Below are 72089 nucleotides of genomic sequence, written 5' to 3'. Positions count from 1 at the left end.
GCTGCAACATGGATGAACTTTGAAGAAATTTTGCTAAGTAAAATAAGCTAGTCACAAAATGAGAAATACTGTATTATTTCACCTATATGAAGTATCCAAGCCAAATTCATAAAAACAGAAAGAAGAATGCTGGTTCCCAGCGACAGAGAAGAGGAGAAAAGGGAAGTGTTTAATAGGTTGTTTAATAGGTATAGAGTTTCAGATTTGCAAGATATAAAAGCTCTGGAGATCTGTCTCACAACAATGTGTATATACTTTACACTACTAAACTGTATATTTAAAAATGGTTCACCGGGTGCGGTGGCTCACGCCTGTAATCCCAGCATTTTGGGAGGCCGAGGAGGGTGGATCACAAGGTGAGGAGATCTAGACCATCCTGGCTAACACGGTGAAACCCCGTCTCTACTAAAAATACAAAAAAATTAGCCGGGCGTGGTGGCGGGCGCCTGTAGTCCCAGCTACTCCTGAACCCGGAAGGCGGAGCTTGCAGTGAGCAGATCGCGCCACTGCACTCTAGCCTGGGCGACAGAGTGAAACTCAGTCTCGGGAAAAAAAAAAAAAAAACATGCGTAAGATGGGAAAAAGGAAAACCCATACCTGCATCTTCATATACATTATTATATACAATAATACTGAAAATACTTTCAGTTTATGAATTTGGTGGGTAGCTCACACATTACTTTATATTTTCTTCATACTTATATATTTTATAATTATACATTACTTTTTATAGTCAGAGAAATATTAGAAAAAATTAAAAAAATTACAAGGTACTTTCTTCTCTATCTCTCTCCTCAAATAGTAATGACCATTTATTCGTACTTATGTAGTCACCAATAGAATTTATATTTATTGAATGAAATAATAAATGTATCATCAACTAGTGATAATGAATAATGCCTTCAATAAAAATTTATATTTAGCACCAAATTAAGAAATTAATTTAATACAGTTCTTCATTTAATGAATACCGATTGTTATTAAGTGCCTAGGATATGCCCGATGTGCCTGTGTAGGTTTTGAGTAATAAACATGGTTATTTCTTAAAACTATCTTTTGATGAAGAAAGAGAAAGAGAGGAAGAAAGAGGTTCTGGCTAGCTGGTAACATTCAAAAGCAAGCCACTTCATGAAACCCCATTACAAGTCAAGCTAGTACAGTCCAGGTGTGTAGTACTCTGGTGGTCTGGTTTTACCAAAGTTAGAGCCTAAATACATAGCAAAGAGAATAGATTTCACATACTTCAAAAACATGTAACAGCGAGTATGAAATACCCGCAGACCCAGTCACCCCACTCCAGCTTCTGCCAGAGAAAAGTGGTGTAAGAAAAACTGGTTTGGAAGTTAATTGCATTCTTCCCCCCACCCCCTTGGGCCATAAAATTGTATTAGCAAGTAAGGGGAAGAGCCAGGAGTAAGGGTCCCTCCCTTCCCATCCCCTACCCAGGATCCTCCCTCTGAAGGAGAGCAGAAGCCCAGGAGCCTGCCACTCAGCGGACCTTGCAGATGGGCAGGTTGCTGTAAGGATCTTTCTGGCGCTCCAGCAGGATGTGGTCGGCAGTGATCTCCTGCTCAGGCCTCCCCTGGCAGCCAGCACACACATCGCCCAGCTGGACTTCGGCACCGCTGCTCAGAGTCTGGATCTGCACCAGCTGGGCCTCAACGCAGGCCTGCGTTCCTGCAGTGCGGCCTTCCAATGTGGCTTTCATGCTGAGCTGCAACTGCAGCTCAATCTCAAGACCCCGGAGGGTACGCCACCGGTCCGTGATTCGGACTTGCACATCTGGAGCTGCTCCGTGTGGCCAGCGACCTCCCAGCTCAGCTCCTCAGTCTGGCTGGTGACCAGGCTCAGCATCTTCCGCATCTGCTCAGCCAAGACCGCATACTGGCTTCATGTGTTGCCCAGGATCTTGGCAAGACAAAAGCCTGGAGCAGAATCCACCTCCACACTGACCTGGCCACCCGCAGCCCTGATTTCCTCGTTGTGGTTCTTCTCCAGGTGATCCAGCTCCTCCTGCAGGTCTTGGATGTGCGTCTTCAGGTGAGCCCTGGCTGGGGTCAGCTCATCGGGCGCCCTGCCGCAGGCCTTGATGTCTGCCTCCAAGCTCCTTCGCAGAGCCTGCTCCACCTCAGACTTGGTTCGGAAGTGATCTGCAGCCAGGCGGGGGTTGTCGGTCTGCAAGACAATCCTGGAGTTCTCAGTGGTGACACCAAGAATCTTGTCCCGCAGGTCTTCGATGGGTCTTGAAGTAGTGGCTGTAATTGCCGGGGGCCCGGGCCCCTGCTTGTGGTCCCAGTAGCGAATCTTCACCTTCAGCTCACCCGGCCTCCTTTAGAGCCCGCACCTTGTCCAGGTAGGAACCACGTGGTCGTGGATGTTCTGCGTGGTGATCTTGGTGCCCGTCAGCAGCCTGTCGGACCTGCACAGGACGCTGGCATCGCCGCTGCCACAGCCCCGGAGGAGGATGAGGGCACAAAGTGGGTGGAGGATACAGACAGTCCACGGCTTTGGAGCCCCAGTGGATGCTGGGCTCTAGGAAGGTGCCCTGGCCGACCCCAAAGTGCACGGAGCCGCTGCCCAGCCCCCAAAGGACTAAGTGGCCAATGACTGGCGAGAGCTGCAGGAAGTTAGGGTGAGGCAGAGAACGGTCCAAGGAGCTGCAATCGGCAGGAGGAATCGGAAATTTTAATTGCATCATTACCAATTATAAGAATTTTTGTTCTATGAGTGGATTTTATGCTATGAGTGGACCCAAAAAAGGGCCGATAAAACACCAAAACCACTGGTGAGGAGAACTTAAGAGGGAACCAGGCTTCAAGCTCCTAAACTCACCATGGACTGCCACAGAATTTAAAGCACAGTCCTCATTCCCCAGAAAGCTAACCAAGCCCACCACTGGGTGTCCTACCAAAGGCCGTTCCCTGGCATTATTCTAGACAGAACAACCCAGACGGGAAAAATGTACTCCTGTGGAGAGATGAATCAATTCCTAGGGGGACTGGACAGACATTCTCAAAAGTTTGTTGGAAAGATAGCAGAGAAGAGAAGAATGAGGTGCTTTAATAAAGGGATAGGAAGAAGGTGAGAACAAGGAACTGAGATTAGGAGCTGAGTGTGTCCATGACAGACCACCTAGAAAGAACGTAATATCTAGAGCTTTTACTCATAGACTGCAGGACAAAGTATATTTACCATATAGCTCTGTATTTTCCCTCTTGTGTTATAATGTTTTCTGTAATTAATTACTGTAACCCTTTCAGCAAAGTCTAATACACTTCAGCATCGTCTAGTGATGATATACAGACTAAATGGACAAGTGAGTAAAAGAAAAAATTAAGGCCTCCTCACTGGTGGGAGCAGAATCTCAGGCGGAGAACTAGGCACAGAAGTTTCAGGCAGTGATCAGCTGAAAGTCAGATTGCAGTCCATTGTATTCCATGGTGGAGACAAGAACAGGGAGGGAGCACCCATACTTAAGAGAAACTTCTAGGCTTGGAGCAGTCTGGTATTTTACACACATCACCTCTTTTAGTCAAGCTTTGGATGGGGGCTAGATAGCAGCCCACTGAAAGACCTGGAGTCCCTGTATTCTTAATTGGTATGTTGGATAGTTCCATATTTAGAAATCAGATGGGCAGCGGGTAAGTTATGCATTCTTCTGAAAAACTTAAGCCTCTACCAGGACTCTCGCTTGGTTTATAAAATGAAGAAACAGCAAACTCAAGTTTTCCTCTCAAAAAGTCCTGTGTCACATGAAAAGTTGCTTCATACACATTATGTCCTAAATATGAAACCTAAAGTTGTTACTGTTTTGAAATAAAGTTTCAAGAGAATATATTTTATATAACATTCAAATGAGTTATAGTAAAAATGCTAGGTCTTAAGAGATTCACCAGACGAAATAACATTCTCCACTTCAGAAAATGAAACTAGTACAATATTAAATACTGTGATTAATAATAATCTCTAATATTTCTACATACTTCTGCTCCTAACAGTTGAGTTACATGCTCACCCTGTATGATTGTGGTATATTGTTATGCCAGTTGCATTATTGTAATTACAAATTTGAGGAATAAAGTACAGGAACTTATAAAATATAAACATGGCCAGGCACAGTGGCTTAAGCCTGTAATCCCAGCACTTTGGGAGGCCGAGGTAGGTGGATCACAAGGTCAGGAGCTTGAGACCAGCCTGCCCAATATGGTGAAACCCCGTCTCTACTGAAAATACAAAAATTAGCCAGGCATGGTGGCAAGCGCCTGTTGTCCCAGCTACTTGGGGGGCTGAGGCAGGAGAATCACTTGAACCCAGGAGGTGGAGGTTGCAGTGAGCCAAGATTGTGCCACTGCACTCCAGCCTGGGCGATAGGGCAAGATTCCATCTCGAAAAACAAACAAACAAACAAACAAATATATATACACACATTATTTTAAAACTCAGTTTTTATGTAAAACCTAGATTAAAAGTCTTTGGAAAGAGTCCATGGAGAGGAATACCTTAAAAATGCCATTGAAGCCATTCTGCAATGTATAATATTTCAGAATGACATGTTGCACACAATGTCTATATAATTTTTTGTCAGTTGAAAATAATGTGACCAATTAGATTAAAAAATATATTATTAACTCATGAATTTAAATATATTTAATGAGCTTAAGTTCATTGTATTTTCTGTATTTCTTAAACTCAAGGTATTACCTAGTGCTTTGAGGTGTCGATTTTCTGGCCAGAAACTTCTGTGGCCGGCGACGAGTTCTTGTCCTGCATCCAGGAAGAATGACAGGAAGAATGAGGTACACGAAGAAGTGAAGGGTGCACAATGAGAATGAGGTACCCAGACAAGTGAAGGGCAGGACGAAGATGAGCTTTACTATGTTTTAGAACAGCTCAGAGGAGACCCACGGTGGGTAGCTCCTCTCCGTAGGCAGGTCTTCCCAACATCTACTGCTCTCAGCAGAGAGGAGGCCCTGGAGCGGGTGCCCCTTGCTCCTCTCTGCATGGTAGTCCCGACGTCTCTGCAGGTCTCTGAAGCTCTCAGCAGAGAGGGTAGTTCCTCTGTGCAGCTGGTTGTCCCATCGTCTCCTGCTATCAGCAGAGAGGGCAGCTTCTCTCTGCGACTGGTCTTCCTGTCCCTCCATCCTCTCTCTTGCTCTGCCTGAGCCCGAGGCTTTTATGGGGTGGAGGAAATGCCTGCTGATTGATCCATGGGCAGCCAGGGGCAGGCCAAAGGAGGCACCACGAGTCCTAGGGACTGACTGCCGGGCTCTCAACCTTCAGGTCCTCCCTGGCCTGAAGGTGGGGCCTTACAGGGGACCTGCCCCTTCTGCCCAGGAGTCTGTCTGCCTCCCGCTGCCATTCATGGCCCCTGGGGTCAGCCCCAAGATTGGAGCAGGCTCTGGGAGAGGAGAAAGGCCAGGCAATGGGAGCAGACACCCCTGAGCCTGCAGGGTCGAGAGAAGGGGAGGGTCTTCCCGGCTCTCGAGGGTGCAGGCTGTAGAGATGCCTGGACCTGCACCTGTGAAGGTGCCGCAGCTGCACCAGGGGATCTCCGGAGCAGCCAACTGGGAATGCGCAGGGCTCCCGCTTGTCCCGGGCTCTCTCCGGCTCAGTGGAGCGGTAGGCCCAGGTCTGCAGCCACTGGTCGGGGTGCCGCAGCTGCACGGGGAGTGTAGATCTTGCCAGCTCCCAGCCCCTTCCAAGAGCACAGGGAGGCTCAGATCCACAGCCGCAGTTTGGGCGGGGCTCCTACCTGCTCCATAGAGCAGGAGGCCTGGGTCTGCAGCCTCGGTTTGGGCAGCTGCAGCGGCACCCGGGGAACTCTGGCCCCAACTCAGAAGGCACGGAGCTCCCACCGGCTCCATTGCAGCCAACATTATGGCAGCAGCGGCTACCATCAATGGCATCCCATCTTTGGCAAGTGGAAACATCTTAATGAATTTCCCATTTGCCCCGAGAATCCTCTTGTCTCTAATCCCAAGGTAACATCACATATATGTCTGTTACGCTAGGATTAGAGACAAGTTCTGTTTAGAAATAACTCCAAGAACAGCTTTTATATTTTATTTTCACATTGAAAATCAGTCAGATTTGCTTCAGCCTCAAAGAATGTGTTTACTAAAATTAAATGAATGCTGGCAGGGAGCTGCACTTTTTTTTTCTAAATAGGAAATGGGTTAAGGGCAGCAGCTGAGTCCTTTCGACATAACCCTAGTAGTCTTTGGCAGCATCCTTTCTGTTTGGTAGGATAAGATATTCTAGGCTCATCTTGCATTTTCTGCGAAAAAAAAAAAGCCATTGAATTAGGCATAGAGGAAATTACTGTAAAGTTTAAGGGATAATGTAAAGGATCTAGGAAAATACTGTAATTGCTTCACAAACAAGGAAGAAACTGAAACTAGAAATGTAGTCAATTAGTATTGCTGATGTGCTTTATGCAAGAAGGATAGTATATTAGTTCTCTCCTATCTGCAGCTTCACTTTCTGTGGTTTCAGTTACCGTTGGTCATCCAGGGTCCAAAAATATTAAATGGAAAATTCCAGAAATAAATTATTCATAAATTTTCAATTGTGTGCCATTCTGAGTGGTGTGATAAAATCTTGACACCTGGGATATGAATCATTCCTTTCTCCAGCGTATCCATGCTGTATATGCTGCTGTTATTCCCCCTAACCCCCACCCCAGTCACTTAGTAGCTACGTCAATACTGCAGTGCTTATGTTCAAGTAATCCTTATTTTACTTAATAATGGTCCCAAAGCTCAAGAGTAGTGATGTTGACATATTGTTATAATTGTTCTTTTATTATCAGTTTTGTTAATCTCTTACTAAGCCTAATTTATAAATTAAACTTCATCCTAAGTATGTATGCATAGGAAAAAACATAGTATATATAGGGTTAGGTACTGTCTGTGGTTTCAGGTGTCCACTGGGGATCTTGGAACATATGCCCCTCAGATAAGGGGAACTACTGTATACAAGATTAAATAAGGTCACTTAAAATTCATTTATAAAATTATGTCCTAAAATATTTGTACCTGTAACAAGATATATTCAAATTATTTTATCTAATAAAAATTAACATGTTTTACTTTCTAATAAAAGTTAAAATATGTTAGCAGTCTATACCACTTCTTTAATTACATGGAAAAAGTTACATTATGATGTCTAATTAGTAAATACTTATTTATAATTACTGCCAAAAGTCAAAAACCAGTTTGATACTTACATCTTAAATACCATGCCTTTTTATACCCTTTTCTTTATAAATAACTTGTAATTTTACCTTCAAATTATATTGCATTACTTTAAATTAAATAATGAGAGTACATATGTATAACTTGCTTTGAAAATACATGAATTATGAAAGCTACACTATTTAAAACTTAAGAACTTTCAATAATACCTTATACAATATATTCCATAATTACTTTTTAATAAATTTTTATAATATTACTGTAAATTGTCGGTTTAGGGACTGATAGTTCAACTAACAGCATAATAATCTTTTAGCATAACAAAAATTAGAACATCTACATCTCTTAGAACTTGTCTTAGCCCATTTATATAGTAAGTACTACATAATTGCTAGCTGTCGTTACTTGCTACTGTTGTAGCTATTGTTGTTAGCCTCATTATCATCAGCATCATCTGAGTAATTAAGTAAAGTTGGCAAACAACTTTATCTTTCCTACTTTTAAAAATTTAACCCCAATGTTTGCTCCCAAACTAAATAGAACTCTCTAAAATGAAAATTCTGACACTGGAAAGTTCCACAGCGAACATGAGAGCTACAGTGAACAAAGGGGCTCCTATGGTTGAGAGTCATGAATCAACCTTGTGCACACCCACACACAAACACGCATACACTTATTTTCTGTTCATCAAAGGAAAAGTAATCCTGTAACATTTCCCCCACCTTGCTTCCTATTCCAAAATAAACTGCAGATGAAGATTAAAATCTAAACACAAATACTTAACGTAGGAAAAAATGTAGGATAATATTTTTACAATTTTAGTATGCATATGCAGGACTTCTTAATCAGAAAATAAAGATAAAGTATAAACAAAAAGAAAGTTAAACAAAGATAAATTATAAGCAACAGGGTTCCTACAAGTGACAATGATGCTGAACATCACCAGTAATCATGAACTTGAAAAAGAAAAGACAAAATAGATCATGCTCCCTTCCCCATCAGATTGGTAAAATTTTAAATGAGTGCTGGGAAAATACATACACATAAGCATTGTTAGTGAGAAGGTAAGTTGGCAGTAATTTTAGAAAGTTGATGAGATAGTATCTATAAATTTGAAATGTATATACATAGCAAATTCACAGTGGGGACAGATTCATTATACAAAAATACTTCTACATGACCAAAAGTATAAATATGTTAGGACAGCCATTGAATTCTATTGTTTGTAGTAAATTGTTTTAGTCCAAACACTAATTCCTCTGTAGCAAACATAGGATCTAATAAAATGGATTATGTGTGGAAATCAGTCCTCTTTAGAAACCTAAAGGACCAAGTGTATCCTGATTAAAAAGATAAAACGCTTTCTTTCTTTCTTTTTGTTTTTGTTTTTTTGTTTGTTTCGAGACAGAGGCTCACTCTGTTGCCAGGCTGGAGTGCAGTGGCGTGATCTCGGCTCACTGCAATCTCTGCCTCCCGGGTTTAAGCGATTCTCCTGCATCAGTCTCCCGTGCAGCTGGGACTACAGGCGCATGCCACCACGCCCAGCTAATTTTTGTATTTTTAGTAGAGACGGGGTTTCACCATGTTGGCCAGGATGGCCTCGATCTCTTGACCTCATGATCCACCCGCCTCAGTCTCCCAAACTGCTTTTTGATAATTTTGAGAGAAGATGGAAGCATTTTAGAATGAAAACAACCTGAGGATGTGCTTGTATCTTTGTATATTCAAATATTTTTTCTCATTAAAAAGCAGAAAGGCCAGGTGTGATGGTTCATGCCTGTAACCCTAACACTTTAGGGGGCCGAGATAGGAAGATCCCTTGAGGCCAGGACTTTGAGGCTAGCCTGAACAACATAGTAGGACCCTGCCTCTACAAAAAGCTTAAGAAAAAAATTAGCTGGGTGTGGTGGAGTGCACCTGTAGTCTTAGCTATTTGGGAGGCTGAGATGGGAGGATCGCTTGAGCCTAGGAGTTCAAGGCTGCACTGAGCTATGATCTAACCACTGTACTCCAGCCTGGGCAACAGAGCAAGACCCTGTCTCTGAAAAAAAAAGTATATATATATATACACACACACACACGTTAGTGGGATAGCACGAATGAGAAAAACTCTGCTCTTTGATCACTGAGTACATCTCTGTAGATACATATTTCCTTCACTGCAGATTTTGCCCAAGATACTTGGTCAAAGACAAAGCCAGTACACCCTCTAATAGGGTGAATATGGTTGTGCCACCTACTGAGCTTTCTGATTTTGATAGTAGTTAATATGTAACCAGACGAAATTGTCATTATCATCACTGTCAGGACTATGGGAAGCTTAAGTGTTCTCTTTTTGAGGATAACGTGCACTAACTGTACAACTGGTACAATCAAGTAAGTTATATTCAGTTCCTGGGAAGCACTACAGCAATACAAGGAGAAAATTTTATTCTATTTATTTTTGTTAAGGCCCACCTACCTCCTAATCCTAATTTCTCTCATTTCCCAAACATTCCTTGTTTGTTCTTACTGTTATGTGTTTTCCTGTATTTTGCTCTTCTACTTTCTTTTCCATGAAGTATCTTTTTCCCTTCCTTTTTTGTCTCTCTTTACCCCTTTACCTCAGCTTTCTAGCAATATTTGCTAAATACTTCAAAACTGTATAGAACTTGTTCAAATTGTGTGCTCCCTTTTCTGTCAAGAACTTGCTACTCGGGTAACCCAATTGGTGATTTTTCCTGGAAATGCTGATGGATGCTATTCCTGTAGCGAAACCCAGAACAGAGATGAAATAGATGTCATCCTCAGCCATTAGCATTCAAACTATAAAAATTAATTTACACTGGTATAGTAAGGATCAGAATGTTAAAGCTGTGTTACACCTAGCATCTTGTATGAAACTACCCCATGAAGGTGAAACCACAGATATTATTGCCCCACTATTGGCATGAAAGCTGAGGCTCAGAGCAGTTAACTGAGTTACCTGGGACCACACAGCTAAGTTAGAAGTAGGGCTCAGGTGTCCTGGCAACTAACTGATTCAGTTATTTTTTTCCCTCAAGCTCGTTTTCCCTCTCCTAAAGAATATGAGGCTCTGTCATGGTGAAAGGGGATTTTAATAATACTTTCCTTTTTATCTGTGATTATAATGAATGCGGCATCTCTCCCATTAAGGATCATTCCTCCACCCACATTCTTAATACATCTGCTGCATGCATCCTTCAGAGACCTCCCTCTGGGATCATCCCTTCTCACTCCAAAAAGCTCAACCTCTCCCCTGTCATTTGCGCCTGCCACTCCGCATTTTTAGAAGCAATATTTCATTCAAACTTATTCAAGTTTATCTTCACCTAAAGAAATATTCCTTTCACAGGTACTGCCCTGTTGTTTTTCTCCCCTACAGACAAACTGCCAAACTGGCTCTAGTTCCTCACATTCCCCATCCCCCTCAGCAAGCTTCTGCCCCACACCAGCACTGAAACAGCTGAATCCCAATGTCCTTGTCCTTAAACCGAGCAGAAAAAAAAAAAATCAATCTATTATTTGATTTCACAGCGGCACTTGACATGGGTAGCCAGGATTTCATCAATAACAACCTTTACAGATCATCTTTGTAATTTATCATGAGGCATCAAATGAATGCTATTAACATTAATCCTTCCTATTTTAAGTCATTAATCCAAGTAAATGCTCACTTATTTCTAGCATCTTAGAAACCATTTAAATTATGTTACATTTTGAATCAATACATTATAAAATTATGCAATCATTTGTAATAATTTTTTAAAATGTTGTGTGCTATTAACATTGATGCCTTGGTATAAAGTCATGATCATTCTGGTCTAGTAGCAATCTTCTATTGACGATTCTCTTACTAAAGTGGTCCCTTCCTTGGGACTCAGAGACCTCTCACACTCCTGCCTGTGTTTCTTCCTCTCTAACTGGCCCTTCTTGCTCCATTTGGGTGCTTCTGCCCATTGCCTAGACAAAGGCATTCCCTGTAACTCTGTCTTGGGCTCTTTTTCTCTTTTCATCAACATCTTCTACCCGGGTATTATCATCCATTTCCATGGTATCAGCTTGCCCAATAAACTGATAAATCCATAGTCCCTATAAGTAGAGCAGATCTCATCAAGCTAGTGGCATTCAGACTGCTTTAACTTTAACCCAAAATAAGGGAATTTGTACATGTTCAATAAGCAGTTCCCACTGTAACACTGTAATCACATTTTCACAATTGTGACCTAGGACACTTATAGTAAAGGATACAGATGACTGAGATAGAAATAGCAAAAAAGAAAAATAAGGTTAGGATATAGGTTTTAATGCTGTAACAAACAGACCTCAAAATACACTGGCTTAACTAAGAGAATGCATTTCTCTGTCACATAAAGGTCCCAACTGGAGTAGACTTTTGATGACTCAAGGGCTCAGGCTGTGCCTGGGTTGTGGTTCTGCCTTCCTTAACACATGGCTTCCATCTGATGAGCTACAGCAGTACCTGTCACTACAGTCAGCATGTCCACATTCCAGCCTGCGCAAGGAAGAAAGGGGAAGCGCAGAGCTGTACCCTTCCTTTTTAAGTCATGAACTGAAAGTTGCATGTATCACTTGCACTTGCCCTCCAGTCACCAGAACTTAGTCATATGCCATACCCAGCTTCAAGGGAGTGGGTTAAGAAATAGAAGTCAACTAGGCAGTCTGCACCCAGCAGAGGATCAGGAGTTCTATTATTAAAGCAGAATTGGAGAAGTGGTAACAGGAAACAACCACCAGCCTCTGCTGCATGGATATGAAACAGATGTTTCCCAAATCACTATTCTCACTTATTCTGTCTGATACACTGTATTTTTTATTATATTCTATTTCATTTTCTAAAATCCTGGTCATGACTCACAGTTCATGATGTTATAACCCACTTAGATGCTAACACCATAATCTGAAAAATATTACGTATATTATGTCTAATATTGGCCACTTGAAGTATGGCTAGCCTAAATTGATCTATGTTGTAAGTATAAAATTCACACCAGCTTGTGAAAACAAATTACGAAAGAAAAGTCTTTAAGATATCATTAACAATTTTATATTGGCTAAATGTTGAAATAATCATATTTTGGATATATTGGATTAAATAAAATACACTATTAAAATTAATTAAATGTTTCTGTTTATGTGGTTACTAGAAAATTTAAAATTACACAGGGCGATCACATTCTATTTCTAGTAGACCACACTGCTCTAAGCTCAAGATTCAAATGTCAAACTCCTGTGAATATTAATACGTGAATATCCCACAAGCACTTACTCCATCTTCCCAACCCTCAGCCCTTCTGTCCTCCTTCTGCTCCCACCAATCTGTTTCTTCTGTTTCACTCACTCAGCTAAAGGCAACACAATTCACTCTGTGACAAGCCAGGAAAATGGAAAGACACATTTTCCTTTATTCCTCACATTCATATATTCACTGAGCACTATAATTACCTCTTAAATATGATATAAATCTGCAAGTTCTTTTCAATACCACCACAAATTCCATAGTTCAAAATGCCATCAGCTTTCACCTATATTATTACACCAGCTCCCATATGGTCTTCCTGCATCCTGGATCACCTCTTTCTAGCTGCCCTTTCAAATTTCAGTAAGAGCAAGCTTTCTAGGAAACAAACCTGAAGTCAATCCACTGAGTACTCCTCTGAATACGTTAATATTGTTGACAAATTCCTTTCTGATTTGAAGCATCAGAAAGGAGTATTTCCTCCATACCAAATAGTTTTCATTTCGTGCATGTGCCGTGATTCTTCTCCCTCCCAGACCTTTGCATCTGTCATTCGTTATGCTTAGAAAGCTCTTTTCATCTCTTTGTTCTTCGAGACAACCACTACTCATACTTCAGAGCTTAATTTACATTTTGCTTTCCCTCAAAATTTTTTTAAAAGGTTCCAGGTCTGGGTTATGTGCCCTTTTATGTGCTCCCAGAGCATCCTGAACTTCTGCAATAATATGTTTGGCTACTGTATTTTATACAGTAGTTTTATGTTGTATTTTATACTGTATTTTATACAGTAGTTGTTATATTGTATTTTATACAGTAGTTGTTCTTCTGTCTGTTTTTCTGTCTGTTTTTGCCCCCACAAGAATGTAAAATCTTTAAGTGCCTGTTTTCATACTTATTTGACCACCCTATTTCTAGAATCTTGCATGATGTCTAGCCCTAATAGGATCAAAAACTACTTACAAAGCAACTGAATAGCTACATGAATAGATGGATGAATAAACGCATGAATGGATGGATGGATTAATGAAATCGTTTGTATGACTTAAAGTTTTCAGAGGAGTATCATATTTGGAAGGCAGTAAGGAAGTCTGTGTAGTTGATGGTAAAGGCAATTGGGAAGTTTGTTAGGCACAATAGGTCAAAATTTGTTTTTGAAGTCCTGTTACTTCACCTTTCTTTGTTTCACTTTCTTAAAACAGGAAACTCTTTTCTATGATCATTCTTCCAGGGCCTGGCTCTTCATCTGCAATCCAGTAATATCCCTAATGTCAAAAACTACTGGTTTAATTCATGCCATTTTCAAAGAGGACTATTGAATTCTGATGTGGCTTCAAACATTTAGGGTAGGCATATCTAATGGAGAACTTGCAGCCACACTGACTTGTAGTGAAATATCTGTTTTGAGCCTGCCCAGTGTTGCTTAAATTGTAGTTTTCCTTGCCAGCTATTCATACAAGAGATGTGAGAAGCACCATAAAAGGCGTTGTGAGGAGTTGTGGGGGAGTGAGGGAGAGAAGAGGTTGAAAAGCTTATTAGCTGCTTTACGGTAAAAGTGAGCTCTTACGGGAATGTAGTTTTAGCCCTCCAGGGATTCTATTTAGCCCGCCAGGAATTAACCTTGACTATAAATAGGCCATCAGTGACCTTTCCAGAGAATGTTCAGAGACCTCAACTTTGTTTGGAGATCTTGTGTGGGTGGAACTTCCTGTTTGCACACAGAGCAGCATAAAGCCCAGTTGCTTTGGGAAGTGTTTGGGACCAGATGGATTGTAGGGAGTAGGGTACAATACAGTCTGATCTCCTCCAGCTCCTTCTTTCTGCAACATGGGGAAGAACAAACTCCTTCATCCAAGTCTGGTTCTTCTCCTCTTGGTCCTCCTGCCCACAGATGCCTCAGTCTCTGGAAAACCGTGAGTTCCACACAGAGAGCATGAAGCATGAACCTAGAGTCCTTCATTTATTGCAGATTTTTCTTTATATCATTCCTTTTTCTTTCCTATGATACTGTCATCTTCTTATCTCTAAGGTTCCTTCCAGATTTTGTAAATCTAGTTTACTCATTACTTGCTTACTTTTAATCATTCTTCCCCAACTCTCTGAACCTCTAATATGCAAAGCCTTCCTAAGGAGTGTCAGAAATTTTCAGTTTTTTTAAAAGTATAATTTTTAGATATTCATGTTCATTTTGATCTACTTGAGACCATGCTATTTATCTTTTCTTACTTCCTCTTTCTTAAGGGTCCATTTTCTATTTTATAAAAATAAAGACAATTCTCTCCCACAACCAAACATGGAACAATGCCCTGGAGTATAAAAATCTGTAGAGTGCCAAATAAAGGAACAATTTGAAATACTGGTGTTGATATTGAAAAAGCAAGGGACTCTAATGTCAGAAGAGAAATCCTTTTGCAGATGAGGTGGTGATGAATTCTTTGTTTCAACACAACTGAAGGAGGAACTAAAGGAAATACCAGCTGATGAGTGATGAGAAGGGATTCTTGATAATAGAGTACTAGGTGATTTTTAGCATCTAATGCAGAAGTTGCAAGAAGTGGTAACAATGATGCAATTGTTTTCCCTGCCATTTGTTTACTTTTATGTGAACCATTCTTCTTAGCACTTATATCTACACAAAACAAAAATAGTAACAGAATTAATGTTAGACCTTGTTTAATTCTTGCAGTAAGGACTATTCATCCATGGATACATAAATTCACTGGGGGGGGAAAACAGCTCATCATTCTCATTAAAGATGTGCTTCAAAAGTATTTTAGTTTTATATCTAATATGTATGAATCATACTTTGTAATCTATTTATTTTGTTTTGATCAGTTATATACAAGTATTTTTGAACATAGCTCAATCAGAAGGAAATGTTTAATGTTTATAAATTTATGGTCACATTCTATTTAAAAGAGGAGTTAAAGTTAAATTTACCTACCCACATATGTTACATATATATGTATTTATGTATATGTATACATATATGTATATATGTGAACATAAGTATACATACATATAGGTATAGATGCTTGACAATAAAGAAGTGAGAATAATTCACAAAATTTTTTGAAATATAAAAATTTAGGATAAATTTCTGTATGGTAATTGGCATGGAAATTCAAATTCAAAAAGGAAAAAAGGAGAACGATATTAAATATCAGACCATTAAAAGAATTTTTTAATGTATTTTTAAATAGTGATAGTAGGCATCTTGTACTACAGTGTTTATTATTCCATAAGAAAATTGTAAAAGTAATCTAAGCATTAATTTAAAATATCATCAAAAATAATATCTTTTGCTATTGCTTAAAATCATGATAAAAATATGTTTACTTGAAAATATGTAAGGAGTGCACAGTGTCCAAAAATTATTTTAGGAGTTCTGTGAGCAAAACTGTACAAAAACTACGGGGTTGATCTTAAATTATATGTCAGGGTACTGAGAAGGTTTCTGTACTGCACATGAGTTACCAAGGTCTAAAGTCAATCACCAGAGGACCATTTTTGGATGGAGCCATTGTCTAATCATGAGCTGAAAGGCAAATATTTAAAATGCAAACATCCATGGTTAGGTAACACTCTTAAGACCTTATTAGCTGCTTACCACAACTGAGACTGTGAAGTAATGGCTCACTTTCTTTGAGGCTCAGATTCCGTATCTGTGGAGCGGAAGCGAGTGCTTACCATACAATTTTCATAGGGCTGCTGAATGTGTGTATGTATGTATGTGTGTATATATATTTTAATGAAACTTCTATAATTTGATTAGTTTTTGTAATGTCCGCATGACGGAGAGCTTGCTTACTTTTTACAGCAACTTGAAGGTAAAAATAGATTTTACAACATGAACAAATGTAACTACATATTTTTATTTGAATTCAGATGTTCACAAATTGTTCCTTAAAGTGAAGCATGCCTACAAGTTTTAATCTCTTTGAGACCTACCTCAGGTAAAATGTTCACTGCCATGGCATGTGAGGGAAAAGGGAAACAATTCTTATGCATGGCCTTCAACAGCCAAATTTCATGCTCATCAGTATGTCTTCTCTTGGTGTAGCACTGATGATGATAATTATGATGATGGAAAAAAGTGCTGTTGATAGCAATGCTTCTCTTCCTTCACTTTCCTCTAACTGAACCGTCTCATTCCCAGGCAGTATATGGTGCTGGTCCCCTCCCTGCTCCACACTGAGACCACTGAGAAGGGCTGTGTCCTTCTGAGCTACCTGAATGAGACAGTGACTGTAAGTGCTTCCTTGGAGTCTGTCAGGGGAAACAGGAGCCTCTTCACTGACCTGGAGGCGGAGAACGACGTACTCCACTGTGTCGCCTTCGCTGTGAGTGTGGCTGTTTGACTTAGTATACTTGGGTCTTTTAGTCAGGGTCATACAAATCTAGTATTCTGTCAAGATGAGGCTTTGGGAGGCTGGTAAGAACTTCAGAAAGGAATCCAAATGTAGCAAACTAAGTATACACATTAAGGAGGAACGCATGACTCTCCAGCCACGGGAGACAAATATTTACAGGCACACAAAAAAACAACTTAATAATCAAATAGAAACCCTATTAGCCAGAAAGGGGGGAAAAAAAAAGAAAATGTGACTTCTTCAAATTAAGATGGAAAAAATATTAATAAAGCAAACTAGGCCAAGGCTCAACATGAGCTACCAGTGGTGGACTGACAGGAACACATCACTCCACACTACTTCTAAGAGTAAAAATTGTACAAATTACCCTGAGCAAAGGTGTAATATCTCTTCAGAGTTGTCCACATGTGAGATGCTTACAGCCTAGTGTCAGTAAAATATGGATTTTTTTTCCATAGCCTTTAAAACATGCTTCGACCATGCCCTTTTAGCATGTAACATCAACCTGGTAAAGCTCAGTGTATAATTGAATCAAGACTGTTTTTTCTGAGCTGTATGAAGATGCAGATCTCACTTATGACCTCTCTTACTGATGTATTTTCCTCCACCTTGTGTCCTGTCTCCCCATTTGTAAAATGGCAGAAGTGATTCCTGTCCATGCAAGCTTTCCCTGCTGAGAACAAGGGAGTAAAGTTAAGGAAGAAGGGCAAGATCTCCAGGGAAAAGTGGAACAGCAAATAGGGGAGGAGACCTGCGGGTGCTGAATGGGGTTTCAGGATCTGTCCCGTATTTCAGGTCCCAAAGTCTTCATCCAATGAGGAGGTAATGTTCCTCACTGTCCAAGTGAAAGGACCAACCCAAGAATTTAAGAAGCGGACCACAGTGATGGTTAAGAACGAGGACAGTCTGGTCTTTGTCCAGACAGACAAATCAATCTACAAACCAGCGCAGACAGGTATGAAGAACCCTACAGACAGGACAACTTCAAAAACCAAAGATCTTCTTCCCCTGGATGTTCCCCAGGCAAAGTTCCTATAATCTTGGTTCCTTAATAGCTTGTCTTACCAGCCTACAGGCCTACTTTGGGTTTGGGGGTCTCATGAAAAATATTTCTGTTTCAGTGAAATTTCGTGTCGTCTCCATGGATGAAAACTTTCACCCCCTGAATGAGTTGGTGAGTTTTCTATTATCTACATCAAATGATTGTCTGTATAAACAGGCTGGGAACCTGTTTTTTGTGCTGAGGGAAGTCCAGGGAGAGGAAGAATCTGGTATCATTAACAGTAACTTCTGGCATTACAACAGCACAAGATACTAATCCAAAACATCATTCCAGGTAAAGAAAGTAGGTAATTCTTTCTGTCTTGGTGCTGGTACTCAGTCAGTTGTCACACAATTAAATTTATTTTCGGATAGTTCTTAATTAGGACAATTAGAAAGATACATTCAATAGCAGACACAGATAAACCCTCAAAGAACCTAAGCTCAAAAAACATTTTAAAGATTTAGATTTTTTCTATACACATCTACCAAAATCTCCACTATAAAGGAAAGTCAGGGTAATTAATTTGTTCCTCAAGACTAACCCTTGGTATCTGTGATAAGAAACAATTCTTTCTATTGTAATGCAGACATCAACCCAAAGTCTTCATTTTTCTCTCCCAAATCAACTTCTTCACATTTTCTTGTCTCAAAAAGAGGCAACTCTTCTCTTCTAGCTCCAGAGACAAAAGATATGGCCTAGTTCTTTTTTCTCTTTCTCTCATACCCACATCCACTTCACTGGAAAATCATATTGGCTTAAAATATGTTCAGACTGTTTCTTATCATCTGAACTACTGCTGCAAGCTAGTCCTAGCCAATGTCATCTCTAAATAAGATCATTGCAGTAACCTTCAAAGTGGTCTCCCAGCTTCTACTTTCACTCCTCTGTCTAAAATGAGGCACCACACCCATCACTCTGTCAGCCTAACTCGGCTTTGTTTTTCTATTGGCACTTACCACCATTCTATACGTATTGGTTTTTAAAAATCTGCCTGTTTCTATTATAACATAAGCTCCATTAAAGCAGACATATTGTTCTTTTGTGCATGGTTATATTCTCAATACCTAGAATGATACACAGCACATGAGAAGGTACTTAATAAAGATTAGTTTTTAAAAATGAATAAACATTGATAGTAGCTCCTTTATCATTGTTTATTCATTTTTAAAAGTAATATTTATTAAACTAATACTTATTAATGAAATATGTGCATTCCTCCTCATTCTTAGAACTACCTAAGAATTCTATGACCCATCTTAATGATTACATCTGAACATATTTACTTATAGTTACATAAGTGTTTATTTCTCAACCTGTAAAATTGCATAGCAAAGGATTGATCTTCACTAGGTTGCTATAAGCACTTGAGACATGTTAATAAATCCATTTTTAGTAAATGGCACTTTACATGTGTATTTCTTGCTGAAGGCCTAGTAAGTTCTTAACATTATTTATTAATTGCACGATAATGATTATGGATGATAATTATTATCATTATCCATATAATTATCCAATCATGGATAATGATTATTATCAGGCATTGCATGCCTGTATCAATAAATGGAGTACCCATCCCCTCAAACATTTATTCTTTGTGTTACGAATAAATTCAATTACACTTTTAGTTATTTTTAAATGTACAATTAAATTATTTTTTACTATACTCACCCTGTTATGCTAGCAAATACTAGCTGCTTTGCTTATAAATGAGATTTAAGAATATTTGAAAATAATTATAAACTTCTTCTTTTTTCTTTTGTCTTTCAGATTCCACTAGTATACATTCAGGTAAGCAACATGAAACATTCCATATTAGAAGGAAAGCAATACATATAGGGAAAATGTTCTTATTTCAGAGGTTTTTACAATATCTCAGAAACTTGTCATTAAAGGAGAAGCCTTCCAACTCCCATAGAGCTAGATGGCTATAACTCATCTCCTCTCCTCACCCTTTACTACTACCCCATTTGTCCTTTTTGTAGCTAACTTAGGGTTTCCATATATATCTTTTATTAGCTCCAATGCTCCAGGTGCTTTTGTAAGTTACAATTAATTTACTCATAGGATCCCAAAGGAAATCGCATCGCACAATGGCAGAGTTTCCAGTTAGAGGGTGGCCTCAAGCAGTTTTCTTTTCCCCTCTCATCAGAGCCCTTCCAGGGCTCCTACAAGGTGGTGGTACAGAAGAAATCAGGTAGAAGGACAGAGCACCCTTTCACCGTGGAGGAATTTGGTATGGATCATGAAAAGTCATCGCATATTATTTTTCTTCATATTTAAACTCTTAGGGCCTGGAATTTAAGCTCATTTGGAGTCTTTCCATTTCCCATGGGTGACATTGGGCTTGGAGTAGAATTAATTACACCTAAGTCCAATGAGGACATCAGTGATTTGCGAATACGACTTCACATAGCTTGGTTATTTTCTGTGGCAATATTTAATACCAACCCCCCGAAATTAAAACATTCTTGTTTTAATGGAGTTTTCCATAATTAATTAAGCATACAGTGATCTCTCATAGTCCCTCAACTGAAATCTTCATTTGAGAGGAGGTTAGATAAGAATAGATTGGAGAGCAGAGCTACCTTTTCAGAGCCCTAAAATATTATTAGGGAACTGTTACAGGGAACCTGAAAATAGGAATTCCCCCAAAGTTGAAAACTAATCACCAACCTTCTTTATCACCAATCAACAGTTCTTCCCAAGTTTGAAGTACAAGTAACAGTGCCAAAGATAATCACCATCTTGGAAGAAGAGATGAATGTATCAGTGTGTGGCCTGTGAGTTCATTTTTTAAAAATCTTTTGTGGGGGATTATTTAAAAGAGACTCACTATTTGGGATATTTTAACTACTCTCTCTGGGAGCAGTGGCAACACAAAAATTTTAAGTGCTTTGACAGCATCCTCGTCTGTAGAATGTTATTCTCCTGTTGCTTTTCTATTTTTCCTTTTTATTTTCTTTCACGTTCTTATCAGCATTATTCTATCATGAGGTAAGATACTGTTTCTAGAGAGGTTATGCTAATAGGATTGATTCTGAAAGTGACAAAACTACACACACACACACACACACACACACACACACACACAAAATGGGGAAGGGTGGATAGTGTTGAAGGGTATTGGCTCTGCCTTAACCAAAAATAACCAAACGTATATTAGGGAGATAATTAACACATGGCTATAAGGGGAAATTCAATCATCAACAGATCATTTACCTGACCTTGCATGCTTACTGGAAAAATCACTTAGATTCAGAATTTGTAGAGATAGGCATACAACTGAAATCTCATCTAACTCACTAGTCTACCTAAGGCTGGTCTACATACCTGTCTGCACTGACATTTTTACTGAAGAGACAGAACGTGATCTCTCAAGACAGTCTGTTCCAACCTTGAAAACTCTTGTTTCCTGGATCTTATGTTCGTGTCCGTGGCGGCACACAGTAGCTAGTGGCAGAAAGAGCAGGTATAGTGAAGGAATCAGTCCTGCCCAAAGATCACACATGTGATACACCTACTATTCAGCTAGGCCCCTGCTCCAGTTCTGTCTCACAGTGATGGCCAAGTTCCTGGTTCCTCATAACTGGTGTGATCTTGCAAATAGACATACAGAGGACATTCTCAAATAGGAAAGGAGACAAATGCACTTGAAAACCCAGCAATTGTCTATGACATATTTATGACACAATCCCACTTTTGTAAAAAAGTAAACAGGCCCAGCGCGGTGGCTCATGCCTGTAATCCCAGCACTTTGGGAGGCCGAGGCGGGCAGATCACGAGGTCAGGAGATCAAGACCATCCTGGCTAACACAGTGAAACCCCGTCTCTACTAAAAAATACAAAAAATTAGCCAGGCATGGTGGCGGGCGCCTGTAGTCCCAGCTACTCGGGAGGCTGAGGCAGGAGAATGGCATGAACCCGGGAGGTAGAGGTTGCAGTGAGCCGAGATCATGCCACTGCACCCCAGCCTGGGTGACAGAGCGAGACTCAGTCTCAAAAAAAAAAAAAGTAAACAAATGAAACTCGATATAGAGATGGCTGCACATGGGGAGAGGATGATGGAAGAAGAGACACTATCGTACTAATAGTTTGTATTCCTAGGTAGACTTGAGGGTGTTTGGTTTTTTTTTTTGTTCTGTTTCGTTTTGCTGGTATTGTCTTCTCTTTTAAGAACAGGTTTAAGTTTTATAATAAGAAAGACTTTTTTAAGATAAAACTAAAAAAAATCAAGGAAAAAAAAAGAAATGATAAAAGAAGAATGTAGTAAATTTCAGCATGTTGCAATGGAGATTTCTATAAGAGCCATTACTGACTCTTGTCTTCAATATTGTGTGAGCCCAGCAGAGAGCAGAGGGAAGTATAGACGGGGAATATACTGTAGCTAAAGGGGAGATATAAATAGCTAGAAAATGGGGAGGTTCAGTGTCTGCTCTGATTCCTTTGGGAATGTTCTCATGACAGATACACATATGGGAAGCCTGTCCCAGGACATGTGACTGTGAGCATTTGCAGAAAGTATAGTGACGCTTCCAACTGCCATGGTGAAGATTCACAGGCTTTCTGTGAGAAATTCAGTGGACAGGTAGGTTGAACACTATTTTTTTCTAGAGAATAACAAGGCATTGTTGAAAAGCAGTGAGTTGCAGCATTTTTCTGATGCAGGAAGAGAACAATCTAGAAGAGAATTCCATGTTGGCTATTGTAATTTTTCAAAAAAAAATCATGAACTTAGCACAGTGGGAATTATTTATTTCTTGTAATTGCCCATTGTGAGTGTTTCAGAATGATAGACGCTGAGCCATCCAAAGCCTCCATGGGCATTCACTTCTACAAAGGAAGGAAAAAACCATACACCTCTTAACTGCCTTAGCTGGCCAGGGCATCAGTTCGGCTCTCTCTGTGAACAAGAACCTATCACATGGCCCCACCAAGAAGCCAGAGAGTTGACAAACACAGTCCCCATACAGGAGGCCGCTTCCCAACCGCAGCTGAATGTTACGGAGGAGGAACCAGACTTTGATGAGGAGTTCTGATGGTCAAGAGCAGATGTACTGTGTATTTCAAAATAGCAAGTGGACAGGACTTGAACCATTTCCAACACATAGAAATGATAAATACTTGAGTTGGTAGGCACCCTAAATCCCGCGATGTGATCATTACACATTCTATGCATGTAACAAAATATCTCTTGTACCCCATAAATATGTATAAATATTATGCATCCTTTGTACAAAAAAAAAATTACTCCTCAAATTTTAAGACATTTCTATCGCAATATATCTAGGGAATTTCAGATACCAAGGAATACATCTGTCAATTATACATGAGATATTGTTGTGAAATTTAATATTTAGTTGCTAGAGAATATTTATTGTGTCCTCGTCATAGAAAATGCCTACATGATGTTGTCCCCCCACAAAATCACACCAGGTTAACTGACCACTGATCTATTTAGTATAATATGCATTGTATTTTTGTATTTTATTTTCTCCCTTCTTAGCTAAACAGCCATGGCTGCTTCTATCAGCAAGTAAAAACCAAGGTCTTCCAGCTGAAGAGGAAGGAGTATGAAATGAAACTTCACACTAAGGCCCAGATCCAAGAAGAAGGAACAGGTTTGTGTACTACACGGGTATAAGAGAAAAAACAATAGGCATTGATTTTCTCAGCCAAATAATGAATTGTAAGTTGGGGGGAGGTGATAGCATTTTAGAGACATCATTCTTCCCAAAAAGAACAGATTTTTTTGTTCTTTTTCAGTGGTGGAATTGACTGGAAGGCAGTCCAGTGAAATCACAAGAACCATAACCAAACTCTCATTTGTGAAAGCGGACTCCCACTTTAGACAGGGGATTCCCTTCTTTGGGCAGGTGGAGTATTTTCCAGTTCACTCGTCAACCCATGTACTGTTACCTAATTAGCACAATAGTTATGGTTTCTGCTAAAACCATGCCGGGTTAATGTTATCATTTAATATAACCAAAGGTATAAAATATCACCAAGGCTTGATTAGTATAACCAAAGGTATAAAACTACATAAAAATAGATTTATTCTTCTGTAAATTTGTATATGAAATGTATGGAATTATCCTAAAGCCTTATTAAAATTAGTAGAGTTTTTCCCCCTTCTTTTGAAACAGCATTGTACAAGTCACTCAATCTCCTTCTCATGGTTTACCAGGCAGTCTCAGGTTTTTATGACATTTTCTCACAAGAATCTCAAAATTCATGCTGCCCAGTTTCATTACGATGCTAACACTAACTTTGTATGGAAACAGGTGGGTAGGTGGTTTTAATTTTTATTTTGAGGTATTAAAGATTCTACAATAATGTTTATTTCATGGATAGTATATTTACACTATTTTTCTATAACAAGTATATTTCTAAAACAGTGAACATGGGGTAAAACACTGCTATTTAAGGTTCTCAGATTTTTGAATTATGAATTTTCATATTATCTACCAAAAAAATCTTCTCTTACAATTTTTCTGTTGTCAGCAGATGTGCAAATGGATCTTTATGACTCTAGAAGTCTGAGATGACAGTTACATGTGCCTCAATGTATATTTACTGTGTATCATTTTCTTAATGTAAATGTTATAGGATTTCAGCTATGAAGGGTGTAAAACAGCATAGACTCAACAAAGTGGAGTACATTCTAGAAGGCTTGGTTGTGTCATGACACCAAAATGTATTCAACTTCCTAAAATGAAAGTGCAGCTCATTTTTAAATTTCTCAGAAATATAGTGTACTTTTTAAGTACATTTTATTGCTGCTAAATAACTATCCTATTTGTCATAAGACTCTCTAGCTAGAAGAAAATCAGAATTATGTGCCTATTCTTGTCTTTGTACATGCAGCCAACATTTCATTGGCAAACTTAGATTTTGTAAATCAATTACGAGCACTGTGGGGGTCAGCCTATTGTTCTTCCTGCTACCAAATGTAGCTTATACTGAAAAAGAATCGCCACCTTTACAATCTGAACTGGACTACTCAACTGCCGATACAACATTAGCAGTAAATTAGCTTTGGCAACTTATTTAATACTGTGTGCCTCTTTTCAATTTTACATTTTTCACATGGGAAGTGTGTCATAAAATCTACCTACCTTCCAAAAGGCTGAAGATCTAGGTTGAGAAGCAGAGACCATGTCTAAGACAACTAGAGAAACACACAGGACAATGTATTGGCAATTGTTTACTTGTGCACTTATGAGACTTCAGACACTAATCTATAGGAAGTTAATGGTCCACTCCAAAATAGGTGTTTGGGGCACAAATAAATTTAGTTAGTAGATTAAAATATTTCATTATCATATTACTCTAGTGCTCTGTGACTCTGTAGTAGGAGTTATATATAATAATACACAGCACTTCCAAAATATCTAGAAGACATTTTTCAGGTCACTCTTGTTATTATCCCGATCACTCTCTATCCCTTCACACTGCTCTGTTTTTCTTCTTAGGATTGATTACTACTAAATTAGTGTATGTTATGTATATATTTATTTAGCATCTATCTCTCACTAGACAGTAAGCTCTGTGATGGAAGAAACTTCGTTTTTTTTCACTGCTGTGTCCTCAGTGCCTGGAACCATGTTCAACATAGAGGAGGCACTAAAAAATGTGATAAAATGAATATGTTTGGTGCCTATTAGTTATTACCAATATAACTAATCCACAGCTTTTAATCTTCAGGTGCGCCTAGTAGATGGGAAAGGCGTCCCTATACCAAATAAAGTCATACTCATCAGAGGAAATGAAGCAAACTATTACTCCAATGCTACCACAGATGAGCATGGCCTTGTACAGTTCTCTATCAACACCACCAACGTTATGGGTACCTCTCTTACTGTTAGGGTAAGTTTGGAAAGAAGTTACCAATGACATGAAGTAGCCTTGAAAACAAGGTTGCAACCTAAGGGTGAGAAAATTTCCAAACTGTGTTTAGTTCTATGGAGAGAAAAAAACTAGCAATTAGAAACCAATTTAAGGTTAACTTTTTTAAAGTTTATGAAAAGAAGGCAGTATATTGTTGTGATTAAAAGTGCGGGTTAGACTTTAGCGGTGTTGTTGGGAATGTAAAATGGCACAGCCACTGTGAAAAACAGTATAGTAGTTTCTGAAAAAATTAAAAAATAGAATTACAAAATGATCCAGTAATCCTACTTCTGGACATATATTCAAAAGAATCGAAAGCAAGGTCTCAAAGAGATATTTGCACACCCATGTTCATAGCTGCACTATTCACAATAGCTGAGAGATTGAGGCTACCCAAATGTCCATCAAGGGATGAACAGGTAAACAAAATGTGGTATATAAATACAACAGAATATTATGCAGCCTGAGAAGGGAAGGAAATCCTGTCACATGCTACAGCATGAATGACCCTTGAGGACATTATGGTAAGTGAAATAAGCTAGTCACAAGAAGACCAATACTATATGATTCACTTACATGGGGTTTCCAAAGTAGTCAAAATCAGAGAAATAGAAAACAGGATGGTGGTTGCCAAGGGCTAGGGAAAGAGAGAAATGGGGAATTGTTCTTGTTGGTATTCAGGTTTAGTTTTACAAGATGAAAAGTTCTGGAGATCTGTTGCACAACAGATATACTTAACACTACCAAACTGTACACTAAAGAATAATGAAGATGGTAATTTTATGTTGTATGTGCGTGTGTGTGTGTTTATAATAATTATTTTGAAAAGTGTGAATTCCAGAATCTGAATCAGATAAAGTGGTTAAAAATACTGGCTCAACCCTATTTTAAGGAATTAACTAAAACCTCTGTGCTTCATTTCCTTATCTGTAAAATGATTGCAATATTAACACCTAACTCTTGGGGTGGTTGCAAAGATTAAGTGAAATAATGCATGTTGAAGCACTTAGTAAGCCCCCTTTAACTGTTAGATACTTTTACTATAAAAGCCAATTCTAACATAATTAGCATTTAGTTTTAAAAATATATACTCCAAAAATTATTACCTTACTTTATTTTGTCTTGCTATTCTAATTTTCTCCAGATGACCTGTTCATACCAGTATAACCTGTTCAGTATAGCATGCAGTCCTCTATTTATCAAGAGAGATGTAGACATGTCTATAGATATATGGATATACAATACATATTTAATATATATTACATAATCATGATAATGGAAAACCCCTGCCTCTTTAGAGTCCTTACATTGTTACAGAGAAATAAATAATACGTTTTATTTATTTAGCTTTAATAGATGGCATAAAAGCACCTACCTCTGATAAACTCAAATTTGAACATTTACTCATTTGAAAAAGTGCTTTGAATGCTTTCTACGTGCCAGGCGTTGTGCTAGTCTTGACAATGAAATTATTATTCCTACATGCTCCCTGTTTGGGGCGATCATCTATGTGTTGTCGCCAAAATATATATTAAGATATGAACAAAACGTTTTGCTCAAGGATTCACTAGTGCTATTGGGAGCTGGGGATGAAGGTAGAGGAAGCCTGAAAGGAGCTAAGGAATAACTTCTACAGGAAGAAAAGTTGGAAATATAACCCAAATAGGGCCTCTGAGGCATTAGAATCCAGACTGCAGGGAGCATTAAAAATAATCAGCCTAGGCCAGGCACGGTAGCTCACGCCTGTAATCCCAGCACTTTGGGAGGCTGAGGTGGGTGGATTGTGCGAGGCCAGGAGTTCGAGACCAGCCTAGGCAATGGGGTGAAACCCCATCTCTACAAAATATACAAAAAATTAGCTGGGTGGGGTGGCATGCACCTGTAGTCCTAGCAACTCAGGAGGCTGACTGGGAGGATCACTTGAGCCCCGGAGGCGGAGATTGCACTGAGCCAAGATCGTGCCACTGCACTCCAGCATGGGCAACAGAGCAAAACCCTGTCTCAAAAAAATAACCATAATAGCAATCAGCCTAAGATAGCCCAGAAGAGGTAGACTTCAGCTAATTCATCAGCTCAGCTCTTAAACCAATGCTTTTTACCAATGTCTTCTCAGACCCCTAAGGTTACAATATTTTATTTATTCATAATACCCATTCAAAATCCACCCTATAAAAGGCAGCTGCTTTCTGAAAGCACAGTTCTTCCATTTCTAGAAATTATTTACTCTCCTCAATGAAGTTTCATAGCTCCAGTGTCTCTAACTGCACAGGTAAAGCAGTCAAAGAAATTTCAAGCAAGCTAATCAGAGCAAAGGATGCCTCCTTTTATGCTCTTAAGAAATATATCTCTCAATCCCAGGAGGCTCTGCAGTGTAAAGTCACAAAGCATGCCTACATTTGAAGCAGGGAAACAAAATAAGGGGTCCTTCTCCCACTTTTCTTTGTGGAACAAAAGATTTCTAGCTACTAGTTAAGGTAGGACAGTAAACTTACGTAGTTTTGTGAGAACATTAATCTTTATGACATATAATCTAAAAATAATATAATTTTTCTAATTCATTAGGTCAAATACAAGGATCGTAGTCCCTGTTACGGCTACCAGTGGGTGTCAGAAGAACACGAAGAGGCACATCACACTGCTTATCTTGTGTTCTCCCCAAGCAAGAGCTTTGTCCACCTTGAGCCCGTGTCTCACGAACTACCCTGTGGCCAAACTCAGACAGTCCAGGCACATTATATTCTGAATGGAGGCGCCCTGCAGGGGCTAAAGAAGCTCTCCTTCTATTATCTGGTGAGAAGGGAGGTTACTGCATTGACTTCTCTGTAGACAAAAGCTCTCTTTGGAGCAAGTAATCATGAAGCTCTTTAGATGTCATGACTTCGACTTCTTATCCATGTTCCTTTTGAAAGTTTGACTTCTCTTGGGGTGAATTATTGCCAAAAGGGACTCAATAAAACAAGCATATTGAAGTGAGACTGAAGCGTGTTCTCTCTTTGGCACATTTAATTTCTTTTTATTTCCTTTTTTGCAGATAATGGCAAAGGGAGGCATTGTCCGAACTGGGACTCATGGACTGCTTGTGAAGCAGGAAGACAGTGAGTATTTCCATCATCTCTGCAATGCTGCCCCATTCTGACCCATTCAGCCTTACACCACGGAAGTATCAGAATACTTTCCCTTTTTTTCCATAGGTTTTTGGGGGAACAGGTGGTGTTTGGTCACATGAATAAATTCTTTAGTAGTGATTTCTGAGATTTTGGTGCACCCATCACCCGAGCAGTACACATTGTACCCAATTTGTAGTCTTTTATCCCTCACCCCACTTCCACCCTTCCCCCTGAATCCACAAAGTCCATTGTATCATTCTTATGCCTTTGCATCCTCATAGCTTAGCTGCCACTTCCTAATAGCTTAGCTGCCACTTCCTAATAGCTTAGCTCCTACTTATGAGTGAGAAGATACGATGTTTGGTTTTCCATTCCTGAGCTGGGAATATCAGGAATACTTTCAAGTAATGAGAGACCATTTCCATCTAATATTAATTAAAAGAAAGTTGAGGGAGCGAAAACAATAATGGTTTTTTTCTCACCCTTTATCAAATATGTGTTGTCTTTTTTTTCAGCCTATTGTCTTTGCGTTATTTAAAATGTTGGTGTGGGCCAGCTGTGATGGCTCATGCGTGTAATCCCAGTACTTTGGGAGAACAAGATGGGAGGATCTCTTGAGGTCAGGAGTTTGAGACCAGCCTGGTCAACATAGTGAGACCCCATCTCTATAAAAGTAAATAAATAAATAAATAAGAAAAAAAGGGGAAAAATAAAATACATAACATATTGTTGTGTATAATCTATGCTTAGTCCAAATTTTTAAACCATAAATATTCTTGAACCTCTTCTCAAAATGAGAATTGTGTTAGAGAATGGGGTGGAGAAAATGTATGATTTCAAGATATGTTGTATATACCAGGTCTTGTGCTGAGTCATTTATGTCATTTATATTATTATAAATATCTTTTTTCCCTTTCAAGATAGTTATGATTTATGAAGCATTAAATTGGGTACTTCTACCGACTGAACTGCACTCTTGCCATGAGCAAATATGTCATAATATAAACCTTTGAAGTTTGCTCCCAGTCTAGTAGACTCTAAAAGATAACTTGCTAGAAAAGTATCAGTAATCTACTCTCTCATTAGCTCTTGTAGCAACACAGAAGCACCATAGCAGGCTGAAGGAAACTTAATGCAACCTCTAAAGAATCTACATAGGCATCAAAAAATAACTTCTGAAGGAGCATGGTGTTCCTCTTATGGAGAAAGAATCAAATATTGGCTCATAGAAGGTTAAAGAGGATGTAGCATGAATACAATGTGTTAAACTCTTACTCTTACATCTCATAACTTCAGGTTCTATTTCCCTCTTCTAGTATGAGGCCTAGATCAAATGGTAGTGAACTGGATGTCTTCATACCCTTAATTAGCATCAGAACATTAGGTAGGTGAGCTGAAGCTTAAAGCTGGTGAAAAATCAATATAGTATATGATTTATGAGAGGAGAGACGGCTTTGATAGGGTTTTTTTTCTAAAGCTAAGAGTCCTTAGAGGCAGTCATCCATTTGTTACATCTACTGTTTATTATGTCTACTACATCTACTAATGGAAATAGTCATTAACCTATGATGGCTTCCTCTCATTCTCTTTGTGCCCCAGTGAAGGGCCATTTTTCCATCTCGATCCCTGTGAAGTCAGACATTGCTCCTGTCGCTCGGTTGCTCATCTATGCCGTTTTACCTACCGGGGACGTGATTGGGGATTCTGCAAAATATGATGTTGAAAATTGTCTGGCCAACAAGGTGGGTGTTTTAGATCATAAAATCTTCAACATTTAAAACTAGAAGTTACTACTGTTATCATTTGTTTTATACCTGTGAACATTAGGGCCAACAGGGTTAAACAAATTCCCCAGAGACATTCAGCAAGGCAGTGGCAGAGTCACGCTAAGAAGCAGAATCACTTGATTCCTAGTACAAAACTCTTAAACTTCTCCTAGCCGTGCCTCTTACCAAATACACAGTTCAGAGTATGTTATTCCCTTCTTCTATGATAAAATGTTGGGAAATATGTAAGCAAGTTTTTAAGACTACTAAGGAGCCAAAAGAAAAATGCAAGAGCACCCAGACCCATGCACGTTCCACCACAATTAATAAGCACCTTGCCGTGTATCAAAGATAAAAAAGTAATTTATAAGAATAATTAAAAATAATTCTACTGGCTCAAATGATTCTTGAGAATGAAAGAGAAGTGTAGGGAACAAAAAGCTTCAGGATTGACATAATGCCAACCCTCCACAAAATCAAGCAGAGTGGTTATACATTGTCCGTGAGGAACACTCTGCAAATGCGAGTGAATGCATGGGTAAACCGGGAAATTTGCTTTTCTGACCTTTTGTTCCAACTTCGCAGGTGGATTTGAGCTTCAGCCCATCACAGAGTCTCCCAGCCTTGCACGCCCACCTGCGAGTCACAGCGGCTCCTCAGTCCCTGTGCGCCCTCCGCGCTGTGGACCAAAGCGTGCTGCTCATGAAGCCTGATGCTGAGCTCTCCGCGTCCTCGGTGAGTTCCCGGCAGCCTCAGGAATCAAGAAGGGCCATGTCAGGGGCTCAGGGCAAGGAAAAATGACTGGATAAGTAGGATAAGATCAAGTAAAATTATATTTATCTAGAAATTAATAGTTTTGAGCTCTCTTGTGGGCTTTCATTAGTAAGGAATTATATATATATATAAAACTACTCACTTCTGCAGGTAAAAAAAAAACAAAAAATGTATCGCTTAATACAGTATGTTGAATCAAATAAAAGCATTTTTAAAAAGACAAAATGTGATGAAAATTAACAACCAAAAAAGGACTCGTTATTCAGGCATGTTAAGCTTCTTGCTCAAGAGCACATAGCAATACAAACTCAAATCTTCTGATTGTGTCAAGACATCCATATATACAAGGCTGGAGAGAATACAGAGCAGATTGTGAAAAGTGCTATAAGAGAAGTGCAGTTATGCAAAATAAAAGAAACGATTGACTGAGCAATCAGAGAAGCCATTCAGAAATTATATATTTAAAATGTTAAAAGACCATGCACTACCAAAAGTCCTTAAAATCCCAGAGCTCCATGCAACCAGTAATAGGAGTTGTCAAACTAGTTTCAACATTTCAAAAAGCCTAACAAAAGTGATACATGTACCTGCACTAAGACTACACAGGCTAAATGAAATATCAGATTTAGAAGAATTATGGCTGGACGTGGTGGCTCACGCCTGTAATCCCAACACTTTGGGAGGCCAAGGCAGGCAGATCACTTGAGGTCAGGAGTTTGAGACCAGTCTGGCCAATATGATGAAACCCCGTATCTACTAAAAATACAAAAATTAGTCAGGCGTGGTGGCGGGAGCCTGTCATCCCAGCTACTCAGGAGGCTGAGGCAGGAGAATCGCTTGAACCCAGGAGGTGGAGGTTGAGTGAGCCGAGATCGTGCCACTGCACTCCAGCCTAGGCAATAGAGCAAGACTTGGTCTCAAAAAAAAAAAAAAAAAAAAGAATTATATCAGTAGAAATAATTGCTGTCCCAAGCTACACATAATTTCTGAGGGAACATATGTATTATCTCTGAGGAACAAAACTTAGGAAAAATGAATTACTATATAATTGACATTGATAACAGAACTCTTTGAAAACATGGAGCTAATAGAAGAAATACCAAAAGGGTATGCTGAATTGGAACAACAAAAGCTAGTTAATAGCATGTACTAATAGTAGTTTGCTCACATCTTCAAATTTTTAATATGAGAACAATTGTAATAACCTCTTACTGAAGTTTTTTCTACTACCATAATTTAACAAAGAGAAATTTATATTTTTATTTTCCTGAAATAGAAACTTATAAGAAAATATTTCTTACTTGTTTGTCCTTCTAATGGGATTTTAACTGAAAATATTAGAATACTTCTAAAGGAAGCATTAAGTACATTTCGACAGTAGGATCTCAAGAGGATATGTGGGAAAATAATATACATTTTATATTTTTATAACATAATTTTATAATTCTCAAAGAATTTTTCAAATTATATCAACCCTGATGGGTATATAAGGCAGACAATCCTATTTATTAATAATAAAGCAGAAGCTTTCAGGGATTTAGTAGTAGACCTGAGTTAAAACACCAGCTCTTCTCAACCTTTGATTAGTGTTTTACCAGTGAAACACTTTGCTGCTACTAATGTAGGTCATTCATTCAACACATTTATTTAATGCCCACTGTGTTCTAGGCATTATACTAAGTGCTAGTAGAGATCAAGCAGTGAGCTACTGGAAAGACAAAAATTTATGTCTCATGGAACTTACATTGTCTGTCCCATAGATGAGACAGACAATAATTATGGAATATGCCACAATAAAAGCCGGGATAGGAAATGGGAAATGTTAAGATACTTTGAAAAAGTGTCTAATTTCATCACACCACTCACTTTGCTCATCTGTTCTTGTCAATCAGTTTTAAACTCCTATGAATATAATACAATGTAACTATCACAATTTTTATGTCTGTCTTACTTCTCACCTTCAAATGGACTTGAAAGCATCATGTCTAGAATTTTACAGTTAAAGTTTTATGTATTATATGAAGATCTGGAGCATTTTGTTTCCACTAATAATACCTAAGAAAATGCCATCATGTCCTGTGGAGAGAGGATATTCCTATTCGTGTGCCTGTTTAGAACATGCACCCATTAACTTTGTTATATACTGAGTCAGTTGCTCACCACAAGATAAGCACAAAACTATCATTTCCTTCTATCATCTCAAAGCTTTGTGCAATGTCACAAATACAACAGACCTCGATTTTTCAATTAATAGAGTTTTATTTCATTCCAGTGTTGAGTCTAGTGGTGGCCTCTGAACTGTGTAACGAAGTAGTACTTAGTACTTAGATGAGTACTTAGATGGAGTGTTTTGGTTTTTTCCTAAAACCGTTAAACATCTTCAAAATGAAAACACTGTGTCAAGAAAATGATCCATACCCTCTATAAATCATCAAAGCAATGAGAGCACTCAAAGAAAGATGGATGTTCATTATTCCTGTTCTTTTCTCCTTGAACTTAAAAAATGTCACAAAGAAGTTTGCCTTTTTGTCTTTTGTATTTGTACAGGTTTATAACCTGCTACCAGAAAAGGACCTCACTGGCTTCCCTGGGCCTTTGAATGACCAGGGCGATGAAGACTGCATCAATCGTCATAATGTCTATATTAATGGAATCACATATACTCCAGTATCAAGTACAAATGAAAAGGATATGTATAGCTTCCTAGAGGTAAACTCCTTATGTTGCAGATGGTCTGATCTTAAGGTTCTTAAAATATTACACATGTCAAAGAGTCTGTATTTGAATGCCTTCATGTCCTAGCTGAGGGTAATGGGATATAAAGAGGTAAGTGGCTTCTCCACTAATAGCAGCAGATCTGCTAAAAGCTGCTGAACTAAGCTGGAACTTTTTGGAGTATTATTCAAGTTTTCTTTTTTCACAGGAATTAATTGCTCTGTGATGTTTATTAATATCACATATACAAAATAATTACTGTTGAAAGAGTTTAATGAAAAGAATAAAATTACATCCTTAAGTATATGAATATCCCTTCTACAGATGTGAATGTTAAAAGTTTAATTTAACTGGATTGCTTGTCAAATTCAATGAAAAGAAGTAGCCACCTATGTATATTTTGTAATATATATTTACTGATTAGATGATAATTTCCTTTGCAGGACATGGGCTTAAAGGCATTCACCAACTCAAAGATTCGTAAACCCAAACTGTGTCCACAGCTTCAACAGTATGAAATGCATGGACCTGAAGGTCTACGTGTAGGTTTTTATGGTAAACAAAAAATTAATAAATATATATTGCCTAATATATTCACCAAATTTTAAATTTTTTAAAAGATGCAATGTGACAAAAATTAACAAAAAAAAAGGACGTGTGAGTCGTACATATTAAGGTTATTGCTCAAGGTCATATAGCAACATAAACTCAAATTCTAGTAGATGGAGATAGAAGTGTTAGGCTGAAAGGAAAGAGAAAGTTTCCAAGTGTAGGATTAGTGTAAACAGAAATAGAAATGTTCACAAAACAAGACTACCATTCTCCATCAGTCAGGTAAAAAAGCTGTTAACTTCCCCAAAACATCAGCCAGCATTTATGTTGGAACCACACACATTCATCAATGACATGAGCTACTTCTTTGATGAACTGAATAGTAATCAAGCATTTATTTATAGTCCCATATTGTCAAATCATGATTGAGGATAAGTTGAGTACAGAGAAAAGAGGGTCAAAAATCAAGGAAAGCATTTAGGGAGAATCAGTTGGCTCTATGGAATTCACTATGAAGTCTATGGCATATTTTATTATTTATAAATTATATCGTATAATCCTTTATTAGTAAGATTTATAGTAAATTTATACATGTATAGATATATATATATATGCACAACTTTTTTTCCAGAGAGCTGGTTGTGAAATATTGACCAACACACCCTTAATAGAAGGTGAATAGAGTAAAAGAAACTAACTGTAATCTTCTGACACGATAGAGAATAGTCTTTATTATCATTGAACTTTTCCCTCCAGTAAACTGTTTCTCAAAGCCACTGTCATAACATGTGTGTCAGTTTTTCCTTGCTCCTGCAGAGGAGCATACCAATGGAAACTTGGATTCCGGCCCTCTTCACGGCCTTGTGTCATAGCACTCTCCACTTAGCACTGCAGCAGCAGCCACATAGGACTCCACAGAGTCCTTGTGCCCCACAGACAATCCAAGCCTCTGTCTGCCAAAGTCTCTATAGCCTCTGCTTATGATCCTCCTCCCCCAGCTCACTCCTAGTTTATTCTTGTTTTTTTTGTTTTTTGTTTGTGTGTTTGTTTTTTTGTTTTTTTGAGACGAAGTCTCACTCTGTCGCCCAGGCTGGAGTGCAATGGTGCCATCTTGGCTCACTGCAAGCTCCGCCTCCCAGGTTCACACCATTCTCCTGCTTCAGCCTCCCAAGTCGCTGGGACTACAGGTGCCCGCCACCACGCCCGGCTGATTTTTTTTGTATTTTTAGTAGAGACGGGGTTTCATTGTGTTAGCCAGGATGGTCTTGATCTCCTGACCTCGTGATCCACCCGCCTCGGCCTCCCAAAGTGCTGGAATTACAGGCATGAGCCACTGCGCCCGACCTCTCCTAGCTTATTCTAATACTTCATAAGTTATCCAACATATTTCCTCCTCAAAGACGCTTTCCTTGATGACCCAAGTGCCCTCTCCTCCTTCCTCTCTATTTCATCAGACGATTTGTTTGTTTGTTTGTTTGTTTGTTTGGTGGCAACTGTTACATTCTCTCATAAGCTTTATCTGTATGTTTATTGTAATGTCTTCTTCCTCACTCACCATAGAGTCAGATGTAATGGGAAGAGGCCATGCACGCCTGGTGCATGCTGAAGAGCCTCCCACGGAGACCGTACGAAAGTACTTCCCTGAGACATGGATCTGGGATTTGGTGGTGGTAAAGTAAGTAACTTCCTGCATATGCAATATGCAACAATAGAGGTCCCTGACTATTTTCAACTCTTTGCTAGTTTTTCTGTTTTTATTGTTTTATATGTTTATGATGTACAACATGATGTTTTGATATATATATATATACACATACACATAGTAAAATGATTACTACAGTCAAACAAATTAACACATCCATTAGCTCACATTGTTACCTGTTTTTGTGTGCATGGCAAGCGCACCTAAAATCTATCCTCTTAGCCAAGTTTCAGTATCCAATACAATATTATCAACTACAGTCCTCATGCTGCACTTTAGATTTCTAAATTTATTCATCCTACATAACTTCAACTTTGTACCCTTTGACCTGCTTCTCCCCATCCCTGCAACCCCAACCACCGTTCTACTCTCTGTTCCTATGTATTCAACTTCTTTTAGCATCCACATACAGGTAAGATCATGCAGTACTTGTCCTGTGTCTGGCTTATTTCACTTAGCATAATCTCCCCCAGGTTCATCCATATTGTCACAAATAGCAGGATCTTCTTTCACTTAAGGCTGAATAATATTCCATTATGCATAGTCACAATTTATTTATCCATTCACCCAGACACTTAGGTTGTTTTTATATCTTGGCAACTGTGAATAATGCTGTAATGAACACCAAAACACATATATCTCTACAAGGTTCTTATTTCATTTCCGTTGGGAGTATACCCAGAAGAGGGATTTCTGGGACGTATGGTAGTTTGCATTTTAAAATTTTTGAGGTATCTTCATACTGTTTTCCATAATGGCTGTGGCAATGTACATTTGCACCAAGGGGAGTGAACAAACTCCTTCCAGAGAGACACTGGAAACAGAGTTTTATCCCTGAAACAAGCCAGTGGGGCAGGTGGAGAGAAAGAGCCGGAATGGCCATATACTCCCTTTCAGGCTCCTGGAGTCTTGTTTACTTCCCCTTTCACTACCAGATGCAGGCTGTTTAGAAGCCCAACCCTTAGGAGACAGCTAGAAATGGGAGATTTTGCCTGTTCTCTCTGTAGTTAGCCAAGGGGTGGTGGGGGCGGGTAGCCGCTGGCATTGCTCAAAGGCCTATTTAAAATCACCTCTGTGTTCACTGTGGTCTAGGGAGACTCCTGATTGCAGAGCTCCATCTACTCCTGGAGCTAGGTGATTTAGGAGCCAGACCCTTAGGTAGGAGCTGTAAACGTTGGGGTGCTTGATGCATAGACAAATTATTCCCAGGGGTATGTTCAGACCTGGTTTTATCCGTGGGGCGAGCCAGGGGAAGGAGGCATGGGAAGTGCCCTTACTGTTTTTCAGGCTTCCTGTAAGTCTGTCGTTTCCCTACCTCTTCTGCTTCCCGGTGCAGGCTAGTTAGAAGCCCAACACTCAGTCAGCAACTGATAAAGTGGGTAGAAGAAGCCCTTCCAGGGAGAAACTGGGAGCTGTTAGCTAATTTTTCAGTACTGAAGTACTTCTTTCAAACGCATTGCTAATTTCAGGAGATGTTTAACATAAATACATCAGCTAAGAAGTCTTACTAATCTAATTGCATCACAGCTAAAAAATGTTGTGCAAATTTAATTCTAAGATTTGCAGAAAATGGGCTAAGGACCTAATACAACCAAGGACTGCACAGATTGCCTGTAAGAGATCCCTCACTGATTAGCAATCCTGAGTTAAATACAGATTCAGTCAGGCCCGCTCTACACAATAGTGGTAAAATTTAAAATTATAAAGCAGCCCTCAGTGGAATAGCATTTTAGAGAAGAGAACTTAAGAACAATCTCAAACTGCATATTAAATTTATAACTATATTGTCTGTAAAAGATCATGCTACAATTCTGATATACTACAGTTAAAAACAGTTGGAAGAAAAGGACTTATATTCCCATCTCGATCCTTGATTATACTCTCCATTATTGGTATTTCTGTTGAGTGTTTTTAAGACATGGCAGTAGAATCATTCCTAGGGATTCTCTCCCTAGAAAGGATGTATTTAACTGTATACGTTCTGTTCTTCACTTACCCTCCTCCCCAGTTCATCAGGTGTGGCTGAGGTGGGAGTAACAGTCCCTGACACCATCACCGAGTGGAAAGCAGGGGCCTTCTGCCTGTCCGAAGATGCTGGACTTGGTATCTCTTCCACTGCCTCTCTCCGAGCCTTCCAGCCCTTCTTTGTGGAGCTCACAATGCCTTACTCTGTGATTCGTGGAGAGGTCTTCACACTCAAGGCCACGGTCCTAAACTACCTTCCCAAATGCATCCGGGTAAGGATCTCTTTCCTAAATTAAATACAAGGTAGCTATCAAGTAAATTAAAAGTTGCACTCCTAGGAATACTGACAAAGTCTTGTATGCAAAATATGCTTACTAGATATTCATGATTGTATAAGTTACAGGTTGTGAGATCTCCAAATACCAAGTTGCACCATAAAGCAAGTTTCTAGCCCTTATAACCCTTCAAAGTTAGTATTTGTGTGGTATGAAGAATTCTGACAGGGATGACAAAAGTCAGTACTCTATTCTCATGACAGATTCTACAAGGTTTCAACCTCTGCTATCTCATATATTTAACTTTTCATAGCTCATTCATTATATTAAACCTAATTTTAAAAGTCGTTTGTGAGCATCTTACCTCTGCTGAAACCGTAACTGTTTATAAGTCTTGTATCCTCTGCCGGGAGATCCGGGGGAATGGTCAAAGTTCCAGACCAAAGAGGTAGAGCAGCATGCCATCATTACTTTTCCCTTCCTCTGGTCCCATCATGTGAAAGAGCAGGTGGCTTCCAAAATAACTCAGATTTACCTGTGTAAATCTGATAGATTAAGAGCCACTTAAATGTATTTCAGGTACTTGATCTTCATTTATATCACCTTTAATGTGAGGCAACCTGAAATCTAACCAATTCCTCAAGATGCTTTACTTCAAACCCATTCTCCCTCTGTTCTCCTTCCCCCTCTACTCTTTCTTATGTGTGGTTTCAGGTCAGTGTGCAGCTGGAAGCCTCTCCCGCCTTCCTAGCTGTCCCAGTGGAGAAGGAACAAGCGCCTCACTGCATCTGTGCAAACGGGCGGCAAACTGTGTCCTGGGCAATAACCCCAAAGTCATTAGGTGAGCAAAAAACTCCTAGAGATAATTCTCTACTCAAAGATTGTATACGGCAGTGGGAACCTTATATTGAGTGCTACTTCCTTCAGGAAAAGACCACTAGATGCTGCGATTTTTTTCCTTTGTCTTTTATTCTAAGATGCCTACAAGGATATCCTCAACATCTCCACCTTGAATTCTCAGTATCATTCACCTCTCATTTGCATGTTTCCGTTCCTGCCTCTGTGTTTTAATAAAACAAAAGTTTACAGAGCATTGAACATTTATAAATCTTTAGTTTGGAGGCATGGAGGAAGGGGAAGAGGCTATTCATTTCTATTGGCCTTTTTTTTTCAGGAAATGTGAATTTCACTGTGAGTGCAGAGGCACTAGAGTCTCAAGAGCTGTGTGGGACTGAGGTGGCTTCAGTTCCTGAATATGGAAAGAAAGACACAGTCATCAAGCCTCTGTTGGTTGAAGTAAGTAAACCTAAATAATATATAGTCCATAATAATATATAATAATATATGTGGGTAATATAATAATATATGGATATTTTATAATATTATTCTCATGCATCTCTCTGTCCTATCTCTCTCTTGATTTACTTTCTGTTTTGTTGGGGTTTTTTTGTTTTTGTTTTTGTTTTGGAGGCAGAGTCTTGCTCTGTCACCCAGGCTGGAGTGCAGTGGCAGGATCTCTGGTCACTGCAACCTCCGCCTCCTGAGTTCAAGCAATTCTCGTGCCTCAGCCTCCTGAGTAGCTGGGATTACAGGTGTGCACCACCACGCCCAGCTAGTTTTTGTATTTTTAGTAAAGACAGGGTTTCACCACGTTGACCAGGCTGGTCTCGAACTCCTGGCCTCAAGTGATCTGCCCACCTCAGCTTCCCAAAGTGCTGGGATTATAGGTGTGAGCCACCATGCGCAGCCTCCCTTTGATTTACTTTCTTAATTTTTCCTTCACCTGTTCATGCATCGAACTACCTCCTACATATATTGCTTATATGTACAGAATTTTCTTAGATAACACAGTTTAAATCCTTGTCTTCACTATCCAAATATCTGTGGTCCCTCCATTAACACACATGTTCTGAAGGTCAGTCCATTCTCACTAGCTTTTCTTTCTTTTACCTAAAGCCTGAAGGACTAGAGAAGGAAACAACATTCAACTCCCTGCTTTGTCCATCAGGTAAGAGTCAACCATCACAGTTTAAAAAACATTAAAGTCTAACATTTAAAGTTCAAAGAACATTTATATATTATTCCTACACTTTCTTTGTGATCTAAGACCTGAAGCACCATCAACGCGTTTGACAAATGTGGAAAATAGTTCTTAGGAAGGCCAAGTAATTTGATCAGAATATCCCTAGGCCTGCATTCTGACTCTTGATCTTTTGCAGCACCTATGCAAACACCAAATGACTTTCTGACCAGTGTATGGCATGGGCATAGGTAGAAAGTGGGTAGAATCAAAATGAATATTACCAAAAGGGATGTTTCCTTAAATAATTAATAATGCAAACTATGGACAGCTGAATTTAGGGCATTGTAACACTGAGTTTTACATAGCCAACAGTATTTGATAACGGGATTGCTATTTCCCAAAGGAAAAGTTGTCATGGCCTTTACTATTATTGTCATATTAATATTTGTTTGATGCCTATCCCGTATCTAATGCCCTGTCAATCATTTGAGAAGGAACTGAAGAAACTTAACAGTAAAAATTTAATACACTGAGAAATTTATCAGCACAATGCATTCTCACCCCAAACCAACATTGAATCAACATCATACATATGTTCATTGCCTTTCTCTGATTACCTATACATTTAGTATGTTTTTCATACTAAATACTAAATGCTTTATCTATTCATCTGTTGCCAAGATGTAACATATAAAATGTATCCTAAAAACATAACTTCCTTGTCGTTTAGCCTTATTTCTACATTTAAGTGAACTGAGTACCTATCATTCAATCCTTTTATCGTGACTTCTCCATTTCTGAGTTACTCATTTTGATGTATCTCTTAGGTGTAAGGGCTAATCATCAAATCGTTTTACTAAGTTTCATTTTAATTACCAACATAATCAAATTTGCCTACCTAATTTTACAAAAATATATTCTTCTTTAAAAAAACAAAACAGAACATCATATTAAAGGTTAATGTCACCCCCCCCCGAACATTTTTCAGTACTTTAATTGTCATCCATTTATCTTTAGAAATAATGTGTGTAGATGTATATGTTTGTGGATGTGTGATTTACATATAATAAACTGTGTATGTTTCATTCTATAAATCACTGTTTGTTTTTCACTCAGCAACCTGTCTTGGAGATTTATCTATGTTAAATTGTAGATCTAGGTCTTTCCTTTTAATTGCTTTTAATCCTATAATATAAATACATCACAATTCTGCTTAGTGTTTTAGTCCTCCTGTATTGATTTTTTCAACTATTCGCTAGCTTTAAAAAATTAGTTAATTAATTATAATAATAGCCTCCTTATGAACATATGCAAGTACAGCTAGGATAGATCCAAAATGTTAAATTCCTGAGTCAGAGAGCATATGCATAGATATGCATAAAAGTTTGGTTGGTGGTGGTTGTTCTTTAATTACATTGTAAACTGACCATTTATAATTGTATATATATACAGCATACAAAGTGATGTTATGATTTATGAATAGAATGTGAAATAATTAAATCAAGCTAACCTCAAATACTTATGTTTTGTGGTGGGAACATTTGAAATTCTCTAAGCAAGTTTGAAACATACAATACACTATTATTAACTATTTTCACCATGCTGTGCAATAGATCCCAAAAAGAAAAAAATGTATTCCTTCTGTGTGAGACTTTGTGTCCCTTGAACACCACCTTCTTTTTACTCCAGCCTCATCCTCCATAACCACCATTCTACTCTTTGCTCCTGTGAATTTGAATGTTTTAGCTTCCACATACAAATCAGAACATGCAATATTTGTTTTCCTGTATCTGGCTTATTTCAACTCAACATAATCTCCTCCAGATTTAATCATGCTGCCCTAAGTAGCAGAATGTTCTTGTTTTTTAAAATGGAATGGAATTCTATGTGTATATATACCAAATTTTCTTTATCTATTCATCTGTTGATGACACTTATGATTCCATAACTAGACATCAGTAATTTGATGGGGATTACATTGAATGTATAGATTGCTTTGGGTAGTGTGGACATTTTAACAGTATTAATTCTTCCAATCCATGAACATTGTATGTTTTTTTCATTTATTTGTGTTCTCTTTGATTTCTTTCATCAGTGTTTTATAATTTTCAGTGTACATTTCACCTCCTTGATTAGATTTATTTCTACATCTTGTTTCATAGCTATCGTAAATGGGATTGTTTTTATTTCTTCTTCGATCATTCATTGTTAGTGTATAGAAGATACTACTGATTTTTACGTGTTGATTTTGTATCTTGCAACTTTATTGCATTCATTTATAAGTTCTTGCAGCCCTGTGATGAAGTGTTTTGAGCTTCCAATATATAAGATAATGTCATCACCAACAGTGAAAATTTTACTTTTTCCTCATCAATTTGGATATTTTTCATTTCTTTTTCGTGTTTGATTGCTCTTGCTGCTACTTCCAGCACTACTTTGAAAATAAATGGTGACAGTGGGTATCCTTGTCTTGTTCCAGGTCTTAAAGGAAAGTTTTTCAATTTTTCACTGTTAAATATGTAAGCTATAGGTTTATCATACATGGCCTTTATTGTGTTGAGGAACATTGCTTGTATATCTAATTTGGTGAGTGTTTTATCATAAAAGAGCATTGAATTTTGTCAAATACTTTTTCTCCATCTAACAAGATGATCGTATGGTTTTTACCCTTCATTCTGTAAATGTGATGTATCACATTTATTGATATGCATGTGTTGAACAATTTTTGCATCTCAGGGATAAATCCCACTTGACTAGGTAGATGATCCTTTTAATGTATTGTAGGATTTAGTCTGCCAGCTTATTTCGTGTGGTTGGTTAGTTGGTTTAGTTTTTTAAGTGATGAGCTTTTGCTGTGTTCCCCAGACTGGACTTGAACTCCTGAGCTCAAGCAATCCTACCACCTCAGCCACCCACAGGTGTATGCCACCATGCTTAGCTGCTATGCTAGTATTTTATTGAGTATTTTTGCATCTATATTCATCAAGAATATTGGCCTGTAATTCTTTTTTGTAATGTCTTTTTATGACATTGGTATCAGGGTAATGCTCGCCTCATAAAATGAGCTTGAAAGTATTCCTTCCTCTTCCAGCTTTTGGCAGAGTTTGAAAAGGATTGGTATTCATTCTTTTTAAATGATAAGTAGAACCTAGCAGTGAAGCCAACAGTTATTAGGCTTTTCTTTAATGGAAAACTTTTTATTACTGATTCAATCTCCTCACTCATTATTTGTCAGTTCAGATTTTCTATTTCTTCATGATTCAGTCTTGGTAGTATGTATGCCTAGGAATGCATTCATTTCTTCTAGATCATCTAATTTATTGGTATATACTTGTTCATAATACTCTCTTATGATCCTTTGTATTTCTGTGGTATCAGCTATAATTTCTCCTCTTTCATTTCTGATTTTATATATTTAAGGCCTCCCTCTTTTTTCTTAGCTAATCTAGCTAAAAGTTTTTGTCTGTCTTTTTAAAAAAAACAGTTCAGTTTCATTGATCTTTTGTATTCTTTTTCTAGTCTCTATTTGATTTATTTCTGCTCTAATCTTTATTATTTTCCTTTGTTCTACCAATTTTGAGCTTAGTTTGTTCTTCTTTTCCTACTTCTCTGAGGAATATCATTAGTATCTTTATTGGAAATTTTTCTTCTTTTTTGGTGTTTATTGTTATAAGCTTTCCTCTTAGAATTGCTTTTACTTTATGCTATGTTTTGTTATGCTCCATTTCCATGTTCATTTGTCTTAAGATATTTTTGAATTTCCTTTTAAATTTGTTTACTGACCCATTGGCTGTTCAGGAGCGTGTCGTTGAATTTTCATATATTTGTGAATTTTTTCTAATTCCTCCTGTTACTCATTTCTAGTTTTCATGGTATTGTGGTCAGAAAAGATACTTGATACGATTTCAGTCTTCTTAAATTTGCTAAGACTTGTTTTGTGGGCTAAAATATGATCTATCTTGGAGAATGTTTCTTGTCTGCTTGAAATGAAATGTTCTGTGTGTATCCATTAGGTCTATTTGATCTAAAGCGTTGGTCAAGTTCAACGTTTTCTTATTAATTTTCTTTCTGGATAATCTATCGATGTTTTAAAGTGAGATGTTGAAATTCCCTGATATTACTGCATTGCAACATATCTCTCCCTTCAACCTTTAATATTTGTTTTATATATTTAGGTTCTCCAATGTTGGATACGTATAGATTTACAATTGTTATATCCTTTTGATGAATTGACCCTTTTATCATTATATAATATTCTCCTTTGTCTCTTTGTACAGTTTTTTACTTCAAGTCTGTTTCGTTGAATATAAATATAGCTACCCCTGCTCCCTTTTAGTCCCCATTACCTAGAACATCTTTTTCCTTCTCTTCACTTTCAGTCTATGTGTGTCCTTAAAAATTAGGTGAGTCTCTTGTAATTCGCATATGTTTCGGTCCTGTTTTTTTAAATCCATTCAGTCACTTTATGTCTTTTAAATGGGGAATTTAGTCCATTCGCATTCAAGGTAATTATTAATTTTAAAAACGACTTGGTGCTACCATTTTGTTGTTTTCTGGTTGTTTTGCTTCTTTGTTCCTCTTTTGCTGTCTTCTTTTGTGGTTTGATGTTCTGTAGTGGTATGATTTGAATCTTTTAAAATTTTTGTTCTGTGCTTCTGTTAAAGATTTTTGCCTTACTGTTACTATGAGGTTTACAGTCAATTTCAAGCTGATAACAACTTAGCTTTGCATTCTTTCACTCCCCCACACACATTTTATGTCTTTGATGTCAGAATTTATATCATTTTGTAATGTGTATTTATTGACTATTTTTAGCTATGCTTGTTATTAATATGTTGTCTTTTAACCCTTGTACTAGAGCATTACAGTCATAGAGTATTTTGAATATGGCTCTATATTACTTATACCATTAAATTTTGTGCTTTTGTGTTTTTGTATTATTAATTAGGGGCCTTTTGTTTCAGCTTAAAGAACTCCCTTCAGTAATTCCTGAAGGCAGGCCTAATGTTGACGACTCTCTTAGCTTTTAGTTTGTCTGGGAATGTTTTATTTCTCCCTCATTTCTGAAAGACAGCTTTGCTGGATGAAGAATTCTTGATTACACGTTTTTATTTTTGTTTTCCTTCAGCACTTTGAATATATTACTCCACTCTCCCTCAGCCTGCAGGGTTCCTGCTAAAAATCCATGGATAGTTGTATTGGAATTCCTTTGTATGTGATATGTTTCATTATCACCTTCTGCTTTCAGAATTTTTTCTTTGTCTTCGATTTTTGATAGTTTAATTATTGTGTCTTAGTGAACAGTTCTTTCATTTGAATTTCATTGGAGACCTCTGTGCCTCCTGTACTTGGATGCTAGGATCTATCCCCTGATTAGGGAAGTTTTCAGCCATTATTGCTTTTTTTTTTTTTTTTCCTGATTCTATACTCTTTTTTTTTCATTATTGCTTTAAATGTGCTTTATAGTCTCTTTCTTCTTCTTCTGGACTTTCTTTAATACAAAGGTTTGATTTCATGATGATGTCCCATAATTTCCATAGGCTTTCTTCATTCTTTTGTCTTTCTGCTCTTCTGCCTGGATAATTCCGAATACTCTATCTTTGAGCTCACTGATTCTTCTGCTGGATCAAGTCTGCTGTTGAGCTTACTATTGAATTTTTAATCTTAGTCATTGTATTCTTTATTTCTAGGATTTCTATTTGGTTTCTTTTTGATTGTTTCTATTTATTTTTTATTTTACAATATTAGCTAAGTTGCAGATAATTATTTCTATTTCTTTTTTTTTTATATACTTTAAGTTCTAGGGTACATGTGCACAATGTGCAGGTTTATTACATATGTATACATGCACCATGTTGGTATGCTGCACCCATTAACTCGTCATTTACATTCAGTATATCTCCTAATGCTATCCCTCCCCCCTCCCCCTACCCCACAACAGGCCCTGGTGTGTGATGTTCCCCTTCCTGTGTCCAAGTGTTCTCATTGTTCATTTCCCACCTGTGAGTGAGAACATGTGGTGTTTGGTTTTTTGTCCTTGCAATAGTTTGCTGAGAATGATGGTTTCCAGCTTCATCCATGTCCCAGGAAACAACAGGTGCTAGAGAGGATGTGGAGACATAGGAACACTTTTACACTGTTGGTGGGATTGTAAACTAGTTCAACTATTGTGGAAGTCAGTGTGGCGATTCCTCAGGGATCTAGAACTAGAAATACCATTTGACCCAGCCATCCCATTACTGAGTATATACCCAAAGGATTATAAATCATGCTGCTATAAAGACACATGCACACATATGTTTATTGCAGCACTATTCACAATTGTTTCTATTTCTATGTCAAACTTCTCATTTTGTTGGTGTATTGTTTTGCAAATTTCATTTAATTTTGTATTTATATATTCTTGTAGTCCACTGAATTTCTTCAAGAGGATTATTCTGAATTCTTTGTCAGTGATTTCATAGATCTTTATTTCTATGAGGTCAATTTTTTGAGCTTTGTCAGTTTCTTTTGGAGGTGTCATGATTCCTTGATTCTTCATAATCCTGTGTCCTTGCATTGTTTGTGCATTTGAGGAGAAAGCCACTTCTTCTGGCCCTATAGGTATTCTTTGGCAGGGATAAACGTTTGCTATTTAGTCTAGCCTGTAATTCTGGAAAGATCAGTTGGTGACAACCTTGAGCAGGCAGAGCTTTTCATGGGTTCCCTAGTTGGCTGGGCCACTGCCTTTGCTCTTATGTTTGGTAGGGCCACTGGTTGGGTCTTGCTCCCTCGCAAGATCACTGTTTTGTCTCTGCTATCTGGTGGAGCTGCTGGCTGGATACTGCAATGGCCTCTTGTCAGGCCAGTCACAAGATGTGTTGCCTGGCTGGATGATTCTGCTATTTGGGACCTGAATTTAGGCAGGGTCACAATCTGGGCTGTGAGGTTAGGTGGAGTTGTTGCTTGGGATGGGGAGAAATAAATACTATAGTTCTTAGATGTGCATAATAGAGGATTGCTACCCTACCCTTGTGAATGGAGCCATGGAATGAGGTTTTGGCTGAGTTGAGCCACCCTTTAGACTCCCAGGTCAAGCATATTTAACCCCTACACTTCTATGAAATGCACAGAGGTGGTGTCTCCTACCTGGGTGGGGTCACTGGCATAAGCTCTGAAGCTGGGCTTACAGACTGGCCATCTGGAAACTCAAGCTAGGTTGAACTTCCCAACATGCTTCTGAAATTGACCAGTTCAGTTTTGCAGATGGGCTATGCAGTTGGCTGGTATCTCTGAATGGGTGCCATAGCTGGCAGAAACACAGAAGCACTACCAAAATCCACATGCTGGTCACTGTGAGCTCTGTCCTTCTTTGTTTCTACCTGACCTCATTATTTCCGGTGTTCCCGATGAAATGAGACCAGAGTGGGCTTCCTGAGAAGTGTCTTTGAATACTTGAGAATCTTGATGTCTATCTCTGGTTCTCTTTCCCCCCCTGTAGAAACTGTGACCCCAGGGAAATCCTCTCTATCTGGCATTGTGCTAACCTAAAGGAGTGAGAACAGTGACATGGTCAAAGTGAGACCATTCTTCCTACCCTTCTAATTTGTCTTCACTCAGTTCTGTGAACAATGTAGTTGTCCTAGACTTGTTTCCAAGTATTGGGGTTTTCAAAATAGATTTTCTGATCTGTGTGGATAGTAGCTAGTTGGACTTTCTGTGGAGGGAGGGAAGATCCTGAGACTTTCTAGTCCATCATCTTGCTTTATTCTGAGTTTTAGTAGAACTACAAAAAGAAAATCCTCCTCTTTATTACCTAAATGCATTTATACTTCCACCAGGATACGTTTCCAGTGTTATACTTGCCATCATCTGTTACCATCAAAGTTTTTAATTTTAATTTTTGCCAAAAATTTAGAAAAAAAAAATTTAGCTGTTGTTTTAATTTATATTTTCTTAATTACAAGGATGACCTTATTTTTGCATGTTTATTAATTGCCTTTATAATCTTTGGCCATTTGTCTTTTGAGTAGTTTTTTTCTGACTCAGTTGTATGACACTAATTCTTTATCTGTTGAATATGTTGCACATATTTTCTTTCACTTGGTCATTTTTTTTAACTGTTTATGGCATCTGTTTTTCTTACAAAAGTTTTAATATTAATTTTATGAGAAAGGGAAGATAACCGCTACATTTTTCATTTGTACATAATTCACCAATATTAAAATTGTAGTAAATGTATGTTCATCAGTAGCAGTTATTTTATTTTCAGTGAGTCAAGCATTTTATTTTGCTTAGCCATTTGTCCTTTAACTATGCTTATGGCTTTTTTTAAAGAAACATTTCAATATGAATTTTATGAGGAAGGGATTCAGTATGAAAATAAATACTATACTCCTCTCATTTTCATTTCATATAATTTACCAAGATTAAAATGGAAGTAAATGTATGTTCATGAGTAGTAATTATTTTATTTTCAATACATCAAATACTGTTCATCTTCACTTCCTTACCCTCAATTTTCTAGGTTTTCCGTAAAAATACTATCTTTATATATGAAATTTGAAGAAAGAACATGCATTATTATAGAACTCAGGATCTTTTGTGGGTAATTTTACTTATGTATACTTATAGGGCTTTGTTGTTGGTGTTTTCTCCATACAACTGTTGAGTAAGGAAGTTGACGGTGGGGACTAAATAGATCATCTTGTGATAACCGTCTTGTGTCGGCCATCAGATGACAGCAACTGAATCACAACATCACCAGGCTTTTACAATTTGTTGTCTTATTTGGCATGAAATTCCATATAAATTACTGAAAAGGTCATTGAAGAAGAAATTCTGAAAATCACAGGAAACCAGTAGCCCATTTTTAAGATATTTATATATTACTGTTGTATTAAAGGCAGACAACTTTTCAGGAGGAGTTTAGGTATAAGGCATAGTCCTAGCTTCTGGGTCATAGAGCTGTTTAGAAAGATATAATGCAGAAATAATTTTCATTTGTCTGATTTGCTTATTTCTCTAGGTGGTGAGGTTTCTGAAGAATTATCCCTGAAACTGCCACCAAATGTGGTAGAAGAATCTGCCCGCGCTTCTGTCTCAGTTTTGGGTGAGTCTCCAGCCCCTAGTGGATCCAGGCATTAACAGCTTCTATTATACTATTTTTATTTCCCATAAATATTTACTAAAAATAATACTATAATTTTAACTTCTTTCTTTTCTTCTTCGGGCTTGTTTATTGCTTTCAATCATACTTCTATCCCTGGAAGAATCATCCTTCCTAAAAATTCTGTTTCTAAGCTCAACTAATTATTTCTGCTTAATGATTTTGATAGATGATAATCTCCAAGCTTTATGACTTCCCATCTCTCCCATTCTCTAGGAGACATATTAGGCTCTGCCATGCAAAACACACAAAATCTTCTCCAGATGCCCTATGGCTGTGGAGAGCAGAATATGGTCCTCTTTGCTCCTAACATCTATGTTCTGGATTATCTAAATGAAACACAGCAGCTTACTCCAGAGATCAAGTCCAAGGCCATTGGCTATCTCAACACTGGTGAGTGATTACTTGAGTAAGGGAAAACTTGAATGTTATTTCAACTGGATTTCCCAGTAGGCTTCAGTTACTTATGAATATCATGATACATTAGCTTAGTTCACTATGATAGCTACTATGATAGTTAATTTCCTGGAAACTCTCCACTCTCCAACCTCCAGTAAAATATTTAAGGCTCAGAAACTCCTAATCTGTGACAACAAAATTTAAGAAATGTCACAAGAGAAGCCAAGGTATTTTAGTAATTTCTCCACCCTCAGCATGCACATTAATCCATTGTGCTGCTTCATTAATCTTCCTTTCCAGGTTACCAGAGACAGTTGAACTACAAACACTATGACGGCTCCTACAGCACCTTTGGGGAGCGATATGGCAGGAACCAGGGCAACACCTGGTAAGGAAAGAACAATTTTTTGAGCTCCTTTTTGTGTGCTAGCTCTTTTACAGGTATTACCTCAATTATATTCACAGTAACACTATCAGATACGTATTATCAGACTGATGGTTTGTTATACTAGATAAATCCACCAAGATTAGCAAGGTAACAAGAAGAAAACCTGATATCCAAATACATGTATGTTAGGCTTGTTTCCAAAATTGATCCTATTAATAATGTACCAAGGTTTTCTTTCTGAAATGGCTATTCTTTCTAAAGTAGCTACAATAACCATGAGTTTTAAAATGATATTGCCAGTGAACATATATAACTTCCAGATAAACCATGTTAACTTCAGCTTATATTGTCACATTCTAAGTCATTCAGCTTGACTTAGAATGAATTCATTAATAAGAGGAAACAATTGAGAAGGAAACAGTAATATAAAACATTTTTTTAAAACCCTAAAGTAAAGCAATATTAAAAGTTGCTGCATATAAGAGCTGCATGTGAGAAGATTCTGTCATCTGCAGAAGGAAATCTCTAAAGATAAGAGAGATTTAAAGCCTTACTCAAGTAACTAACAAAAATAAGTAAATTCAAAGTACTTGAATGTAAATTCGTTCAACCATTGTGGAAGACAGTGTGGCAATTCCTCAAGGATCTAGAACCAGAAATACCATTTGACCTAGTAATCCCATTACTGGGTATATACCCAAAGGAATATAAATCATTCTACTGTAAAGACACATGCACACGTATGTTTATTGTGGCACTATTTACAATAACAAAGTCATGGAACTAACCCAAATGCTCATCAATGATAGACTGGATAAAGAAAATGTGGTACATATACACCATGGAATACTATGCAGCCATAAAAAGAAATGAGGTCATGTCCTTTGCAGGGACATGGATGAAGCTGCATGGAAGCCATCATCCTCAGCAAACTAACACAGGAACAGAAAACCAAACACCACATGTTCTCATAAGTGGGAGTTAAACAATGAGAACACACGGACACAGGGAGGGGAGCAACACACACCAGGGCCTGTTGGGAGGTGTGGGGTGACGGGAGGGAACTAAGCGGATGGGTCAATAAGTGCAAGAAACCACCATGGCACACGTATACTTGTGTAACAAACCTGCACGTTCTGCACATGTATCTCGGAACTAAAATAAAATTAAATATACTTAGACTCCATGTGGCAAAGAGAGAGTTAGCAAGGAAATACTAGATCTAGCAGATTAATCAGGCAGACTAAAGATTAATCAAGGAGATAAGATCTCTAAGTACACAAGAATTTTGTTAGCTAACACATCATGTGAAGCCTGTTGCTGTTAAGTGGTTATAAAACCATTCTGACAACATAAATATCATGATTGCTTCCTCCCTGGTCAGGCTCACAGCATTTGTTCTGAAGACTTTTGCCCAAGCTCGAGCCTACATCTTCATCGATGAAGCACACATTACCCAAGCCCTCATATGGCTCTCCCAGAGGCAGAAGGACAATGGCTGTTTCAGGAGCTCTGGGTCACTGCTCAACAATGCCATAAAGGTGAATCATTCTGGAGCTAGTTTTGATTTGTCCATTATGATATCTGCAAGGATGAGGAGAGGAAGTGATAATGTGAAAAATTCTAAGGGAAAGCCTCAGAGGAAAATAAAACCTGGATGGCACCAAAAAAGAGGGGATAGAACAAAAGTTGATTGTGATACTTTGCCCTATAGGGATGGATATGGGTGAGGATGAATTCCATGACACAGCAGAATAGAAAGAACTAATCAATAGCATTCTCAGAAGTTGAATTATTCAAATCTCTCTCTCTTATTCACAGGGAGGAGTAGAAGATGAAGTGACCCTCTCCGCCTATATCACCATCGCCCTTCTGGAGATTCCTCTCACGGTCACTGTAGGTACCACCTCATTCCTCTGCTGAGGGAGAGTTCTGGATGCAATGAAACTGCTGATCTGCTGTCTGAGATACTATCCTATTAAAAGCAAAGCATCAGCTTTCTTTCTATGCAATGCCAGTGCTTCCCAGATCTACAGAGAATTTGGTCAACCCATTAAGAAAGGTTTAAATTTTCCCAGTAATTCCCCTAGGCTATTTACCACCACCACTCAAAAAAGAATCTTAAAGATATATCTTTTGAATGTGAGAATAACAGATAAAAATACTATTATATCTATCGATAAGAATGAGGAATCGTTGGAAAAATGCGTTTGAAAAACTTCTGTGCTGTGATCTGTGTATTTGCCTGGGAATGCTAACATGCCTGTTTACATAGCTCAGTTCCCTTCTTGTTCTGCCTTCACAGCACCCTGTTGTCCGCAATGCCCTGTTTTGCCTGGAGTCAGCCTGGAAGACAGCACAAGAAGGGGACCATGGCAGCCATGTATATACCAAAGCACTGCTGGCCTATGCTTTTGCCCTGGCAGGTAACCAGGACAAGAGGAAGGAAGTACTCCAGTCACTTCATGAGGAAGCTGTGAAGAAAGGTGAGAGCACACCTGAGATCCTTCTCCTGGCCCATCCTCTGTATCAAGAACTGCATGGCAAAAATCCCTCACTCCTACGTCCTGTGATCCCTGTCTCCTCTCTTCTTTTCTGTATATCATATATATTTTGTCCATATTGCATTTTATAAAATCTAGGATTTCTTAATCAAATCAGAAATCAAAAGACAAGAGGCCGTGCAGATGCTTCTCAACTTATGATGGGGTTATACCCTGACAAACTCATTGTAAAGTCTGAAAAATCTTAAGTGGGACCATTGTAAGTCAGGGACCATCCCTATAGTATGCTGGTAAGAAGAGCATTCTCTGGAGACTAGCTCCAAAATGTGCTACCTATGTGAGCTTGGGAAAGTCATTAACTTCCTTGTGTTTCAGTTCCTTCACCAGTAAATGGGGATAATAATAGTATTTACCTCACAGAGCTGTTGTAATAAATTAATTGGTACACGTAAAACACTTAGTAGAGTACATGTCACATAGCAAATCCTATAAAAGTACTAGTTATTACAACTAACATATCAGTTCTCAATATATGCCCAACCCTAACCTGGTACATTATATAACCTTAAACATAAGAAAATAATTATGGAAGTAACTCCTTGAATGAATTCTGGTATTTTAAGCCCATTTCATAAGACCAATCATGTTGACCAATCTACTCATATTCACACAATACTTCTACATATACCATGTCTATATGAGGGGTTGAAGAAATAGAAAATAAAATGCAAATCACAAGATGTCCATTAAAATAGTCTACCTTTTTCCTTTGACAGCCATTAATTCTTCTTAAAATGTATTGAGAAATATTTTATAATAGTTATACAAAAACGCATAAGCTATAGCTAGAAAACACTGTACAACTCTCTCATAGATTAAGAAATAGAAAATTACCGATGTGGGAAAAATAAATCCCTTGTGTATCACTACCACCTCCAGAGGCAATCATTATCCTGAAGTTGTCATTACAATTCCATGGATTTCTTTATATTTTTGCCGCATATGTATCCCTAACTAATATTTAGAATCTTCACATGTGTTTCATCTTGAGAGAAACAAGATTTTTATTTCTGTCTTGTTCAAGAAACAAGAGAAACATTTTTGAATATTTCAGCAGCTTAGTTTTTTGTTTGTCTGCTTTTTAATTTCTAAGTTCAACACTATGTTGATGAAGACCCCTATACGAGTACGTGCAGAGTCAGCTCATTAATTTTCACTGCTGCGTAATATATTACAGTCTATAAATTACTCATAATTTACACATCGAGTTTCTCCTCATGGATTTTTTTATGTTTTGCTACTAAAAACAATGCTGCAATGAATACTCATGTGCCTGTTTTCTTGTGCATCTGTGTTTCTCCAAATTATGCTTTGAGAAGCATAATGACTGATCAGTGGGCTAAGCACATCTTCCCCATTGCTGAATATCGCCAAAGAGCAGTTGGCTTCCCACAGCAGTGTATATCGGTTCCCATTGTTTCGCATCCATGTCAGCCTTTGGTATTTCAAGGATTACTGTATTTTTTTTTAATCTGATGAGTACAAACTCTACTATTTCATGTGATCTGTGATCCTCACAAGAAACCGCTAAAGACAGGCTTTATAGGAAATGTAACAAACTCCAGCTATAGTCTAATATAACATCATAAATAGGAAATAGCCAGACCCAGTGAGACAACTGCTATGGAATTTCTTTCTCCCAGCAACCTGACTATAGCAACTATTTGAAAACATAGATAGGCATAGGCTTCTGACTCCAGCATCAATATCTGCCTTAGCTGGGCTGAAACACACCAAATTCAGATTTACATGAAAGGAAAAGCATCTACATACAGTACAGGGGATTATAATGGGCATGCAATTCTCATTTCAGCACTGGCTTAGGTACTTTCACCTTGAATTAAATATAAATATGTAGTCACTTATAAATATCTTTTTCTCACCTTTAAGACAACTCAGTCCATTGGGAGCGCCCTCAGAAACCCAAGGCACCAGTGGGGCATTTTTACGAACCCCAGGCTCCCTCTGCTGAGGTGGAGATGACATCCTATGCGCTCCTCGCTTATCTCACTGCCCAGCCAGCCCCAACCTCGGAGGACCTGACCTCTGCAACCAACATCGTGAAGTGGATCACGAAGCAGCAGAACGCCCAGGGTGGTTTCTCCTCCACCCAGGTTGGTGATTTGCCAAAACCTTTTATTTCACCTTCAGGTAGCAAAATATTTGAACAAAAACGAAACAAACACATCCAAGAAGAAAAAAATACAGATGACAATAACTTGAAATGAGGAAAAGTTTTTAGTATCCAAGGATAATGAGAAATAAAAGCAAATAAAAGTCAAAGAGGGCCAAAAGGAAATGCTCAGAATTCCAGCACCCCATCGCTGTGTTATTATCCATCTCCTATTTCCCATAACAACACTGCCTTCCTCAAGCAGCAGTGGAGCACCAGCAGAATGAAAGAGATGTCTCCTGCCATTCTCCTGGAAGCTCTAGGGTCTCTTTCAAACTCTTCAAAGGAACTCTACTCAAAATCCAACAACCTCTCCTTGCAAATCTCTCCATTCTTAGGTCCCCTTTAATAGGCTTTTTACAAAACCACACATTTTGTGCTTCCCCTATTCTCTTGGTTGTTTTTTTGTTTGTATGTTTTGGTTTTTTTTTTGAGACAGAGTCTTGCTCTGTCACCTAGGCTGGAATGCAGTGGTGCAATCTCGGCTCACTGCAACCTCCACCTCCTGGGTTCAAGCGATTCTCGTGCTTCAGCCTCCCGAGTAGCTAGGATTACAGGCGTGTGCCATCATGCCTGGCTAATTTTTGTATTTTTAGTAGAGACGAGGTTTCGCCATGTTGCCCAGGCTGATCTTAAACTCCTGAGCTCAGGCAATCCACCTGCCTTGGCCTCACAAAGTGCTAGGATTATAGGTGTGAGCCACTGCATCCAGCCCCCATGCACCTCTTAATACACAAACATTTATTCATCAGGAGCATAAAGAACTGTCTTTATTCATCCAACCTCCTAAGTCTAGCTATATAACCATGTATCTGAACAATTCATCGATATGTACACAGCAGGAAGTTTTATCTTCAGAGAATTTAGATGTTTGCTTATATACCCTAAAACAGAAAAAATGTGACAAAAAGGCATTCCATCCTATTTCCATTGTATTAATCTTTTATCATTTGAATGAAAAAAACTAAGTAATTTTGTTAAAGGTTATCATTCATTTATTAGAAACATATTATTTGAAGGAGGCCATCCAGGTTTAATGTCGATGAGGATACATACCAGCAGACATTCACTGGGAACAGGAAATCATCCAATAAAAAGGGAAAGCCAAATAAAAATGTCATTAAATCCAGAAGATAATTATAATATTCATATTTTATTTCTTTTGGAGAAACTGAAGCATGACTCTGCTCATGGCTGCAAAGAACCTTGGGTTCTCTCCAGGACACTGACCTCAGCAACTGAGCAAAGTTTAATATGGGAGAGAGCCAGACTGAACTTTGCTTGAGTGGTGGCAGATATGACCACAGTTGTCAAGAAAGACATGTTAGCAAATAGCTGATGCCAATAACTGATTACCGTTCATATATATTTTCCACATTCCATGTCCCACATATACTTCCAGAGAGAAAAGAATCAATTTTCTGATAAATAAAATAAACTTATAGGGCATACAGTCCAAGGTAGATATGTGAATGTTATGGTTCTTCAACTATCTAAAGATTATAATGAATCTTGAAATTAGAGCTCCAATATTTAAGTAGTGAGGGAAGTAGGAAATCAAAGTCCCTCAGATGGGTCTTTGAAAAATATCTCATCCCTCAAAGCCTTATAATGCCCAATGGGTTCTCTCACTCATCTATCTCTTCCAGGACACAGTGGTGGCTCTCCATGCTCTGTCCAAATATGGAGCAGCCACATTTACCAGGACTGGGAAGGCTGCACAGGTGACTATCCAGTCTTCAGGGACATTTTCCAACAAATTCCAAGTGGACAACAACAACCGCCTGTTACTGCAGCAGGTCTCATTGCCAGAGCTGCCTGGGGAATACAGCATGAAAGTGACAGGAGAAGGATGTGTCTACCTCCAGGTGAGACTCTTGGGCAGGTGAGGACAGAGGACAGATAAGGACAGCAGCTGTTCTCACTGAGAAGTCCTAACTCAGTAAACAATGGGGCAAATCAGAGAAAGAGTTAGGGAAGTTGAGAGGAATTCTGGGAAAGGGCAAAAAACTGATTTTGTCTTTGATGTTCTATAGACATCCTTGAAATACAATATTCTCCCAGAAAAGGAGGAGTTCCCATTTGCTTTAGGGGTGCAGACTCTGCCTCAAACTTGTGATGAACCCAAAGCCCACACCAGCTTCCAAATCTCACTAAGTGTCAGGTAAGACCTTCTGACTGTATCACCTAATCCTAAGAATAACCACCAGTCTTCTTACTGGAACTCCTCTTTAAGTAAAGCAGTGCAACAGTAGATATTTGCACTATTCACAAAAAATGCAATGTATTCTCTTAAGTTGATATAATATAATTTCTCGATGATGGGGTTTACATTGTCCATCCAGGATCTATTATTGTGCAACCTCATTGTTTAAAGGGTAATAATTTCCCTCAATAACAACTAAATAAATATTACCCATTGCCTCTGACCTGAATTCCTTGTTATGTAATGAGATCCTATATTATTCTTGCTTTATTGAAGACAGAGGTGAAGAATTATTGAAAAGTTTGAATAGAAGGAAGTAGTGACTCTTTAGTTAGAATTCCTACTGGCAATAATAAATCTCAGGTTATACATGATATAATTAATTTTGGAGGAAGATAGACTTATATGCGTCAATATTTAAATAGGTGCAGATCTGACAAAAAATTATCTCTCCACAAACATATTATAACTTGGTTAGAGATACTATTCAGGAAAAAAGTTAAGACAAAATATATGTAACAGATAACTGGCATACATCAAAAAGAATGAGATCATGACCTTTGCAGGAACATGGATGGAGATGGAGGTCATTATCCGTAGCAAACTAGCACAGGAATGGAAAACCAAACACTGCATGTTCTCATTTGTAAGTGGGAGCTAAATGATGAGAACATATGGACACAAAAAGGAGAACAACAGACACCAGAGCCTACTTGAGGGTTAAGGATGGGAGGGAGAATATCAGAAAAAAACAACAGTTGAGTACAAAATTTAGTACCCAAGTGATAAAGTAATCTGTACACCAAACCCCCATGACACGAGTTTACCTATATAACAAACCTGCATGTGTATGCCTGAACCTAAAAGTTAAGTATATATATATTTTTTTCATTTAATTTGGCGCATATATATACCAAAAAATAAATTAAGCAGTCCAAATTTCAGATGCAAACTCTCGGGGACAAGACACTAGGTGTTTCTAAGTGTTTTGTTGAAAGCCAGTGTTTAAGTAAACATTATAAATTATTGTTGTTTTTGTAAATAATGTAGACTGAAATTTATTATTCATAATATACATCATTTTGTCAGCTGAAAGAAAATAAAATTAAACAAATAAATAAAATAACTGGCATAGATTAGAGGTCACAAACAGCCTGTGCATCACTTGTAGAGCTTTCTTAAAATGCAGATCCTCGGCCGGGCACAGTGGTTCACGCCTGTAATCCCAGCACTTTGGGAGGCCAAGGCAGGCAGATCACCTGAGGTCGGGAGTTCGAGACCAGCCTGACCAACATGGAGAAACCCCGTCTCCACTAAAAATACAAAATTAGTCGGACATGGTGGTGATTGCCTGTAATCCCAGCTACTCAGGAGGCTGAGGCAGGAGAATCGCTTGAACCCAGGAGGCAGAGGTCGCGGTGAGCCGAGATCATGCCATTGCACTCCAGCCTGGGCAAGAAGAGCAAAAAACTCCATCAAAAAGAAAAAATGCAGATCCTCAGCCCCCATACACTAGACATTCTGATTCATCAGGTCTAGAGTAGGACCTGATCTCTGTGGCTTTAACAGGCTTCCTAAAAATTCTCTACACACCACTTTTACAAACCACTGGGATAAGATATTTGGGAAGACTTACATGTACCTTTTAGAGCTGTGGAATGCTTAACATGGACATAGAGGAAGAAGATATTTAAAAACACAGAAAACCCTAATCCTTTCCTCCCCTGGATCCTCAGTTACACGGGGAGCCGCTCTGCCTCCAACATGGCGATCGTTGATGTGAAGATGGTCTCTGGCTTCATTCCCCTGAAGCCAACAGTGAAAATGGTAGGTTTATCATAACCCCAGAATGCCCTATTTTATTTAATGTTGTATGTATCCCCAGCATAAGACAATACTAATATCAAAATATTATTAAAATCAATCTCTATCAAAGCCTTATCCTTTTTCCGGCTCAGAAATATAATCACATGTGTTTGTATGAATGCTGACCATGTGCAGTGCACTGTGCTAGGACCCGTGACTACAAGAAAAAGATTCTCCCTCTCCCTCTCCCTCTCCCGTCTCCCTCTCCCGTCTCCCTCTCCCATCTCCCTCTCCTTCTTTTTTCGGTCTCCCTCTGTTGCCGAAGCTGTACTGTGCTGCCGTGATCTCGGCTCACTGCAGCCTCCCTGCCTCGGGCTCCTGTGACTCTCCTGCCGCGGCCTGCCGAGTGCCTGGGATTGCAGGCGCGCGCCGCCACGCCTGAAGGGTTTTTGTATTTTTGGTGGAGACGGGGTTTCGCCGTGTTGACCAGGCTGGTCTCCAGCTCCTGGCCTCGAGTGATCTGCCTGCCTCGGCCTCCCGAGGTGCTGGGATTGCAAACGGAGTCTCGCTCACTCAGTGCTCAATGGTGCTCAGGCTGGAGTGCAGTGGCGTGATCTCGGCTCGCTACAACCTCCACCTACCAGCCTCCTGCCTTGGCCTCTTAAAGTGCTAAGATTACAGCCTCTGCCCCGCCGCCACCCTGTTTAGGAAGTGAGGAGCGTCTCTGCCTGGCCACCCATCGTCTGGGATGTGAGGAGCCCCTCTGCCCGGCCGCCCCATCTGGGAAGTGAGGCGCACCTCTGCCCGGCCGCCATCCCGTATAGGAAGTGAGGAACGTCTCTGCCCGGCTGCCCATCGTCTGGGATGTGAGGAGCGCCTCGGCCCGGCCGCCCCGTCTGGGAAGTGAGGAGCGCCTCTGCCCGGCCGCCACCCCATAAGGGAAGTGAGGAGCGCCTCTGCCTGGCCGCGCCGTCTGGGAGATGAGGAGCGCCTCTGCCCGGCCGCCACCCCATAAGGGAAGTGAGGAGCGCCTCTGCCTGGCCGCGCCCTCTGGGAAGTGAGGAGCGCTTCTGCCCGGCTGCCCCATCTGGGAAGTGAGGAGCGCCTCTGCCTGGCTGCCCCATCTGGGAAGTGAGGAGTGCCTCTGCCCGGCCGCCACCCCATATGGGAAGTGATGAGCGCCTCTGCCTGGCAACCCCGTCTGGGAAGTGAGGAGCGCCTCTGCCCGGCCGCCCGGCCTGGGAGGTGAGGAGTGCCTCTGCCCGGCCGCCACCCCGTCTGGGAGGAAGTGAGGAGCACCTCTGCCCAGCTGCCCCGTCTGGGAGATGAGGAGCGCCTCTGCCCGGCCGCCACCCCATAAGGGAAGTGAGGAGCGCCTCTGCCTGGCCGCGCCGTCTGGGAAGTGAGGAGCGCTTCTGCCCGGCTGCCACACCATCTGGGAAGTGAGGAGCACCTCTGCCCGGCTGCCCCGTCTGGGAGATGAGGAGTGCCTCTGCCCGGCCGCCACACCATCTGGGAAGTGAGGAGCGCCTCTGCCCGGCCGCCCCGTCTGGGAGGTGAGGAGCGCCTCTGCCTGGCCGCCACCCCGTCTGGGAGGAAGTGAGGAGCGCCTCTGCCCGGCTGCCCCATCTGGGAAGTGAGGAGCGCCTCTGCCTGGCAGCCACCCTGTATAGGAAGTGAGGAGCGCCTCTGCCCGGCCACCCCGTCTGGGATGTGAGGAGCACCTCTGCCTGGCCACCCCGTCTGGGAGGTGAGGAGCGCCTCTGCCCGGCCGCCCCGTCTGGGAGGTGTACCCAACAGCTCCGAAGAGACAGCGACCATCGAGAGTGGGCCATGAGGACGATGACGGTTTTGTTGAAAAGAAGGGGGAGAAGTGTGGGGAAAGGAAGCAGAGATCAGATTGTTGCTGTGTCTGTGTAGAAAGAGGTGGGCATAGGAGACTCCATTTTGTTCTGACTAGGAGAAATTCTTCTGCCTTGGGATGCTGTTGATCTATGGCCTTTCCCCCAGCCCCGAGCTCTCTGAAACATGTGCTGTGTCAACTCAGGGTTAAATGGATTAAGGGCGGTGCAAGATGTGCTTTGTTAAACAGATGCTTGAAGGCAGCATGCTCTTTAAGAGTCATCACCACTCCCTAATCTCAAGTACCCAGGGGCACAAACACTGCAGAAGGCCGCAGGGACCTCTGCCTAGGAAAGCCAGAGACCTTTGTTCATGTGTTTATCTCCTGACCTTCTCTCCACTATTATCCTATGACCCTGCCATATCCCCCTCTCCGAAAAACACCCAAGAATGATCAATAAATACTTCATAAATTAAAAAATATATATATATACATATATATATATATATATATATATATATAAATTCCAGCTGGGTACAGTGGCTCATGCCTGTATTCCCAGTGCTTTGAGAGGCCAAGGTGGGAGGATCACTTGAGCCCAGGACATGTCACTACCAAAAATAAAAAATATAAAATAAAGTTAAACTTAAAAAAAAAAAATTAAAAACTTACAAGGAAGGACATACTTGTATACTGTTTGTGGAAACAAAAATAAAGGCTTTTTGGATTGAAAAAAAAAAAAGAAAAAGATTGTCAGCAGGTTCCTTCTTTTCAGTTTCTTCTTAGCTTAGAATTTTGCTAAGAAGATAAAACATATGAACATGAACCAGTGAAAAATATGAAAATGACTGATTGGCATAAACTATAAGTATTACAGAAGTTAAAAGAAAAATAGAGCAAGCAAAACAGGAAAAAAAACCCCTTATGAAGAAATAGAAACTGAATTGAACTTTGAAATATGAGTAACTACCAAGTTTAGGATACTTAGCTTTCTTTTCTTCAGATAAATAACTTTACACATTAGTCTTGTGTCATACTAATATTAAACCCTTTATGCCTTTCATTTTTAATTGTATTACGTTATATCTTTCCTTACAAAAAGCATTTGAAGAATTCTACCCTCAGGGTTATTTTGGCAATACAAAGTATTTTTTCTCTGGATCCCCCAGGGGTTTCATCTATTTATTAACATTTGCGGTATTTCAATTTTCTTCAGCTTGAAAGATCTAACCATGTGAGCCGGACAGAAGTCAGCAACAACCATGTCTTGATTTACCTGGATAAGGTAAGAGATCTTCCAGTCTATTTGCAAAAAAAATGTAGATAATAATCCTCTAAGGGAACATCTGGGAAGGTAAATGCATTTTAGAAACATCACTTCCATGCTAGAAATTTGAGAATTCTAATGTTAACTCTAAAAGAATGTTCTCCTCTCCTTTATTTATATTTCACCGGGGATTACGGGTAGAAATGGCTTATTATGATCTTGGGATATGAATATTCCTAAAATCCCATAAGCAAGAAATCTTCACAAAATGTGTTTATTATGTTGACAAGTTATTTTGATACCCAGTAATACAAGGAAGTAGCCCTTGTGATTAGTCAATTATTAGTTAATTATCAACATACTCAACAACAATATGAAAGGGAAAAAACTGTCAATCTCCACAAGGACTTGAATGGTAAAATAATAAGACCAGTTCACCAGTAAAGCAATCTGATTTTATAGATATGTGTGGTAGGAGAGTTTGTTCATGCATATGTTGATAGGAATTATAGTTTACAAATTTTATGAAACTTAAGCCTGGAAAGATCAACCTTTTAGATGCCTCTTTGAGTCTACACTAGTATTCCTGCAAGACAGAGAAGTCAAACTATACCAAATCTCCAGATATTAAAAAATGAACACAGTTAGTCATCCAACAAAAACTATATATCATTTACCCCCATGAACAGAGCTATGTATTGGCATTGACAGAGGTATATGTGTTATGTTAGTTATTTAAGAAATAATCTGGAGAATTTATCATCCCCTCTGAGAGACTTCTGCACAATTTAATTAAGGACCCTATAGTGTGCTGCAGGATAATAAAGCTTTTCCCCCAAAAAACAGATGAATATTTAAACTAATTCAAAGAGAGAAGAAAGCTTCCTGAAAGGTAATTTAATTGACTTTTGCTTTCCAGGTGTCAAATCAGACACTGAGCTTGTTCTTCACGGTTCTGCAAGATGTCCCAGTAAGAGATCTGAAACCAGCCATAGTGAAAGTCTACGATTACTACGAGACAGGTGAGTGAGAGTGATTTTCACATAGAAATATTTAATTCCTGATCACAGAAATTCAGGTTTGGGAGATGTGTTGGGGCTATTTATTACATTAAGTAATTACATTATCACTTCATTTTGTCTCCATCGAGTCTGATGCTCCTCTTTTTGTCTCTTATACATACATTGTAGAAACAACCTACATTATAAATTTATCAACTACTAATACAAAACACCTGTGGGATATTTAGTTCCCTTTCATCAGATAAATAGACTGTATGATAATATGATATTTAAGTAAGTAGAACATCTGAAGAGTCCTTCAGGAGTTTGGGATAAAAGAAAATATAAAACACTATATTTGAAAGGAGAATATAAGGTAGCAAGCATTGCATCAGATGAATGATGCTTATGTTTCTGGTACAGTACTGTTCTTCCCACAACAAACTCCTTCCTTGGCCTTTATCCCACAGATGTTTGCTTTCTTTCTCACTTCATGTAATGATTTCTGGTTTTTTGTTGTTGTTGTTGTTTTTTCAGATGAGTTTGCAATTGCTGAGTACAATGCTCCTTGCAGCAAAGGTAAGCCACTCACACTCCTTCAAAAGGCAGTCAGAGCTCCTTCAGCTTGTCCCCCAAACCTTCTCCTTCAAAAACCCTGGGTAAATATTGTCAAAAACATCAAATTACTCACACTGCACATTATTATAGAAAAACACATTTATTGGAGAGGGCCACTGACTCTGTCAAACCTCAGACAGTCCATAGGATTGCTTATGGGTAATGATTTGGAATAGATTTGGTTTCCCACTGTACTGATTAGGTTTCCTTGGACACTATGCTACCCAGAACTAAGGGAAAGAATACTCTCTGCTCATGGAGACCCAAGTCTGTCTTAATTTTTTTTCTTTCCAATATCACAGATCTTGGAAATGCTTGAAGACCACAAGGCTGAAAAGTGCTTTGCTGGAGTCCTGTTCTCAGAGCTCCACAGAAGACACGTGTTTTTGTATCTTTAAAGACTTGATGAATAAACATTTTTTCTGGTCAATGTCTTTCCCTGTTTCCTGTTCATTCAATAAATATCTTTTTACATTTCCATATGATTCCCAATAGAATACCAAGATAAAACTTAAAGGAATCAAGTGCTGAAGGACTTCAGAATATAAAAAAATGATACAGTGATGTTGGTCTGAGTAGGCTTCATGTAAGGACTGTGGGGAAAGAAGAAAGTATTGGGTTATGTACTAGAAAAGTGTAAAGTGTGTTTGGTTATGGGAATACCCTATGAAAAATCCAAAGAGTGAATTTTTATGAGAAAATAAAAAACTGACTTCACCAGAAAAGACTTTTTACATTAAAATGAAGTAGAATGAAATACAACATTGAACAGATCATATTGAGAGGCAAGATAATTGGGACTTGACCTGAATTCGGAGTTATGTGTCCTATATTACACCGAAATCTGCCACTGATGAGAGTGATCAGTCAGTTAACCTGGGGTCTCAGATTCAATAATAGATGAGCTGAAAATAATGAAGGGAGGATTCATGCAGAACCAAGTTTTCTCAGAAGAAGGAATGTCTATGACTCAAAGTCCAAATAGGAGTATCATATTGGATCATCTTTCTTCTGGAACTTTGAGCCAGGATTAAAGGATAGCTGTAAAGTCAAGGAGATATTCTGATGTAGAAATCAGTTCTCACAACATCTGGTTGATGTCTGATGATGTCTGATGTCTCACATCTCTGTAGTCTATTTTTAAAATATATAATTTTCTTTGCAATAAGCATTGCAACATATATTTCCATTCTATGGAAGGAGAAGCAAAAGCTTCAGGAGTTTTTGAAGTAGGAAAGGTTAAAGCAGGAGGATTGAGCCAAGAGAGTCTGAGGACAATCGTAGGAGTCCTACTCTTCATTTGGCACAAAAATGACAATGTTTAGTTAGGAAGAAGGTGAGTATGGATTGTATAAACTAAGAACTGGAAAAGACTTGGCAGTTCAAGCAATCCTTAGCTCTGTCTCCAGGCTAGACAAAATAAGAAATAAAAGCTATCACTTCTGTGTGGTGCTTATAGAATAGAATTAACATATCAGCATTATGGGATCTTTGAGGTGTCGCTTTCCTGGCCAGTCTAGTGGCACCTTTGCCTGAGTTTTGCTCTGGGTGCACTAGGCTGCTTCCGCCCACTCGCACTTGCTACCAACCTGGATTCTGGATCCAAGGGAGACTAAGACGGGTGGAGCAGAGTGGGGTGTGCTAGCGGTGTGTGAGCAAGCATGGCCACCGTGCAGTCACACACAACAGCTGCTGCCCAGGTTGGGCAGCTCCAGGTGCCAGCACAGGCTCTCCGTGAGGTGGCTGGACCAGGCACACAACAAACAGCTTCCCCCGGACCAGGCACATCACAAGCAGCTTCCAACAGTGGCACTGGGGGATGCAGTGATGCCAACCAGGGCCCCAAAGAGGGAGTCACAGCCTGGGCTCAAGGAGCTCCTAGATCTGGGCTCCCCAGAGGGCCGCAGCTCTTCTCTTGCTATGGGGAGCAAGGGGCATGCTGCAGCCCTATTTGTGTTACAGCTCTTTTAATCTTGCTGTGTGGCTCCTCAGCTCCTGCATCAAGCAGCAAGTGGAGAATGAGACAGATGAAGAGGAGCATTATTGAGCAATGGAACAGAAGGATAAGGAAGATGAAGAGGAAGGAGTTAGTAGCTCATTTCCACAGTAAGGATGTCCTTTCCACAGCAAGGGTGTCCCAACTAGTGTTCAGCTTCTAGCAGAAAGGAGACGCTGCAGTGGCTGGCTCCTCTCTGCAAACAGGTCTTCCCAGTGAGTGTTCAGCTTTCAGCAGAGAGGAGGTCCTAGAATGGGTAGTTTCTCTCCACAGGTAGGTCATCCATTGTCTTCCCGTCCTCTCTTCCAATCTAGCTGAGTCCGGGGGATTTTATGAGCCTCAGAGGGGAGGAAATGCATGTGGATTGGTCCATGGGCAGCCATGAGTGGGCCCAGGGAAAGCACCACAAGTTACCTCTCTGGTCTGCAGGCTTCAGGCCCTCCCGGGCTTGAGGGTGGGACTTCACTGGGGACCCAAGCCCTTCCACCCAGGAACCTGTCTGCCTCCTGCTCCCAGGCTGTTCATGCCAAGGGGCGCCTGCAAGCCAGTGCCCAGCTGTCTTCAGACCCCTCTCAGCCTCCCTCCCATGCTTGTTGGTGCCCAAGTTCCAGAGGGGGCCGAGACGGCAGGGGGCTGGCGTGTCAGCACTGTCCTGAGCGTGTGCACACTCGGCCAGATTGTGACAGTCCCCAGGCTCGGCCCGACCTTGCTCTGAGATCAGAGCGGGTGCTAACAGTGGAGAGAAGCCAGGCAGCCGGAGCAGGCACCCTCGAGCCCGCAGTGGGCAGGGGGCTTTGCTGGGCCTCTGAGAGCACAGAAATGTCCACAGCCGCGGCAAGGTGGCTGCAGCTGCACCCTGGAAGCTCCTGCTCCACCAGTTCGGAAGGGGAGGGGCTCCTGCTTGTCCCTGGCTCACCTGCTCCTGAGTGTGCAGGTCCGGTGGCGCCTCCCAGCAGCCTGAGCTGATGGGCGGGGGCGGGGGGGGAGGAGGGGAGTGTTCCAGGTCCTCCCTGGGCCCGGGACTGTGTCCGGGGCAGGGATGACGTCGCTGCAAGTTCTTCCCGTGGCCCCGGGGCTCAGGGGCAGCCCAGGACTCTCCCTCGCCCGGCTCACGGCCCTGCCTGGGGGCGCCTCCGGGAGCAGATCGCGAGCCCTGGGGCCCAGCCCTCAGGAGCGTCTAGCTCGGCGGTCACCCCAGTGCCGGGAGGACCCTGGAGACGCGCCCCGGGCGGCCCTACTCTGAGCCTCCTCCCAAGACCCAGGAATGCGGCGCTGTCGGGGGTGTGCGCGGTGGCCACACCCCTGGCCGGGTCCCCAAAGCGGGCCCCGCTCCCACTTCCCACCCTGGCCCCGAACCCTGGGTCCAGCCCCAGCGCTTTGTGTGCGAACACCGCTCCGCCCCGGACCCAGCTCCGCCTTGGGACCCCTCTCTGCCTGCCCCTCCGTGCCCGACTACACTGCTTCCCCTCCGGCGGGCGACTCAGCCCGGTCCATCGCGGCGGCTTCCAGGGCGGCAGGCTCCGGGGGGACTCCGGGCCGGCTCCAAGGACTGTTCCCCTCCTCCCCACGCCCACTCCGCGGCGGCGGCGGGCGAGAGCGGCGACATAGGGCCAGGGACCGGAGCGGTGGAGGCTCCGGGCCGGGGAGCAGGTCCCCCCACCTGGCAACGCGAGGATGGTGGCGGCGCAGTCGGCTGCTTTGGGGTCTCAAGGCACAGGGGACGCGAGGCACAGATGTCCCTCAGCAGCCACTGCCGCTCCCGCAGCTGCTCCGCCGCCGCTGCCCGCCCCTCCCCGCTGCAGCTGGCGTGATGGCAGCGGCAGCTCTGGACGCCCCACTGCTGCCACATCAGCCTTGTGAAATAGGTACTACCTTAACAAATGAGGAAATTGAAGCAGAGACATGTAATTTGCCCAAAGTTACTAAGCTAGTAAGTGACAAAGCTAGAATTCAAGACCAAGAAGTCTAGCTTCCATGCTCTTAACTTCCAACCATGGTGACACCTCAAACAACTTCAGACAAAAAGGCCAGGAGAAAGTATATTTCAGAGCTTAATAAACATTATAATTAGCTGTCAAATTAAGTATCAAGCCAGGGCACAGAACATAAAAGAAATCAAAGTATGGCTATGGGAACAAGACAACAGGATTATAATTTTACCTCTTGGTTCTAGTTTTTTTCTTTGTTCATATGGAACTCTTTACTGAAAAGGTACTTTAAAGATATGCTTGTTGCAAATCATTTAGCTGTATCACTGACCAAGAGTGTTTATTCCTGAAATACTAACTGATTGCCTGCTATCTGCCAGGCACAATATCCCATGCTATGATACAAAACTAAACAAAATAGGATTCCTCCCTTAGAAAAACTCACCGCAGAGTAAAAGAAAAAGATACACATCTGGGTCATTATAATGAACAGGTGCTCAAGCTATTCATTGCCCCAGTGGACTGGAGATACAATGGCCTTCTCAAGTTTTGTGGTATTACACTCAAATTCATATGTGATACTGGAGACAGGGCCTAATTACAACTAAAACTGGATTTCCCACCAGGCTGGTGGCACGGGAATCTTGGAATTAAAATTACGTAGAATTTTTAAAAGTGATGTATCTTCTACATCTGATTTTGTGAACTGAAGTTTATTCTTTCCGGGAAAGCATATAGATACATGACAGGAAATGAAATGGACACTTGTTGGGGTCAGTTTTATATATAGTTTGTATTTTATTTTGAAATATGATACGCTGCTATTCTCTTGCATTTTCTTATATGTGACTCACCACTAACCCTATATTCCCCCATTTCAGGCCAGTTGATCATAAGCATCCATTTGCCTCAGAGAATACTGGGTTGTTATGGCAAGAATACAAAGTTGGAAAGAAATAGAATATTTGAGTCTACCCTGTAAGAATAAAAAGAATAAAAGGGTTTTAAATGTATTTAGACCCTATTGTTTAATCAAGAATTCTGGCCAGGAGCAGTGGCTCATGCCTGTAATCCCAATGTTTTAGGAGGCCAAGGCAGGACGATCATTTGAGGCCAAGAGTTTGAGACCAGCCTAGGCAAATTATTGCTCAGGAAAAAAAGGTCTTATTTAGTATTTTAGTTTTTACGACGTTTTTTTCTATTATGGAGTATTCTCTCAAATACTTTATGTCCGTCCACGTTGGCTGAGACATGCCACTTTAACATTCTAGTTATGCTGTAGCTGTCATTTTACCCTGAGCCGTTAGTAGTACTGATCCACATAAAATTGGGCTGTTTAGGTGTTTAATTGTTTAAATGTATAATATATCTGATATAGTTATACATTGTATAAAAAATCACCTAACACAATAGATATTTAATATATCTGCTATAAATATATATCATATAACATATAACATAATATAATAAATAATTTATATTATAAATGATAATATACTATAATATAAAATATAATAAATATATTATAAAGGTACAATATATCCAATATAAATATATAAATATATCAGATATATTATACATATGTATGATATATACATATATGTATATGTATATGTATAATATATACATATGTGTGTATATGTATAATATATACATATGTGTGTATATGTATAATATATACATGTGTGTATATGTATAATATATACATATGTGTGTATATGTATAATATATACATGTGTGTATATGTATAATATATACATGTGTGTATATGTATAATTACATATGTGTATATGTATAATATATACATATGTGTATATGTATAATATATACATATGTGTGTATATGTATAATATATACATATGTGTGTATATGTATAATATATACATATGTGTGTATGTATAATATATACATATATGCGTGTATGTATAATATATACATATATGCGTGTATGTATATGTATAATATAGACGTATATGTATAATATAGACATATACGTATACGTATATGTATAATATAGACATATACGTATACGTATATGTATAATATAGACATATACGTATACGTATATGTATAATATAGACATATACGTATACGTATATGTATAATATAGACATATACGTATATGTATAATATAATGTATTTATTAGGTATATGTATATAAATGTATATCTGATATAAATATATAAATATATCAGATATACATCTATTGTGTTAGGTGATTTTTTATACAATATGTAAATATATCAGATATATTATACAGTTCAGCCTTTCAAAGCACCATATTTTGGGGGGTTGGTTTCCATGTCCCAACACTAGCTATGAAAATATTAGCTATTAGCTAGCTATAACTCTTCAGTAGTAAATTCAAGAAACCTAAAGTAATTCCCTTCATTAAGTTGTTGCCTTGTCTACTAAAAGAATTGTCATCACCGATGTGGACAGTGAAGACTCTGTAGGGTTAAAAGCTCTAACCAGTAAGCCTCCGAGATTCTTTTATTGCCCACCATCATGATCGAAGAATAAATAACTTCTTTTTCATCTTATTTGTTTATTTTTTGTAGAGATAGGGTCTCGCTATGCTGCCCAGGCTGGTCTCAAACTCCTGGGCTCAAGAGATCCTTCTACTTAAGCCTCTCAAAGTGCTGGAATTACAGGGGTGAGTCACCACGACTGACCATTAATAATTTCTTTCAATGACACTTTAACATAGGCTCATTCGTCTTTACCTCTAAAGAAAAGTCTTTCTGGTTTTTTTAAATTATACTTTTTGGCCAGGCACGATGGCCGGGTGCGGTGGCTGACGCTCGTAATCCTAACACTTTGGGAGGCCAAGGTAGGAAAATTGCTTGAGGCCAGGAGTTCAAGACCAACCTGGCAAACATCTGGAAAACATAGCAAGGCCCCATCTCTATTAAAAAAAAATTTAATTCTATTTTTCTAAGAGAAAAAAGGTTCCCAATTCAACAACACTCTTCAAAAACTCTATCTGGCAGCTACTCAGGAGATTGAGATGGGAGGATCACATGAAGCCCAGGAATTCAAAACCAGTCTGGGCAACATAGTGAGATCCTATCTCATAAAAACATAAAAAATAAAAAATAAAAAAAGCTTTACTTGGAATACAACCCATGACTCTGGTTATAAATACAAAATTCTTCAAATTCGTTTAAAGGAATTTAATCCCAGCTTCTCGGATGAAAAGAGGAAATAATATTCACAATTTGATCCATCATCAGTAGACAAGTTAAATGTGTTTCATAAAAGCAAGACATATTAATTAAGCAAAATCATATTCGAGTAACCACAGGAAATGTAAATATAGATACTGTCTCTCACCTAGAGAAATCTTATAGTCTAATTGTGAAGATAGTCTTTACATGACGAAACAGATCATCATTAATCCAAAACATATAAGTTACAAAGAAGCGACGTATACCAGCAATTCTAAAATCTGGTTAGCATCCTTTGTAGAATTTATTTTAAAATGCAGATTTCCAGGTCCCATCAATAAAGATTTAATTTATTATTTCTGGGGATGTGCTCAGACATCTGTGTTTTGTGTTTTTTGTTTTCGTTTTTTTGTTTTTTGAGATGGAGTCTCACTCTGTCGCCCAGGCTGGAGTGCAATGGCGCAATCTCAGCTCACTGCAACCTCTGCCTCCTAGGTTCAAGCAATTCTTCTGCCTCAGCCTCCCCAGGAGCTGGAACTACAGGCGCCCGCCACCACATTCGGCTAACAGGCATCTATGTTTTTAATGAACTCTGTAGGTGGTTCTTTTACGCAGTTAGTTTTCAGAACCACTCACACTGACAGTAAAGGCTATTTATTCCCAGCAGTGGAAAGACCACTAAAGACACAGGAATAGTTAGCAAAGCTACTTAAAGATGCCAGGGCTGGGGCCGGGCGCGGGGGCTCACGCCTGTAATCCCAGCACTTTGGGAGGCCGAGGCGGGCGGATCACGAGGTCAGGAGATCGAGACCATCCTGGCTAACACAATGAAACCCCGTCTCTACTGAAAAGAAAAAAAAAATACAAAAAATTAGCCAGACGTGGTGGCGGGCACCTGTAGTCCCAGCTATTCGGGAGGCTGAGGCAGGAGAATGGCGTGAACCC

At 39.5% G+C, this 72089-nt stretch overlaps 2 protein-coding genes across 2 annotated transcripts in view; both read left to right on the top strand.

Moving 5' to 3' along the window:
- The first annotated feature begins 14174 nt into the window (after positions 1-14174).
- Positions 14175-64484, top strand: LOC129009784 (alpha-2-macroglobulin). Its single transcript, XM_054443338.1, has 36 exons — positions 14175-14366; positions 16613-16796; positions 17622-17781; positions 17948-18000; positions 19639-19659; positions 19936-20104; positions 20567-20651; positions 22336-22456; positions 23375-23489; positions 23635-23744; positions 25576-25737; positions 28321-28548; positions 28790-28853; positions 30465-30607; positions 31217-31366; positions 33953-34114; positions 34564-34675; positions 36233-36347; positions 38383-38611; positions 39329-39455; positions 39789-39910; positions 40571-40622; positions 49645-49728; positions 50002-50178; positions 50485-50572; positions 51957-52113; positions 52394-52468; positions 52878-53058; positions 55027-55250; positions 56959-57177; positions 57346-57473; positions 59252-59342; positions 62381-62449; positions 63351-63453; positions 63970-64011; positions 64353-64484. Exons 1-36 carry the CDS (start codon positions 14281-14283, stop codon positions 64367-64369), a joined length of 4425 nt encoding a protein of 1474 aa, XP_054299313.1. The 5' UTR covers positions 14175-14280; the 3' UTR covers positions 64370-64484.
- Positions 64485-67121: 2637 nt separating this feature from the next.
- LOC129010569 (putative uncharacterized protein encoded by LINC00612) overlaps positions 67122-72089 on the top strand; it is a 6436-nt gene continuing 1468 nt past the window's right edge. Inside the window, 2 exon segments of the mRNA XM_054445011.2 lie at positions 67122-67582; positions 67584-67976. Of these exon segments, the coding sequence (XP_054300986.1) occupies positions 67311-67582; positions 67584-67857 (546 nt within the window). The 5' untranslated portion in view covers positions 67122-67310 and the 3' untranslated portion in view covers positions 67858-67976.

This window comes from Pongo pygmaeus, chromosome 10 (genome assembly GCF_028885625.2).
Source record: "Pongo pygmaeus isolate AG05252 chromosome 10, NHGRI_mPonPyg2-v2.0_pri, whole genome shotgun sequence".
Classification (NCBI taxonomy): domain Eukaryota; kingdom Metazoa; phylum Chordata; class Mammalia; order Primates; family Hominidae; genus Pongo; species Pongo pygmaeus.
Note: the sequence above shows the minus strand (reverse complement) of the source record. Positions and strands in the feature narration are given on the sequence as shown.

Bases quoted from the DNA above. Each gene is read 5' to 3' on its own strand.
- LOC129009784 (XM_054443338.1), top strand. From the start codon at position 14,281: ATGGGGAAGAACAAACTCCTTCATCCAAGTCTGGTTCTTCTCCTCTTG. The intron at 14,367-16,612 runs GTGAGTTCCACA...TCTCATTCCCAG, and splicing joins GCCTCAGTCTCTGGAAAACC to GCAGTATATGGTGCTGGTCC. The intron at 39,911-40,570 runs GTAAGTAAACCT...TTTTACCTAAAG, and splicing joins TCAAGCCTCTGTTGGTTGAA to CCTGAAGGACTAGAGAAGGA.